The 60,948-nt window shown below is 41.0% G+C and overlaps 1 protein-coding gene and 1 long non-coding RNA gene across 2 annotated transcripts; one reads left to right on the top strand and one right to left on the bottom strand.

Annotated features, from left to right (window-relative positions):
• The first annotated feature begins 2,880 nt into the window (after positions 1-2,880).
• ca8 (carbonic anhydrase VIII) lies at positions 2,881-51,114 on the top strand. Its single transcript, XM_063220088.1, has 9 exons — positions 2,881-3,234; positions 3,875-4,066; positions 14,892-15,016; positions 37,762-37,857; positions 37,976-38,038; positions 43,939-43,987; positions 45,469-45,581; positions 48,086-48,241; positions 50,986-51,114. The coding sequence occupies exons 1-8, from the start codon at positions 3,162-3,164 to the stop codon at positions 48,218-48,220; spliced, it is 846 nt and encodes a 281-aa protein (XP_063076158.1). The 5' UTR covers positions 2,881-3,161; the 3' UTR covers positions 48,221-48,241; positions 50,986-51,114.
• Positions 25,896-29,984, bottom strand: LOC134466191 (uncharacterized). Its single transcript, XR_010038233.1, has 4 exons — positions 29,903-29,984; positions 27,123-27,284; positions 26,148-26,260; positions 25,896-26,009 (listed from the first exon to the last, which is right to left on the bottom strand). It is a non-coding gene; the product is annotated as an uncharacterized LOC134466191 (long non-coding RNA).
• Positions 51,115-60,948: the final 9,834 nt, after the last annotated feature.

Below are 60,948 nucleotides of genomic sequence, written 5' to 3'. Positions count from 1 at the left end.
CAACTACACGGCTCAGGAGTTTTAATTTAATACCAAACGTGACATATTTTAAAGACAAAAGTATTTTTAGCTAATTTCATATGGTGCTAAAGTGGGTCTGATTTATTATTTCATTTTTTTTAAATGCTCAAGGGTGTGAGATCGGCACCCGTCAGATTCTGTATCTGCAGCCCCTAAACTATTAATAGGCCCTACATAAAAAACAATTGCACCCAACTTTACACTCATCTTTTTTATTACTATTATTATTATTATTATTATTATTATTATTATTATTATTATTATTATTATTATAAAGTCTTTAAGACTTTATTATTTACAGGACAGTACACGAGTATAGACAGGAAACGAATGGGGAGAGAGACGGGGAGGGTTTGGCAAAGGACCGGGGCCGGGAATCAGACCCGGGTCAGCCGCATGGCAGGCAAGTGCCCCACCGGATGGCCATGGCAGGGCCTTTACACTCATCTTGAGGTTCTACTAGTCTACCTGTGTTATGTTCGGAGAAATACAGATAATATTTTTTTGTCTTTTGGCTTATTTACACTCAAAATTAAAAAATAAAACACATAATGACCATTGTGGAAAGTAGCTTTTAATTTTTACTGGGCAGTGGGCAGATGGTTTCTGCTGCTGTTATACAGCTTGGACAGAATGAAAACTGCAACAGAAATTGCTCATCATTCTCAATCAGGCCTAGAGGTAACCTCCTAACATCACACCACTACGTTCCTGCATTATAGTAACAAATAAATCTGTTTACTCTGTGTGGTTCAATTCCATGCTCACTCTGTCCCTCCCATTCCATGTTCTCTGGTTGCTCCTTTCCCAGTCCGTCATGGTTTCACTTTCAACCTGTGTGCACAGAGGTTACAGCAGCCCCTCCAGTGTGTGTTATTGTGACACATTTTGCAGTATATGCGCAGGGAGATTTTCGCTCTTAGCGCATCTGTTTTATAGAATCAAATTCAGAATATTGTCTTTGTATTAAAAGGAGACAATCAGCACACATAATATCTTTTTTGTTGTGCAAAGATTCTTTAAGATTAATTATATAACTTAATTAACATATTTTCCCTTTTTTGTGAAATTGGTAGTGCAAAAGTGAGTACACCTGATGCCCAGTTTATCTCATCAAATCTGCCCATTTATGTTCAAATGAGTTCAGATCAGGTGTCATTCTTAATCACTATCACCGCTTCAGAAAATCAGCATTAGTCATAGGTGTGTGTTTAAGGTCATTGTCAAATTGAATAACAACACAATTATCAACTGAAGGTCAATGAGTAATGGGTAACATATTGTAGCAATTTGTAAAGCAATTAATCTATGCATTCATGAAAACAGCACTCAAACACCAGCAGCACTCAAGAGCTGCCCCCCTACCCTTACCTGCATAAGGAATTCCCGTTTTTACCTTCTGGTTCCCGCTTTAAATGCCCATTAGCTAGGACAAATAGATAGGCCTATAAAAAATCATTTCTACCCTCTGCTATTCAGCTGATAAATTCCACTAGGAAGCATAGATAGCCATGAGTTGTATGTTTAGCTATTCTAAGCCCTACTCTGTAGATCTTTCTCTTAGATTACACATTTATCTTAACCCCTCCACCTTTTTATGCGTTTTAAACAGTTATTTAGGCCTATGTCTGTTAAATGTTTTATGTGGGTGCGTGTGTGTGCGGGTGTGAGAGGTGTACCACCACTGCAAAACAATTGCCCATACTGGGACAAATAAAGGCTACTACTACATGTTTCACCCTGGGCACAATGCATCTTCTTTGTATTCTTCATCTGCAACACCAAACAGAGTTGATGTCATCAATGCAAAAAAAATATTGATCTTGCCTCCTGCCGAGGTGTTGTGGCCCATTTGGACGTGCCTGTGAGACCGTTGCAGATGCATCTGTCCTAAAGTTTTTAACGACAGTAGATAGGCCTACCGTTTTTTTTGACTGATAAGTAAAGCTTTGGTGGTCTTCTAATAGCATTGACCCTTGGTGTATAAGTATTTTTTCTCTTTGTCTTTGTCTTTTTATGTTGTATGTTCAACAGATACCGTATTAAACATAGTCTGTGCATATTGTGGAGATATCTTTTCTGTTTTTTGGAAATATTGTTCAAAATGTTACTTTTCAAAAGGGGTGTACTCATTATTGTTGTGCACTGTACATGAAGGTGACCAAGCCCCTCCTGTAGCAGCCCACGTCTCTTGAATGATTTCTCTAGCTATCCCACTATTACTAGTTTTAAATGCAGACTGAAAACACACTTTCACAGCTTAGCATTTGCCACTTAGTTGTTAGCTTGCCTTTTTACACATTTTATGTATCTTAATTGTTTAATGGGTCACTGTGCGTTTTGCCTGCCCAATTATCTTCATCTATTGCAAAACCAGTTTGTACATGTGTGGGCATGTGTGTGTGTTTCTTTTTTGCCCTTGCACGAGGATATGTGGTGTAAATATCCCCCTGTGTCTTGTTATATACTGTATAGGCCTACCTTATGTAAATATTTCACTGTGTTATATAACCCATTATAATTGCTTTCAATGTCACTGTATGTGTTAATTTCAACATGCAATAGTGACATCTATTCTATTCTTTGCTATTTTAATAAAGCACATTGAAGTGTTAGAGGGTCCAAGTTAAAGTTCAGATACATTTTGATCATCTGCTCAGTTAGGTTTTTGTGAACAGAAGTTGTTTTTGAAACAAATATACATTTGTGGTCCAGATGTGTCAAAATGTTGTCATTTACAAGGGGTATGAATACTTATGCAAGGCACTGTACTTTCTGGCACAGCCAATCCCAGTGCTACAGACAATTTTGCTAAGAGGGAGGGAGAGTGAAACAGTCCCCACACTTGCCATTGATTTCACTGTGAGGAAGAGGGAGATTAGAACAAGCAGATGAGAGAACCAAGTGAGAACGAGGATATTATCCCTGACAAGTAGTGTTACGTTAATTTGATTTGAGTGGCATTGTGAAGGTTTTAGCAGTTTCATTTGTAGGTTAGCCAGTGTTTGAAGAACAGGAAGTAATACTTACAGTGCATTTAAGAAGTCTGAGATTTTTTTTAGGTCAGGCTTTTTCGGCTAAATCAAAAGGAGAACAAAAGGACATTGTGTGCAACAAAATAGTGTAACATTAGGTTTATAATGGCAGATTGTGAAGTAGAGGATTCAAATTACCACACTGGAAAAGATGACATGAAGTGGGGATATGAAGACGGTAAGAGCACTATTCATTTAGAATTGGAGGGTAACAATTGAACCACTCTCCAACCACAGAGTCCTTTTAGCCTGCTGATATTATTGTTACATAATTTTTTGATTTCTGTATTCCGTGGCATCTGTTTTGCATGTCAGATTAACCTTGTGATTTCACTGTTAGAGTGTAGCCTACTGTCAGACACTGTAACTTTGTCCTTCATGAAAAGATAAGGTAGAAAAACAGGCTAAAAAAATCAGAGTGGAGAGATCAGGGATCAAATGTTAGGTTGAGTAATGTCATGGACTGCATTCGATATGCAGTCCAAGGTGTTAGAATGTCTGTGTATGGGAAATTTAAGAGTCAAAGACACAGAAGGACACTTGCAGGACAGATATAGATGGAAAGCAGAAAAGAGAGGGAGAAAATAGCACAACTCATGTCTCTAGTGAGCTTTATTCCTGATGGGACTACACTAATGACATGGAAGCAACAGAACACCAGCAGACCTCAATTAGTTATCTCATGTAATATGTCAAAAGGCGTGCAGTGTTTAATGGAGGCCACTTGCAGCTGTATGTCTGTAATACTAGATAATGTATTTGGTGTTGTTGTGAAAATGAAACATTAATAATGATCATAACTGGCTGTTTTTTTCCAGGGGGTGAATGGGGTTTGCTGTTCCCTGATGCAAATGGTGAATATCAATCTCCCATAAATCTCAACTCGAGGGAAGCGCGCTATGACCCTGGGTTGCTGGAGGTTGGACTTACACCAAACTATGTGGTGTGTCGAGACTGTGAAGTTATCAATGATGGGCACACCGTGAGGATCATGTTGAAAACCAAATCAGGTACAAATAGAAGATTCATTAAAAAGAGAACGCGTTTGCATGTTTTGTACCTGGGTGAAGCTGGCCCCATATCCCACCCAAAATGCTGAAATAACACAGCAGTTCGTTTGCACTACAAAAAAATGCTTGTGTTATCAAAGTTTTTGAGTAATATATATGTAGGCCTATATATTATAACCTGTGAAGTCACACAACTCTCCCTTCAGGTCCAAATCTCTCCAAAGTAGTCTCCATTGAATGTGCTGAATTTGTGCTGGTTTGTGCGGTCAAAAGTTCCACCAATTGCGCTGAGCAAAGTTCCAATAGAAGGCAATACTGCAAATAGTTGCTTGATCATATTATATATATATATAGCTTGCTCTTAAAGGGACACTGTGTGAAAATTTTAGTTGTTTATTTCCAGAATTCATGCTGCCCATTCACTAATGTTACCTTTTTCATGAGTACTTACCACCACCATCAAATTCTAAGTATTCATTATGACTGGAAAAATTGCACTTTTCATACATTTTGAATTTCCAAAAATAGAAATTTTTAGCAGCAAAAATGACTCTACTTGGACCATACTAGGAAATATGTGTTTATTACTTAGTAAACTTTCGTGTAAAGATCAAATTTGGCAATAGGCAGCCCAGTTTCAATGAGCAGCATAGTTGCAGTACCTTTTTTGACCATTTCCTGCACAGTGTCCCTTTAAAGTTTCTGTAATTTATTCTTGTTCAAAGTTAGCAGACGCTATACCAAATATTCTCTATAATGAACTTAAACAAGCTACTGTCAGAAATAATGTCCGTAACCATACACATTACTTTGAGTGAAATTGCCTTTTTCCCCTCTCGCTGTTGGGCCTGTTCACTTAATACGCTCTGACGCAACCGAGCAGATATTTTCGTGATCAAAACGAGATCTGCTTGGTCTAATAAAGGTGGGGTTGAATGCTTGGCAAACAAGATGGACAGTTTTATCTAACGTGATTTCCCAAGACATAAAAAACGCTGCTTCCTACTTGAAACAGTGAGTGAACTGCCTCACAAGCATGTGGACTACACCCACAATTCACGTCAGATAGATGAATGCCAATCAGGGTAGATTACCAACGGCATGGAGGAGGTCCCAAGCCAGAGCAGTTGCTCTGAGGTGACTGTGCGGCTGCGTAGCAAATATTTTGTTCCCGCGATGATATAACTCCATGTGACATGACTGCGGCGCAGAGGTCACTCCCATATGCCACGTCGTGGACAGAAATTCTAACCAGGATGCTTCACGCGGGACACAGTGGGCATGCTTGCTGCCTAGCAAACTTGCTGCCTGGCAAAAAAAGCTCCATAACAAACAACCTTAATGTTTTGATAATTTCCATACCATTGGTCAGTTTTCTATGAGTGGTACCCGATCATCGTACGTGAACGCATGTTCAGTCCTACAACGTGTTCAGTCCTATATCCAAAGGTGAAGTCCAAATGTTCACAATTGCTGGAGCATGTTGACGAGACTGCACACACATGCAAGCCATGATGTGCATCAGATCAGCAACAACACGAATCTTGAAGTTGGTTCGCTTCGGCGGCCCCATATTGTGTGCATTGATCCAATATGTACACCCCCATCCTCCACTTGTGCTTGTGGCCTCGCATTTTGCTGACGCCTGGTTACAACAATATTTTGGGGACTGTTCTTCATTCACCATTCCGATTGCAAATGGGAAATGGCATCAGAATTGTGCTTTTGCAAGATATTGAATTAATTTTCTGTCGTCAGTGACATAATCCTGAGGTCACGAGGAAGCAAGTGAGGATGGAAGTCCGCATATTTGAACCCACCCATTCCCTTACGAAAATGGACCATGGTTTAATATGGTATTATTATCATGGTCCTACCATGGTATGTCATGGTTACTCTAAGTACTCTGAACCTACCATACTTGTACTATGGCTTACTATGGTATTACTGTGATTTTTATATAGTAACATGGTTCTACCATGGTATGTCATGATTACTTTACCCTTACGAAAATCGACCATGGATGTAATGCAGTAACCATGGTTTTACTACCACATTTCATGGTGATTCTAAGTACAATCAACCAACCATAGTTCTATGTAGTTCATAGTACTATGAAAACTAATCATGGTTTTTACCATAAATTTACCATGGATTATAGTTAGTCATGGTTTTTAGTGTAACAATGACAACCATGGTTTGTGACTATGGTTTAACGTATGGTTTAACTCTAGTAAACTCTTTGCCATAAACTAGGCCTATGGTTCCCCCCAAACCATGTTTTTTGTAAACCATGGTCGCCCACCCCAAAAGCCCTTTTAAAAAAAAAAAAATGGTTTTAAAAAACATGTTGGGGGGGGGGGGGTTAAACCATAGTCACGAACCATGGTTTTCTTGGTTACCCAAGAAAACACGAAACCCCTGAATAACTACGTGTAAGTAGCTGTGGTGTAATGGCTAGGGAGTTGGACTCTAGATCACAGGATTGCAGGTTCAAATCCTGCCCTCACCATTCCGTAGACCCCCATCCATGGCTGAAGTGCCCTTGAGCAAGGCAACTAACATTGATCGAGGGACTGTAACCAATAGCCTGTAAGTCGCTTCGGATTTTAAAAAGGCGTCAGCTCACTGTAATGTAATGAATAGCCTAACAAACCCCAACTCCGGTAAAGTTAGGACGTTTGGTAAACTGCAAATAAAATCAAAATGCTATCATTTTCAAAACATTCAATCCATTCATTAGATGGAGAATAGTGATAGTGTTAAAACCGAGAAAAAATATTGTTTTGGGGGGCATATGTACTCATTTCTAATTTGATAACTGCAACACGTCTCAAATAAGTTGGGACGGGGATCAGTGAAATGTAATAAACATCCAAATAAGATGAAACAACATTTCAAAATGAATTGTACTGATGGACAATATGAGTGTCAAGGTATAAGACCATCACAGAGGGGCTGAGTCACTCAGAATTAATGATGCAGAGGGAATAATTACCATAGTTGTTACATACATTTTTGAATTCCCTTTGATTTACCATGATTGAGTGTATATAAGACAATTTTGTCATTAAAATCATTGTATAAGTTCATCACATCAATAAATATTGGCTGTAGTCTCACTCTAGCACTCCAAGAATTACAGCTATTGAAAATTGTCCGTATTACCAATGCTTCATGTGTGCAAATGATAGAGGGGTATTCTCCTATGCATGTAGGAGTTGCAGAAGTCAAGTCTTTTTGAAAATAATAGTCTTGCACATTCTGTGCTACAGTGAAAATGGACCATCCAACTTGTGTTAGTGCTAACTTCAAAAGTCAGCCTCCATGATGGCATGGGGTGCAATAGTGCATTGGTTAAGTTGTTCTCACTCATCTGTAGAGTTAAATACAGTGCTGAATGAAATAAATGGGTTTTAAACAGCATGAAAATCCACTCATGCATTATATTTTGAAGGGAGATCAAAATTAATTCAATTAATAGTAAGGACAAATTGCATTCTCTACTATGTTTTAACAGTTTAACTCCATCATAAGGACCAGCAGGTGATAAAATGTCGGTCTTTTGGTCAAGACCTGTCACACTGTGAGCACTACAGAAAAGAAAACATTGCAAAACATGACGAGGAATACACCAACCATTTAAGCTGGTGAAATCATGTCCAAGATGGGAATTAACACTGTTTTCAATATAAAATCATCTCATCGGTTCAGGGCCGGTTTTTAGCATAGGCCGGCTAGGCGGTCGCCTAGAGCGCCATGTGAAGAAGGGGCGCCGAAATGGCGCTCTCCTATGCATAATTTTGCGATATGAAGTTTTTTTTATGAAGTCGCAATCAACAAAGAGTGGCGAAAGCGCTCCTCACGGCAAAGCGCCCCTCAGCCAATAGTAATATCTCTTCCAACTGTCTCTGGGAAGTCTGTGAACCAATAAACAGACAGTTCTGAGAAAGGGGGCGGGACGAGTGACAGGGTGCGGATTTGGAGACTCACTCGAGAGACAGAGGGGGCAAGCGCAAACAGTAGTGCTGCTCTGCTGGATGGAGATTATTATGTTCTCATTAAACCACTCATTGCATGATGCAGGAGTTTCAGAGGGTGTTTTGGAACTATGTGATTTAATCAGCAACCGTTTGTGATTATGGAAAGCCTAATAGTTATGAGGTTACTATTTGGAATTAGAGAGAAAAAGAGCTTTGTTTTTGATCAGAGAAATCGCTAGTTAGCATGCTAACATTAGCCAAGTATGCCAAGCAATGAAATCCAGTAAAGTAGCTGTTAGTAGCCTACTCACTACTCACTAACACCCACCTGATATCATAATACTTGCTTAGGTTGACAAGCAATGTAAAGTAAGACTGGTGCAATGTTTAAAACAATTTTAGCTGCCATATCTCCTTCCATCCACATGAATTACCTGCTTGTTGTAAGCTTAAAAAAACATTAATTTCCAGACCAGAATGACATAGCCTACATTAATCATGTAACAGAACCATGCACAGCAGACAAGTGAGGCTATTTACTATATTTTGTAGGCTATATTATGAAATTCAATAGCGTGACAGCTCTTCTCCCTTTCTCTCACCCTGTCCCTCCAAACACATAGATAGCCCCCTTCTCATTCTCCTACTCACAAATGCACCACTATTTCCAGTCCAGAAATGAAATTGGTTTGGAAGACAGCACAAATGTGTAGCTTATTAAAATTGTTATGCTGCCATGCTTTGTGATGCTTTAGATAGTGTAGATCAATGCAGACCTCCTTGGTAGGCTTATTGTCTACACATGCATTTTACATGCAAATGTACTGTATCACTCTCCTGGCATTTCAATTTCACGTTACAATTCAAACACATTGATAACCTCCCTCTCATCTGGGGTTGGGGGCCCCACCACCATCACATCCAACACACCACACAGTGAAGCTACTTTCATGCGACTCAATCTGATGTGTTGGTCGCCTGTCAAAAAGAACCACAAATCCATTTGATGAAAAACGGTTATTGTTCTTGATGCTATTTAGTTAAGCTTACTAAGGATATTAGTCTTGTGTTCTGTGAGGTATAAGAAAGATTTTTTTTTCTTTCAAAGGTATGGGGGGAGGGGGGGGGGGGGCGCCAGAAATCAAACTTGCCTAGGGCACCAAATAAGCCAGAACCGGCCCTGCATCGGTTAATGTAATTAACTGTTAAGTGTTGTCTTTTGTTTTGTTTTTAGTCTTCCTCAACTTTTCCTGCCTTTTATTGGCCCCGTCCCAACTCTTTTGAGACGTGTTGTTTTTACATAATCATGAATATCCCCCCCAAAATTATTTTGGTCAGTTTTGATAACTGATATGTTTTCTTTGTACCATTCTCCATCTAATGTAAGAATCAGACGTTTTGAAAATGGCAGTATTTTGTTATTATCCACAATTTACCTTGTGTCCCAACTTCTATGGAGTTGGGGTTTGTACTAACCATGGTTAGTTGTCATAGTAAAACCATGGTTAATTTTTGCATAGTTCAATTATGGTAAATCTATAGTTAAACCATGGTTACATTCATAGTTAAAACATGGGCAAATCATAGTCAAACCATGGTTGAATCATAGTTAAACCATGGGTTTACCGTGCTCAAAAAACTGTGACTAAAAACCATGGTTCAGTTCTCATAGTAAAACCATGGTCCATTTTCATAGTAAAACCATGGTCCATTTTGTAAGGGTTGTCTGTCTTTCATTGTAGTTTTTCTGGGCTTCTAGAGCCAGAATATGGATAGTAAAAACATGGACCCTGCCTCCACTGTTGTGCCCAACATTGTTTGAAGTTTGTAGTTTTTTTTAGGTCTTATGTGTTATTTTGACCAATTGTGATTGTCTGCAAATAAATGCTCTAAATGACTATATGGAGAGTTTGGTTCCAAAACGCCAAACACCATTTTTGAAAAAAAAAAATGAGTTAGAGCTAATATTCAGTTTTCATCAAAACGCCATATCCAGTGTGTAATCAGGCCCGTTTCTAGAATTTTGGGGGCCCTAGGCAAAGGGGTTGTTGGGGGCCCGGGGGCGGGTGTTCTGGGAAGCCACGGCGCATGGGACCGCTTTTGGGTGGCACTTCAGTCATTGTCACATACCATTACAGCATGTCACAGAATACATGTAAACCTAATGGAATGCAATCTACCTTTATTATAATATCAGTTCATTATCTCAAACTTCATGAATAAAGACCTGGGCAAATAAAGCCCATTCAATTCAATAGTCTCATGATTTCATGAAGTAATGTTCTGTTGTGTAGGCCTACTGGCTATATAACCTGACCTATCTTAACATCACATGAGAGCATATGGACCAATTTTTGACCCGACCACCAAAATAATGATCTGCATTGCCAATCACAAATAAAGAATTAGGTTTAATCTTTCCAACCACTTTTAAAATCCAACATAGGGTGCAACATTTGTGAAAATAACGATTGACTCATAAAACAGCAGAACAGTCCAGAAACCCAAGGCTAAGAAACAAATGAACAGTTAGGCTACAGGCACTGAGCACAGTGGCGGGTATGGGGGATGTGATATTGGTAAGCAAGAATTCTGTAACCAAGCCAAGGGTGTCTCCCCCGCTGGCCCGTTGCGTTAAGGTAAGCAAAGTAGGCATTTGCCTAGGGCCCCCGAGTAGGAGGGGCCCCCATGGACGACATGTTTTGTATTCAACCGCAATGACCATTTTAAATAGCTTTATAATGAACCACTGTCATCTGTATGAACGGCTCTGCTGCGAGGACAGCAACAGCGCCTCCCTAATTCCCCCTGCTCGAGGGGGGCCCCTTCAAATTGGTGCATCAGCGACAGCGTGAGGTAAAGTGCTGAAAAGTGCAACAACGACAGTACAGTCAAAGTACCCCCTGCTGGAGGGGGCCCCCTTCTAATTGGTTGGCAGGGACAGCGTAAAATCATTCACAAATACAAACTGAAAAGCAAGCGAAAATATCTCTCTCAGATGATGTTGCACAGACGCCAGTTTACATTACATTATTTTGGCTCAAACCAGTTGCTTTGATAACAAAAATTATCTCGAAGACAACATATTACTCTCTGTAGCCTACTGCAATCAAACTTTCCCAGGCCAGTGACATCGCACTGACGCTGTAACAAGCACTGGGCAAACGTCTCGAGATTGTTCAATAACGCGCCGTTTCTCGAAGCGGAACTGTTTTGGATGTTGACAAATGTGCAAAATTTCGGATATAACACAAGTCACACAAGTGAGGTGAGAGGAATCGCCAAATTGCAGCACAACAATAGTCCCTCTCTTGCTATTTGCTATGATGTGGATTACAAGGTGGAACGTGGACGATGGTCATGTTAATAACGCATGGATAACAGTGAAAGGTTGGGGTAGTACATTCTACGCGGTCAAGACAACGTTTGAGGTTAGGGCACTGGGTTAATATTTGTCCCCTGTCACAACTGCAATCACGAGTAACGCAGGTGGTTGTTCAGTGTGGTCGCTATGTAGCCTATATGGAGTTTGACTTCATTTATTACCAGAATATTACCTGGTCCAGAAGAACACACCCTTTCTGGAATGATGATTGCGCTGCGGTGATGTGTTATTGTGTTGAATGTGAGTTGTTGCTGTACAATGGTATTACAACGCAAACATTTCGTGGGGTGAATGACGCAATACGAAACGCTGCGTGCAAGAAAAATGACTGAGTAGAAGGAATAGAAGGAGTAGAAGGAGGTTGTCTGAATTCTCGTCCGGGGGATACTGCCCTGCTTTCTCTCTTTCGTTGCAAAAAACACCACTCCTGATTTCCCGCAAAACGCCACATCTCCACGGATCCAATCACAGTGTAACGTTGTATGGAATGTAAAAATCATAGCACTCGACCTGTTGAGCTGCCCAGCATGTCTTGTAGCCTTCTTTGAGGATGAAAAAAATGAGAGATATATAATTTAACAAAGTATGCGAAAATGAATGGTTTTGATGGTATAGAATACAATAGGATTACACTACAGGCCTACTACACTACACTACATTACACTACACTTGGGCCTAATGGTCAAACTATTAGATGTACAATTAACTGTTATTTATTATTGCATTTTGTAGATTTTCCGTTTTTTTGAAAAAAAATCTACAATATAAGACATTTAAAAAAAAACCGACATGGATCTGTTGTGTTTTGCGAAAAAAACGAAATGTTTTTTAGAAATAAATCTTTAAAAATCAAAATGTTGATTTGATTTGTTCGTGCCATTTTAACCTTATGGTATTTGATAGTTTGAATCTAAAAACAATGGTTTTCAGCCTACTACTTTGTTGCTAGGGAAAACACCTTTTTACTCAAATCGGTCAAAATGGATTTATAGCATTTGGAACCAAACTCTTCATATTTTCACTCAAAATTCGGGGGAAATACAGTTGGTAGTTTACAGAATGAAATATATATATATTTTTTTACGCAAACACATGCTACCTATCCATCAAAAATCAGGCAAGAATAATAATATTTGATCCCTTGCTGATTTTGCCTACTAACATGATCATCCTATAATTTTAATGGTAGGCCTACGTATTTTAACATGGAGTGACAGAAAAGAAAATTCAGAAAATAACTTTAAAGAATGCAAGTGCATCAGAGGGCACCAACGGCAGTCCTATATGAAAATGTCAATAGACAGAGCTTTGGAGTGACTTGGCATGACATTTACAATGTATGGCACATACAACAGAGTTTTAAGAGAATTAATGCTGGGGAGTCTGTTGGCCGACATGTGTGAAACACTTTAATTACATAAACTTACTAATAGCACAAACATTTTGTTTGCACAGCATATTCCAGCACAAACATCGCACAAATGTTTTTGGAGACTAATTTGGAGTGATTTGGATGTTGGGGGCTGGTGGCATGACACGTATGAAAATGTATTGGTACAAAACTCCTAAAAGATCAATCATTTTTTGCACAGCACCATCCAGCATATCCAGCATAGCACAATCCAGCAAAAACATTTGAGACTAATGGTGCATTCCACAAGAGTGGGAGATGGGATGTTTCTGACCTCCTACTTGCTGAAATGCATTGGAACACCTGTTGACGCGGAATGTTCAAGTCGCGAGCTAGGGCAAAATCGAAATAAACCAAATTCGTCCCATTGACTATCATGATGTCATCACAGCAATGGCAGCGCACAGTGTTAGGAGTAGAGTAGAGTAGAGAGTAGAGTAGAGTATAGAGTGCTTTTATTGTCACTACATAAATATAGTGAGATTATGTTTAGTAGCAACCCACAAATGCCCACAAAATAAAAGACATATTAACAGTAAATAAATAATATATAAAAATCCATAAAAATCCATGTGCATCTCACAGTATCGATAGTCCTGAAGTATTGAGGGGGGGCAGGTGACGTATTGAGTTCAAAAGTCTAATGGCAGTAGGATAGAAACAGTCCTTCATTCTCGTAGTGCGGGCACGCAGAGTCCTAAAGCGCCTGCCAGATGGTAGCATGGTGAAGAGCCTGTGACCAGGGTGAGTGTGATCTTTAAGGATGTTTAATGCTCTGTTTGTGCAGCGTGTATGGTGGATCTCCTCAAGTGTGGGTAGTTGGCATCCAATGATTCTCTCTGCTGTTTTAATGATGCGCTGTAACATCTTCTTGTTGTCGTGTGTGCAGCTGGTGTACCAAGATGTAATGCTGTATGTAATTACAGGAATTAGGAATAGTTTATATTGCGCATTACTCAGGTGCCGTTTCCACGTAGCTGGATATTTTTATATGTGGATATTTTTTTCTCCTGCTTGTATTGGTTTTGCATTGGTTTTGGCCTTCCGTTTCCACGTAGCAGATATTTAAAAATCCAGGTGCAGGAGAAAAAAAATATCAGGAGAAAAAAATATCCTGTTTAGGGGTCTGAAACGCATTTGTTACAATGGAGGATTTTTTTATCCACATGTTGCGTTTCCACCTAGCAGGAGAAAAAATACCCTGCTAAAAAAATATCCTGCTACGTGGAAACAGCACCTCAGCAATCATCATCATTCTATGGACAAACAGAGTTGATTCGGACAGGTTAACGGTTGCAAAACTGCCCAGGAACTTTTCTAAGGTGTAGTTGACATTGCCTCTTTCAAAGATGAAATGCGGCGAAATGAAAATAACTGACTCCTGGTTGCATATTGGGAAGCTCCTACCGCTGGGGAATGCACCATAATTTGGAGTGATTTGAATGTTGGAGGTGGGGCTGATGACGTCACACATGTGAAAAAGAGCAGGTGATCAATTAAAAACCATGAACCGTTTAACTTTAACGGCACAAACCAGCAAAAACGTTGCAGAAATAATAGAGACTAGTTTGGAGTGATTTGCATGGGCTGGTGATGTCACAATGTAAAAAATGAAGGGGCTACTTAAAAAAAGCAAGTGATGGGAGCAGCAATTTTGACGGCACAAACCAGCACATTCAATTGAGACTACTTTGGAGAGATTTGGACGTGTGTGCGGGGGTGGGGTGGGGTGTGTGGTTCCTATGTGATGTCACACATTAGAAAATGTATTTTGAAATGACTCAGAAGCTTTTAGAGCACAAACGAAAACGTTTTACAGCACAAACGTATCACTGATATTTCAGCATTTTGGGTGGGAAGGGGGTTAGCTTCACGCAGGTATATTTTGCTAATCTAAAAAGGGGACTTGTCATAATTTCTACTAAGTAGAAGACTTAAAAACAAAAAAGAGCAATACAACATTAGGCTACACGGTACAAAGTGTAGGGTATATGACCCTAATTTCATGTCTTATTTATTTTATTTTGTTCTGGGATTGCTGAACAGTGGTGACAGGGGGACCACTTCCAAATGACTCTGAATATGAGCTGCATGAAGTTCGTTTCCATTGGGGAAAAGAAAATCATCGTGGGTCAGAGCACACTGTCAACTTTAAGGCGTTTCCTATGGAGGTCAGTGCAAGATCCCCGTTCTCATCCCTCATGTTTTCAAGATTCAAGTGAATTATTGTCAATCCCTACGTTTACAGGACGATTTTAATTCGGAATTAACTCACTTGAATTCTGAATAAAGCTTAATTCCACTTTGAAAACATCATGTAAACACTTAGGTTCCCGAACTTAACCGGAATTAAGTTTATTTGGAATTAAACTTAATTGTGAATCAAGTGGGTGGTTTATTCCTCTTTTAATTCCAAATAAACACGTTCCTCTGTCACGTTACCTTTTATCAAAGAACGTAGATTGGATAAGAAGTATCACTCAGTGGAAAATACATTGGCCACGGTGTTGTACGAGGGCCATGCCATACCATACATTTCTATGCTTAAAGACATGGTGCGCATGGTCAGTGGGTGTGGCGCCATGATGGATAAAATTTTGTACTAAGTAAAATCGGTCGAAAGAGGATATCTGATTGTCAGTGTTCAGCTTTTGCAAAATTAACTGCAGCTGTTGGTCATCAGTAATTGCGGGGGATAATTAAGGACAGCTGACAAACATTCACAATTTCCTATGACCTGTTCCACACTCAGAACTTGATGGTCGTGGCATTGCACTTTACCATTCCAATTTGACCGTAGAAGAAGAAATTTGTACTCCCCTAATAGCTAGGCAGAAAGGTGACCCGATACTTCAGTTTGTGATACAAGCGCCAGAATCGGTACAGATACTCCTTAGACATTACTATTTTCAAAAAGTACGCGGGCCACTTCAAATTCAAGATGGTTGCCCATTTTCCAAGATGGCCGCAATACAGACATAAATGGGCAACTGAAACAATTGTTCCAATGGTGATACAAGCACCAAACTTGGCACAGATACTCCTTAGATGTACCTCTTTTGATAAAGCATGCAGGTGACTTTTCCAAGATGATTCGTTTTCCAAGATGGCCACCATTCAGATGTGTCATAGGAAAATTAAACAATTGTTCAAATAATGATACAAGCACCAAAATGGACACAAATACTCCTTAGACTTAACTCATTTGAAAAAGCATGCATGTCATTCAAGATGGCGTCCCATTTTCCAAGATGGCAGCCAGAAAGTCCTGTAGGAATACTGCAGGAGATACTACAGTATAGTGGAATCGGTTAAGCGTTTTACTGCTACGGAACTGACAAAAGCACCAAGCTTTGCATGGTGTTTCTTTAGGGTATAGGCCTATGCTGTAATTCTAGCCTAGGAGCCCTCAGGAAAAAAAGCATTCTACGAAGTCATATACTGTACAATATGTGATGTTGTGTAATGCATTACATTGTTATTACATGACATTATACTTAGCTGACAATGTTAATATAGTCCCGAACTCAGCAGAGATGAAGCAAGGGCAGTGGTAGCCTGCTTGACCAGATTGATGAAACTACAAAAATGTACATAGTGTGACAGGGTGCACAGGGTGAGTCTGTGCTTACACGCTTGACAGCAAATGTAACATTGTGAACGAGTTAAGAAGATTCTTGGTCTGAATTAAAATGAGCATTTCCCACACTGAAACTATGGTGAGAATAGACTGCTGCTAATGCTAGCTCAGCTGCATCTGAATGGGGAAGTGTCAGTGCAAGATGATGTCCAAGGTAGCAGGTTCTCCATCCTCTTTCCATAACAGATATTTTTTTTTATTTTTATGAGAGAGGGTAAAGGACAGGACCTCTCCATATGTATGAAGAACCCATAAGATTACCTAATTCTACATTTTCACAAGAAGCATGCCTATAGGGACTGCATTTCAGAATTAAGAATGGCATTACAGATTATTCAATACAGCTCCAGGCCTTTTTATTAGAATACCATGAAAAAGTTGATTTATTTCCATAATTCCATCAATAATGTTAAACTGTCATGGATTGTAGATTCATGGCCCAGTTTTTTAACTATTCCAATCATTATTTTTTTCTTTTTATATACGTTGGCCTTCCAGCTCAAAAAACCCATGAATTGGGGAATTCGCATTATTAGAATATTGTTATAAAATCACATTTTTCTTCATCAAAATTCGGGTCACATTAAATCAGTTGAAATGTGGTACTGTCTACATAACATGCAACGGTCAATACTTGGTTAGGACATTCTCTGTCTTCATAATGGCCATGATGCGTTTAACATTGAAGTCAATGGCAAAAACAGTGCATGGGAGTTATGGAAGCCCAGATATCCTTGATGCTTTGCTGTCAGCTGTTCTTGTTTGTTGACCTGGTACCCCATAGCCTGGTTCACACCAGACGGTGTATGTGTAGCTTCGGCGCCCCCTGGCGGAGTAGAGGTTCACACACTACCGTCTGGTACACAGCCATAGAGCACGCTCCATCTCCAACCAGAAAATAAACGGAGCATTTATTTCTTAAATATAAACAGTAACTCACATTGAGGAGTCACAAGACAGATTAGAGACTATATTGACTCTTTAAAGATTAACAGGAAGGTTTTTGAAGGAATTTGTTGGTGAGGAGGCCGTGCAGAAGCAATAAATTCTCAGCCTATTTTCTGGTTGGAGACGGAGCGTGCTCTATGGCTGTGTACCAGACGGTAGTGTGTGTAGCTCTGCTCTGCCAGGGGGCACCAAAGCTACACACACACCGTCTGGTGTGAACCAGGCTAGGTACCCCACACTTCACTCTTCAATATACCCTGTAGATTTCCATGCCACGTTTTGGCGCTAACTCACCAGTTTAATTCTAAATAACCAGAAATGAAACCCCATTGAAAATGAATGGGGTTTAATTTCTGTTGAGTTAGAATTAAACTGGTGAGTTAACACCAAAACGTGGCATGGAAATCTTCGGGTATATTGAAGAGGGAAGTGTGGGGTACCAGGTCAACAAACAAGAACAGCTGACAGCAAAGCATCAAGGATATCTGGGCTTCCATAACTCCCATGCATCCATCACTGTTTTTGCCATTGACTTCAATGTTAAACGCATCATGGCCATTATGAAGACAGAGAATGTCCTAACCAAGTATTGACCATTGCATGTTATGTAGAAAGTACCAAATTTCAACTGATTTAATGTGACCCGAATTTTGATGAAGAAAAATGTGATTTTATGACAATATTCTAATAATGCGAATTCCCCAATTCATGGGTTTTTTGAGCTGGAAGGCCAACGTATATAAAAAGAAAAAAAATAATGATTGGAATAGTTAAAAAACTGGGCCATGAATCTACAATCCATGACAGTTTAACATTATTGATGGAATTATGGAAATAAATCAACTTTTTCATGGTATTCTAATAAAAAGGCCTGGAGCTGTACATGTACGTAGGCCAGATCTTCAGTTCAAATCAATTGGAAATGATTTCTAAGTAGGTGTTGAGTAAGTAGGCAGAGGTGTGTGAATTGTTTGTTTTTCCCTGAATTTGCAAACAAGTCTAGTACTTGTATTACAGTAATTGCTACTTCAAAAATGACAGCTGATGTATCGAACATGTATCGTAGGTCTTTGCCACCCTTACCCATAGGAGAAATATCTATGTATATAAAACAACAATTCTCATATGGTATATACTAAGTAAATCATTACCGGTACTCATTTTCTTGATATGCAAGGCACACAAATAGTGTGGGAGGAAGGATAGTCTACCATAGTACAGTAGCATACAGTATGGTGCCGTATAGAAAAGTACAGTACAGTACACTGCAGTGCAGTACAGTAGCATACAGTATGGTGCAGTTCAGTACAGTAGAGCAGTGGTTCTTAACCTGGGGTGCGGGCACCCCCTGGGGGTGCGCCAGAGATTTCAGGGGGTGCATGGAATTTTGTTTGTGTTGAGGTTGTGACCAAAATTCTGATTCAAACATTATAATTAGACCAAATCAACATCAAATTAAAACATATTTGGACCTAATGTAAAGTCTAAAGCAAGAATCATTGTAATTATACACTTAAATCATGTATTAGTGCATACACACGTGTAGACGTTTGGGTTGGGGGTGCGGCTTGTCTCGGGCACAGGTTAGGGGGTGCTTCAAGAAAAAAGGTTAAGAACCACTGCAGTAGAGTACAGTACAGCACAGTACAGTGGCATACGGTACAGTACAGCACAGTACAGTAGCATACAGTACGGTGCAGCACAGTACAGTAGAGTACAGTACAGCACAGTACAGTGGCATACAATACGGTGCAGTACAGTACAGTACAGCACAGTACAGTACAGTAGCATACAGTACAGTAGAGTAGAGTAGAGTACAGTGCAGTGCAGTACAGTATAGTAGCATACAGTATGGTTGAGTATAGTAACGTACAGTACAGTACAGTACACTACAGTACACTACACTACAGCACAGTAGCATACCGTAAGGTGCAGTATAGTACAGTACAGGACAGTGCAGTACAGTACAGTAGAGTACGGTATATCACATTACAGTACAGTACAGTACAGTAGAGTATAGTACAATACAGTACAGTACCGTATAGCAGAGTACACTACGCCACAGTACAGTAGAGTACAGTATAGTCTTGATGACTTGTAGGCCACTTTGACAGCTGTATCCCTCCAAAGCCAATGGGATTTCCACATGCTGTTGTTTAAAGTTTTTGAAAGACTTTTTGAATGTGTGAGAGAGGAAAGGCAGTCAGACATGTTTTAAACAAAGGACCACACCCACAAATAAAAAATAAAGACCAAGCAATAAATTAAGTGGTTGGGTAGCCAACATGTCATCTAGGTTTAAGCCCAAAGTAGAACAGAAAACAGACATGTTATCATTTTGCTCTTTTAAAAAGAAAGTATTTTTCAATATACTGTATGTATGGTGTATTGCATATTGATTATTCATAATTTCCTAAGCATAAAGGCCCCTATCACTCCACAGTACACTTAGGACTTGAGACATACACGTCTGAACACAAATCAGCATACATTTTATTTTGTAACGGCCTTATAGAGGTAGATAATCCAAGCTGTCACTGACACTTGATATGTACATGTATTATTCACTTGATTGACATGAAAATTGAATATTTCAGTTGGGCTCCTAGGCTTAAATCATTGAGGGGGTCCTAAGGAAGCGTCGTGTTAAGTTTCACAATTTTGTCAGCTCCGTAACGGTAATGCCCTTTTTGTCCTGTAACCGACTCCACTAATAGCCTATGTATGGTGGCCACCTTGGAAAATGGACAGCCATCTTGGATTTCAAGTGGCCTGCATGCCTTTTCAAAAGAATTGTGTCTAAGGAGTATCTATGACAATTTCAGTGCTTGTATCATCATTTGAACAGTTGTTTCAGTTGCTAATTCATATCTGTATGGCGGCCATCTTGGAAAATGGGTAGCTATCTTGAACTTGAACTTGAACTATCTTGAATTTGAAGTGGCCTGCATACTTTTTGAAAATAGTAATGTCTAAGGAGTATCTGTACCGATTCTGGAGCTTGTATCACAAACTGAAGTATCGGGTCTTGAAAAGGCTCTAAGCCTCCAAGCTATCACCATCATTCCGTACTACACTGTGATGACAACTATGGTCGCTCTTCTCTCAAGTCTCTTTGCTTTTATTCCGCTTTAACAACAATTCCAGTCATTCCACACATTCTCGTTGGGCGTGCCATGATCAGACACATCTGGCAACACTGCATGACGCCTTGTCATGTAAACGAAGGGAATGTCAAAAAAGCCAACAGAACTGTGTGGAGCACAACACTTAGTAGTAGATTGCCATCTAAAGTGCAAAAAAGATAAAAGTGTTTGATCCCCCCCGCCCCCCATTCAAATAAATAAGCTCCCCAACCCCAAGATAAAATAATAATAATAATAATCTGGTGTAAACATTAGGCAGTCCTGTGTATTCAATGGTCTTATGGCCTGAGGGTCTTTTGGTCTGGGTCTGGGACGTACCTTCTATCTGAGGGCAGCATGTGATAGGCTATCATGAACGGGACCAAAGATGGAAACGCATGGTCATAGTTAGACCTATGAAAAACCTAACCTGACTCTGTATTTCGCCAAACTCCGGCGAGGGTGTTCCGATTTCCTCACACAACCATCGAAATACTGTGAAAGTCAAGTCATTTCTGAATGAATGAGCCAATCATGGTCGCCAGATGGAATTTTGCATGGGCGGTATTATGGCTCTTCTTCCACCTGCCGCTCTAAGCTGCATCATGGGTTCAGTTCATTGTAAATGAAGATTGTAAATGTTTATCCAGCCACATACAAGAATAGCCTATTTGATTAGGAGCCTTGTTCTAATATGCTTCAGTTTGTGGGGGGTACCCAGATAGTATAGTGAAGACAAAGGCGAAGTCAGATCTCAAATTTCTATGGCTGATCTTTCTTTTTTTGCCTTGACCAGGCAATATCCTGATTGACTGCGTGCACAAAAAATGGCTAAATGATAGGAAATATTGCCAAAAGTATTCGCTCACCTGCTTTGACTCAAATTATGGACTTAAGTGCCATCTCATGTCTAAGCCATAGGGTTATGATATCAGTCAGCCATTACAACTTCAACCCCTCTGGGAAGGCTTCTTCCAAAAGCACATTGGTGAGGTCATACACTGATATTGCTCAGAAGGCCTGGCTCTGTCACTGATCTATTCATTCCAAAGGTGTTCTATTCGGTTCAGGACCCCGTTTCTCAAAAGTACTGTATTGTTGCTAACCACTTCGCAACTTACTACAGTAGGTTTCCAATGGGAAATTGCATTGCAACCAAGTAAATAACTTAGCCATGATGTTGTCGAGAAACGCACCCCTGGTTAGGACTCTGTACAGGCCAGTCGAGTTCATCCGTACCAGACTCTGTCGTCCATGTCTTTATGTACCTTGCTTTGTGCACTGGTGCAGAGACATGTTGGGCAAGGAAAGTAGCCCGCTCCAAACCTTTCCCACAAGGATGGGGACATGGATTTGTTCGAAATGTTTAGGTATTCTGAAGCATTCAAAGTTCACTGGACCTATGGGCCCATGCCCAACTCATGAAAAACAACCCTAAACCACAATCCCTCATCCACTAAAGCTGGGCTTACACTGTGCGACTTTTGCCCCGATTTGGGAGTCGGGCCGATTTCTTGCTCAATCGCAGGTCAATCGTGAGTCTCGCATCGTGCAGTGTACATGGGGTAACGACAAGCGATTTCGCCTCACGATTGTGCAATCGCGGGGTCGCAAGAAAATCAAAACTGTTTGAAATCCTGGTCGTGGCTCGTGCCTAAATCGCACAGTTAAAGCAGTGCTACGACCCGATTTGACACTTCACATGCACAAATTAATAGGGCAGTGCGATTTGCTGTTGAGCGCAAACTCATCTCCACCTCAGGTGCGCATGTTCCCTCCTCTGCAGACCGGGGAAACCTGCCTGTCGCGTCACGCAGTGGAACCATTTGGCTCGCATTCGACTGTCGGCTCGTATAGTGTGAGGACGTGAGTCGTGAGATGTGAACTTTTAAATAGTGAAATGTCATCGTGCAGTGTGAGCAGGAGCTTAATACCCAAGAGCGAAAATATCGCACAGTGTATGCCCGGCTTTAATTTCCCATTTGGTACAACGCAGTCCAAAATGTCCAATTTTAATGGCAACCTTCAAACCCAGACATGTCTAGCAGATTTCTAGATGGAGAGGTGTGATTCATTACTCCACTGCTCCATTAGTGGCGTGCTTTAAACCACTGCATCTGATGCTTTGCATAGCATTTGGTAATAAGTGCATTCGATTTCGCATCAACGCATGCATGCGCATGAAGACAGCAATGCACCCTGGATCAAAATGCTGCATGACGGTTAGATTTCCTGTCAAACTTCGAAATTTCGTCGACATTGCGTTGACGAGGTGACATGTCACATGGTGTCAAATTATCGCGGGATGAATGCGACTGCAGTCAGATCTTGCAACCTCTGCAGTTGCTTATCCCCTTCAACGCTCGTCGGCGGACTGCCTCCGAGGTCACGCACCCATGAACTGGTTGGTCAACAACTCACTCACGTGTGTATATGGGTCTTGTCTCACACCTCTACACAAGTTTGCGCAGGTCCCCACTTCAGCTCCTCCTCATTGCCTGTCCCCCCACTCCTCACACGTGGTGTGTTAGTAGAGCAAACTGGTGCGAGCTCATCGTCTCGTTCATATTTGTGGCCGACTTTAGATGCGCTGTATTTAATAACACCCACATCGTGACAACAAGTTCTCGCTCACGTGCCTTTTGCAACGTCGACGCTCGCAACAAAGTCGTATGCGCTTAGTGTATGGCTTGGATGCAGCTACTCGGCCATGGCAACCCATTCCATGAAGCTCTCTGCATACTCTTCTTGAGATGATCTGAATCACATGAAGGTCGGAGCTCTGTGGCAATTGACTGTACAGAAAGTCGACCACCTCTTTGCATTAAGCGCTTCAGCATCCTCCGATCCGTCTCTGTCAGTTCACGCAGCCTTCCCCTGTGTTGCTGTTGTTCCCAAACGTTTCCATTTTCTTATAATATAGCTAACAGTTGAATTTAAGAGCGAGGACATTTCATGACTGCATTTGTTGCACAGGAGCCCTATCTCACGCCTTTCGTAAAGTCTTCACGAAAAAAATAGATTAATTTTCGTGGTTCATTCACGTTATTGCCCGTTTTTCGTGGTAGGGCAACGAAACGCTGCCTATTCACTTGAATTGCCCCACTGCTGCTATGGTTATCCAAGCGTCTGCAGGGGCGGGGAGGGGGTGCTGACAGAACACTGCTGATACACTCTGGACTCACTAATTCGACGCCCTTTCGGTACTTACGCCTTATGTCCCCTAAACCTAACCCTAACTCTAACCTTAAAGTCCCTGTAAGTAATTTACACTCATTTACACTCCCATCTATCGGATGCGTTGGTGCACTGCAAGCAGCAGTTCTACGGTAGCCGAACGCCAACATACTGGGCGGGCACGTCATTGGACTCGATTCGACTGGAGAGATGCTTCAGCCAAAACATCCAGCAGCTTTTCCCTTGGTTGATGAGGTTAGTGTGGTTAAATTACAGTAGACCATGCTGTCATTTTCCATTTCAGTTCGAAATGTCATACATTGTAAAATCTAATAAAGTTTCTACTGTTTGGTATTCTGGTAGCATTCCGGAGATTGGTTATGAGCTAGCCATGTTGACATTGCGCTTAGCGTATGGCTAGATCCAGATATCTCAAATCAAGCTAACCTAGTGAACGAGCGAAGGCAAAATATCTTACAGCACCGTAGAATTTTGGAGCTGCAATATTTTCCCTTTGTCTTTAGACACTGTCATCAACACATTTTGAGGCAGAGGGAGGAGGAGATGGAGGGTTGGTCGGCTCTAAGACACAAAGGTTCGTATAGCCTACAAAATAATGTATGATTAACGCCAATTATAAGAAATCCCAAAGCACCCCAAATATTTTTGGCTCCACACGCTTTCGCCCAGGCCAGCTCCTGGTCTCCCTCCCCCCGTGCTATCATAGTTTGACCATTTTTCTGGCTGAAACTGATTTCCCAGAAACTCCCCTCTTAGTTTTATTTTATGAATTATAGGCTACCTGGGCAGCCTATCTACTTTGATAAGGTCGGTCACTATTACTACGCTTGATGGTTCTGCTTACGAAAATATAGCCTAACTCGTATAGAATCGCACAATGTGATGACCGGCATCAGTGATGCTCAAAGCTGTTTATTCCAACATGCTACAACATAACTCCATATCAGTGTACATGATTGAAAATGACACTGAAAGAAAGACACGACTAAATGCAGAGTTGATATTGATCAACAAGAAACACAGCAGAGTATGAAATCACACCTACAAAAAAAGGACAATTTCCCACAACTACTAACTCAGTTTTTATGATGGGAAAGATGGATGAAAAGCTTTGCTCGTTTGGCCAGTAGGCCAGCGCCTAATATGGGACATATAGCCTACTGTTTCAAGTGACACAGTTGACTAGAAAACAGCATGACTAACTAAGGTCATAATATGCTCTATGCATCTATGATGACCTATAATGCTAACAGCCTACCTTTTGATGCAGCAAGTGCAATTGCTTCTATTATCTCAAATAACCCATGTTTGTTAACCGACTCAATGTTGTCCTTCACAATCTATTTTACAACAATGGTTTATGCAATATGAATCAACATGAAATTCCTGTTATTTCTGCAGGTAGTACTGCAGGAGATGACATTGGAGGATTTCCACTGTTTTACATCAGAGATCATACAGTGTCAACCAGGCCTGGTCTTCAACGTCTTGCTGCAGTGGCGGAACAGGCATGATGCCCCACATCCTGCTGGAACGCCAGGGTGCCTTGGTGCAGCTGTGCGAACTGCCTGTGACATGGCAACCGACCGGGAGAGGCTGTGCTGTGAACAGGACCCTCAGTATTGCACAAGTACACTTACAGTTTTGCCTGGATAAGACATACCGGAGAGTGCACAGGCAGTAACGGGGTGTGTGTGTGACATGGTCAGGTGACATTAGAGAGCCAGGGGACGACAACCGAAAATACCAGTATGTTGCCCACTGCCACTTTATCTTTTGGCAGTAAGGGTCCTTGGGGTTCAGGAGGGTCATTCCTAGCCGTAGTGTCTCAGGGGGATCATACCAACTATTACATGTATTTAATTTAATTTGGACTTGTAAATAGATTATAAGATTCAAATAATTGGCAAAGACTTTTTCATTTAAAATATGGATTAGCCTACTTGTACTGTCAACATTCACACTTTTTTTTTACAGTTTGTACATTACATTATATTTCTTCAGTGCAATTGCTTATGTTTTAGTAATAAAAAAAGGAAGATAACCCTTTGTCAGTGCTGTGTTTATATACAAAATATACATGCATACATACATAAAGAAGCCAAGAAAAGAAAGATTCTCACAACCATAGCGCAACAACAATGTAAAGGTAAAAATCTAAGTTATCATCTTTGCCACTTCACATGAGGATGGAAGTGGTCATGTGGTACATCAATCATTTCTCGTCATCAGCAGCTGCTTGGAAAGCCGAATCTGTGGAACGAAAGCACAATAGAGATGTATGAACAAAATGTTATGGTAGATGATAGCGTGCAAAGATGAGTATGTCAATATAAGCAACAGTATCGCACACCAAAACCTCGGCTGACTTGCGTCCACACAAGCTCTTACATTGTTGGTGGAAGGACTGGGGCACAACATCAAGTCTTCGGGGGTCGTCATGTTGAAGCATCCTGGTCCTGGCCATTTCCACCCCACTGCTGAGTCTTTGCTCGACAACTCCCCTGAAGATTTGGGATGTGGTTTAGATATGGTTTAGTTTGAGGTAATTAGTTACTTTCAAATATGACAAGTGGCCAATGAATGTCAATTTACTTATAAAACGTTGATGTGCAGGTACTTAGGTATATGTGCTGCATTTGATTCATGCCTAATTGCCTGTTGACCATTTGTTTGGAAACAGTCAATATAGGCTGATTGCAACCGTATCTCACGCCTTTCGTAAAGTCTTCACGAAAAAAATAGATTAATTTTCGTGGTGCATTCACGTTATTGCCCGTTTTTCGTGATAGGGCAACGAAACGCTGCCTATTCACTTGAATTGCCCGACTGTTGCCTAGCGACCCACTAGTTTGATGCCCTTTAGGTAGCCTACCGTCACATGGTAATCAAACATTTCAAACAAGCAATTTAGGGTTAGGTTTAGGGTCAAGGTTAGGGTTAAGGTTAGGGTTAGGCTTAGGTGTAGGGTTAGGTTTAGGTTTAGGGGACATAAGGCGTAAGTACCGAAAGGGCGTCGAATTAGTGAGTCCCGAGCGTATCAGCAGTGTTCTGTCAGCACCCCCTCCCCGCCCCTGCAGACGCTTGGATAACCATAGCAGCAGTGCGGCAATTCAAGTGAATAGGCAGCGTTTCGTTGCCCTACCACGAAAAACGGGCAATAACGTGAATGCACCACGAAAATTAATCTATTTTTTTCGTGAAGACTTTACGAAAGGAAAGGCGTGAGATAGGGCTCCTGATTGGGACCACCGCACCAGCGCGTACATTATCCACATCAATTTGTAAAAAAATATCACATCAGCATCAAACATCATTTCACAGTAAATGGCATAATAGATATAAAGCAGTTCAAGTACAACTTACATTTGTTGGCCCTCTGATGTTGTGAGCGTCGGCCTGTCACGATGAAAGTTGTAGTCAAGAGCTGCCAGCAAAACTCATGCTTCCTAAACCGGTGGGCTGAAGGAGTGGCGCTTAGCATACATGAGTATGTCATTCTGAAAAGACTCCAACTGCGATGTTGATCTAGATAAGCAGAAACACATATATCCACAGGTGTCAAAACTAGAAGTAAAAAAAAGAAAAAGCACAGGTAACTTTGCTGAGTATGTTTAGGTATCTCTTTAGGTATAGTGGGATAAAATGTAACACAGCTATGAAATATAATGTGCTAGTATTGTAGGCCTACTTGCAACATGAATTTGTTTTATACGTTTGAAACCTCTGCATGTACAGTGCCCTCCATTATTATTGGCACCCCTGGTTGAGATGTGTTTTTTAGCTTCCAATTATTATTAAACATACATACAATTATTAAACATACACATGCACACACACACACACACACACACACACACACACACACACACACACACACACACACACACACACACACACACACACACACACACACACACACACACACACACACACACACACACAAGCACACTGCACTTTCTGCACTAAACCCAAACATACACACACTGACACACAACTCATACTCACACACATACACACACACACACACACACACATACACAGGTACACACACACAGACGCACACCGCACTTTCTACCTGCACTAAACACACACACACACACACACACACACACACACACACACACACACGCACACACGCACACAAAACACATACAAACACACACACACACATACTGCTGCTGGTGTATTTTATTTCTTCAAATGCTACTATTACTATGTCAGAACGCTATAAAGGACTTTTAGAAAAAAGAACAACAAAATACCTCCTCTTAATGTATGTTCTCTACAAGTCTTCTGTTGTCCAGTCTTGCACTTTAAATGTCTGTATGAGCAATGTCTACGTCCATACTGTCTATGTCCATGTATGAGTACTGTCTATGTCTATACTGTCTATGTCCTTACCTAGATTAGTCTATGTCTGCATGGGAGAGCAAGAAACGCAATTTCAAATTCTTTGTATGACCAGTGCATGTAAAGAAATTGACAATAAACTTGACTTGACTTGACTTGACTTGAAANATTATTATTTTTCTCTAAATAATATGGGACCTTAATGGAAAAAAAGAGAAAAATCCAACCTTCAATACAAGTGCATTTATTCAGTGGGGAAAAAAATCCCACATAAAGAAATAATTATTTGACATCAAATAATGTGTGTCACAATTATTAGCACCCCTGTTGTTAATATTTTGTACAACCCCCTTTTGCCAACAAAACAGCACCTAATCTTCTCCTATAATGTTTCACAAGATGGGAAAAGACAGAAAGAGGGATCTTCAGCCATTCCTCTTTGCAGAATCTCTCTAAATCATCCAGAGACCTGGGTCCTCTCCTCTGTACTCTCCTCTTCAGCTCACCCCACAGGTTCTCAATGGGGTTGAGGTCTGGGGACTGAGATGGCCATGGGAGGAGCTTGATTTTGTGTCTGGTTAACCATTTCTGTGTAGATTTTGGCCATATGTTTAGGGCCATTGTCTTGCTGAAAGACCCAGTGACGACCCATCTTCAGCTTTTGGCAGAGGGCAACAGATTTTGATTTAAAATGTCCTGGTATTTCAAAGCATTCATGATGCCATGCACCCTAACAAGCTTCCCAGGGTCTTTGGAAGCGAAACAGCCCCACAGCATCACTGACCCACCCCCATACTTCACAGTGGGTATGAGGTGCTTTTCAGCATGCGCATCTTTCGTGGCACGCCAGACCCACTTAGAGTGTTTGTTGCCAAAAAGCTCAATCTTGGTCTCATCTGACCAAAGCACACGGTCCCAGTTGAAGCCCCAATACCGCTGGGCGAACTCCAGACGTTTGCGTTTATGATTGTGGGTGAGGAAAGGTTTTCTCCGTGCATGCCTCCCAAACAGCTTGTTGGCGTGTAGACAGCGCCTGATGGTTGATTTGGAGACTTTGTGACCCCAGGATGCTACCATTTGTTGTAATTCTGTAACAGTGAGCTTTGGAGATATTTTGATTTCTCTTACCATCCTCCTCACTGTGCGTGGTGGCAAAATAAACTTGGGTCCTCGTCCAGGCTTGTTTACCACTGTTCCAGTTGTTTTTGAAACTTCTTAATTATTCCTCTCACAGTAGATATGGGCAGCTGCAGTTGAGTGGCAATCTTCTTGTAGCCTCTGCCTGACCTGTGAAGGTCGACGCACATCTGCCTCACTTGTATGCTGTGTTCCTTTGTCTTTCCCATGTTTAAGAGTGGATAAGAGAAATGGCCTCGGTGTCACGTCATAGTTATACCCCAGGGAAACAGGAAGTGATGAATTACTATTTAATGTTCCTACATACTCTGGTAAACTTTGTAAACTACTGTAGAAATGACAGAAATGCTTCAATTATATTTATTTCCTGGGAATTGTTAAGGGTGCCAATAATTGTGGAACAGGTGATTTAATGAAAAATAATTATTTTTTAGTCAGGGATTTTTTTTATTTTCCTACAATTCATTTGCGTTGAAGGCTACATTTTCCTAAAATTTTCAGTGTGACAGTATTCTTCTGCAATAAACACTGAATTTATTTTAAGGCTTTTAACACATCTCAACCAGGGGTGCCAATAATTATGGAGGGCACTGTATCTTACAGTGGTTTGAATTAGTATTTACTGTATATTCAATAAAACCATGTAAAACAAGTACCTGAAGCCCGAAAACGGGTTGAGTCTCTTCCTGGTCTTCCTCAGCAGGCAGGTAATGCACCATCTCGCCAACACCAACAACAGCAAATCCTTCGATGGTCTGTGGATCAGCAATGCCCCACCCATACTGTAGAAAAAGATGTGTAAGTGCCGAACAATAAACGGTGGGGCAGCTATATGTGCAGACTGATGCTTTGCAAGGCCAATCTACAGTATTGTAGCACAGTCCACAACCATTTCAAAGAAAGTAAAGGGCAAGGAACTTTCCAAATGTGCTTCATGTTGTTTAGAATTGATCTACTCAATTTTCAGTCAGCAAAAATACATAAAAAGGCTAAAAGACAAGGCAGAACCAACTAAATTTCACCCCCCAAAAATGTGTACCCATCCCAGACAGACCTATCACAGCAGCTAGTACTATACACATAAGAAGGGTTTTAGTCCACATACACAGCTGAAGTCACATTGAACTAAGAACTTTGGTCTGTCTGACCAAAACCCCAGCTGTAGCAGTGATATACGTTTAGACTTTGAAATCGCCATCGTATTTTCATCACGTATTTCATTAGTTCTAAACCCTTTTCATTCGGGGGGACATGTAATCGCGAAAACTACCTCCCTGAAAATTTACCGAATGGCACCAGCAATGATAAACAAATGCTTTTCAGTTAGCAGAACATTATGTATGGCTTAACACCTGCATTTGCCACGTTATATGGGCTCCGTTATATAACCTTCAAATTAGTTTGGTATGTTTCATTATATTGGCTTATTTGACAGGCCCCTGGCTATACAGGAAGACCAAACTAAAAACTACATAGCTGTGTTAGCTATACAGCTTTGACTGGACAGGGAGCTATCAGGGACAGGGAGCTATCAATCAAACATTAAAAAACAACAAACATCAAACACATGGGGAATACTGATTTCAACTTTCAAAACAAAACAAAAATGCTAAACTAAGCTTTTGGAATTAACCTACCTGTCGAGAAGAAAATAGGCAACTTCAGCATCTTGTTGAAACACCTTCTCACTCATGTTGTCACCTATGTTGACCTTCGTCTTCGCGATTAGCCGAAATCCTTTTCTGTCCGGTTCTCTTCTGCGCTTCCTTGGTGATGGGCGAAACTGTTCATCAGATAGCCGACTATTTTTTATGGTCCATCTCCATAACGTCGATTAACAACTAGCAATTTTGCTAAGTCGCTCTATCGTGTGAGAGATGCTGCTTACTCTCGTTCCTCTGGTTGTGGCCATAATGGGAGGCTGCAACCAGCGCATTACCGCCACCTCTGGGCTGGAGTGTGCGTGGAACTTGTGGGCCTCCGACTTTCTCGTCGAAACGCAAACGAAAAGGGTGAAATGGATGACATGTTCTTCTAGACATCCGGTAGTTAAGATGGCGGAGCGACCAATGGAGCAGTGTTACACTGTTGAGTACATTCACTTGCTGAATATGAGGAATATACGAACACTTCACTTTTGTGATAGAGGTAATTAATAACGGATGATGTAATACTTATGAATGATAAGAATCAAATTTGTCAATAGACAACTTTTAATATTACATAATATGGCTTTAACCCTAACCTTGACCCTAAACCTAACCCTAAATTGCTTGTTTGAAATGTTTGATTACCATGTGACGGTAGGCTACCGAAAGGGCATCAAACTAGTGGGTCGCTAGGCAACAGTTGGGCAATTCAAGTGAATAGGCAGCGTTTCGTTGCCCTACCACGAAAAACGGGCAATAACGTGAATGCACCACGAAAATTAATCTATTTTTTTCGTGAATACTTCACGAAATGAGTGAGATACGGTTGTGCACAGATGGCTTCCAATGACAGTTCTGCACTGGAGTTCACTGAGCTCCTGCTCCTCTCCACCAAATGTTTATCAGTTCAGTAGTTCCAGTAATTGACCCCACCCCCCAACACCAGGACAAGATTGTAGACAATTAAACAGCTTGCCAACTTCCCAAAACAAAACATAAAAGTGAAAAAACAATACACAAAGAACATTGTCAATAAAACCACAGCTACAATTATTACAAGACCACAGCCGCGATGCTGGAGCAATTTGTTACAGAAAGCAAGACATATTGAGTTCCTCATGTATGCCCCGAGGCTGCACTGAATTTAGAGTATAAATTCAAAATGCCTTTCTACGAAGCCTCGGTCTAATTGTCGGCAATCTTGTCCTGGTGTTGGGGGGTGGGGTCAATTACCTGCAATGAGATGAGACCAATTTAGAGGACCAGGCTAGGAAATAACCACAATATACGCAAACCATAATTACGGGCATAATTAGGCCTGTAATAGGTGTAGTCAGTGTATTCCTTATTAGTCAGAGACATGACACGTACTGTATCAAGTAGCCTATCTGCTGTATTATGGACAACCCAGAATGATAACCAAGGAGATTTCAGTGCTGATACTACAGGAATGCATACCACATAGATAGAATACACAATCAGAGAAGATCAGCTGCCCCCTGCCTCCATATACAACTCCCACAGCCTAATTAGAGCCATGCATGTCATTTAAGACTTGCAGCCTGGCAACAATCTGCTCAAACTGCTGCCCTCTGGCAGGCGCTACAGGTCAATACTAGTGATGGGCCAATGAAGCTTTGTTGAAGCTCTGAACCATTTAGGCACATTCCTTCAAAAATTGGGTTAGTACTCGAAGCTTCAGTAACAGGGCCCTCTCCTGGTGAAAAGCCATGTTTGCAATTAACACTAGAACTACCACGGAGGGGTCAATTGACCTTTTTACCTAAAAGCCCCACAAGAGGGTCATTTGACCCTTTGGACCCCCTGCGGACACTCCTTTTGTTGTGGAAATGTGGCTGTTAGCAGCTCACAGCTGTCACTTGAGACACAGAGTGTGTGTGTGTGTGTGTGTGTGTGTGTGTGTGTGTGTGTGTGTGTGTGTGTGTGTGTGTGTGTGTGTGCATGTGTGGATCATTTCCAATGCCTGTTGAGTGCTGTATCTCTGCATCTTCGTTCCTTGGAGAGAAGCTTCTTTCACCACAAAATTCTTGAGGGAAATGAAGCAGTAGTCCACATGCACTGGTATTTATCCATCTAACAATTGCCAGGTTGCATTCACATGAGTCGTTATGGTCACATGGCATGGGAGATTCACACGTTACAGTTTTTTCTCTATTGGTTTGGCTAATTTCTCGAAACTGAGATGACATTCTCAAAATAACACGGACAAATCCCCAAACCAACTTGCAATTTCCCAAAACAGAATGGCATTTTTCATTGCTTTCATCAGATATCAAATGCTTTGTACATGTCTCAAATGTTTAGTACATCTCTGCAGATGGATATGTACAAATAACCTTCAGTTGACACATTCAGCATACATTCAGCACATTTTCCAAATAAATTGACCTTGCTTATCTAAACGAATTAGACAATTCTCAGTCTAATGGTTGCCCTCTCCAAAACACGTCAGCATTATTTCATTGTGTAAGTCATAATATGCAAAGTGGTCTACGCAATTCCCAAAACAGTCAAGGACATCATATTTTAAGAATTTCATTACATAGTAAATTCATGACAGTGTTCAACAGGTCAGATGGTATTGTAACTTTACTAGTTAGTAGAAAATAATTTTACAACCGTGTATACTACAGTTTCCTCTGTTATTTGGCTAATTTCATGACATTTTTTTCAAACGACATTCTGTTTTGAACAATTGCTAGTTGCTTTGGCATTTGTCCATGTTATTTTGAGAATGTTATCTCTGTTTTGAGAAATGAGCCAAAACCATGAGAAACCTGTGATATATGGGCATTACTTTCTGTATATGAATTTACAGTAAAGAAAGTTACTGATAAATGTCCTTGGTAAATTATCTGTGTTGTCAAACTTCAATGGTTTCACTCACTTTTTAATTTTTATACATAGTGAAAATCTGTTAGCTAAACGTAGATAAAACACCTAACCATTTTGACTGGCAGTGCTTACACAATGGCAAAGGGACAATGTATTTTGGGGGGTACTGATGATATATTGTGGGAAGAAATTTAGTTTTGACACATGGGTAAACTGTTTTTGGGGTGATATGAGCGAGTGATGAGGATCCATGTAGTTATGCTGAACCATCCAGTTTATTTTGACAGGACTAAATGAATGCAAATGAGCCAAAGCAATTGAGAAGGATCTATGCCATTTTGATGGTACTGACTATTTATATGTGAGACGGTTTAGTGCTGATCCAAGAATGAGGTGTTTTGGGAGGTATATGACATTTTGCTAGTTATCTGAACTGTTGTGCAGAAGTGTAAGAATGTTTGGCCAAATGACCCAATGGTTATAGGAATGTCATCTCAGTTTCAAGAAATGAGCCAAACCAATCGAGAAAAACTGTAATTCAACCATTATCTGGTTGCAGTCATATGATTCGTCATGATCACATGGGACATTCACACGTTCATTGATGACTTATATGAAGAAAATGTGCTGACATGTTTTCAGGACAACCATTACACTGAGAATCAACCAATTGGGATAGATCAGCAAGGTACATTCATTTGAAAATTCTACTAAATGTAAGCTGATGTTAACTGTAGGATACTTGTACATAGCCATTTGCAAGGATGTACTAAATGATTGAGACATGTACAAAAGCATTTGAAATTTGATGAAAGCAATGATACATGCCATTCTGTTGTGAGGAACTGCAAATTAGTTTTGGGATTTGTCCATGTTTTGAGAATGACATCTCAGTTTCAAGAAATGAGCCAAACCAATGGAGAAAAACTGTAACACACTGTCCGCCAAACTGTGCTATCTGTCTTTATTGCTGATATCTTCATGCAAGTTGCTAGTTTCCTGTGGTGATTTTGGCTGACAGCCCTTGGGAAGAAGCTGTCTGTCCCTGTTTGTCTTGGCTGTTAGCACTGTAAGGTGTGACCCCCTCACCCCTCACCCCACACACGGCCCCTAACAGCCTCATTACCATAACAAAATGAGTGATTAGTGTATTAGGTAAAAGCCGCCGGTGTTCTGTCGAGATGTGTTGCCTCGTCGAGATGAGCGACCGGTCGCCCTATTCGATAGTGGTGTTCTATCGATTTGCGATGCCTCATCTAAATGAGCGACCTTGATTTTCCGCGGAAGGCGTTTCAATCGGTCCACGTAGGACTTTTTTAAATAACCATTACTTTGTTTATTTCGTGCGGAGTTTAGAACGTGCGGCTGCTGACCACTAAAAACCGTGAGCCTCTCGTTTGAGCAACTTAAGAAACGTGCCATATGAAAGAGACTGAGTTGAGTTTGCGCAAATACTGGAGAAAGTGTTTGGGATCAGGGCCTGGCTACGGGTTGTTTAATGTAGTCATTTGCTGTTGGTTTGGTTTCAATGCGACGTGGGCTCGCAAGGCAAATTGTCACATGAAATCATGTGCTATGGGGATAAACAAGCGCAGTTTAGATATTCCCAGATAGCAGATAGCGTATTGTGGCTTTGTTTTGGCAGATGTCTGTCTTTTAATGACCGGAATCATATTTTCATAACATCCCCACGCCAGTGCATTTCTTACCATGTTCAGGCATTTTACAATGCAGTCGATGCAAATTCTTGAGTGAAAAGGGTGGAGGGAGCATTTTGACAGCTCAATTAGATGGGGCGATTTTATCTACATAAATAGTCTACATAATAATTTTCTACATAAATAGTCTTTTCTGATCGATGTTGCAATGTTCGAGGCTGAGTCTGTGAGCGATTACGGTTAGGCAACAAAGAAGCAAATGTACGAGGCCACGCTATTTCGCAGATTTTCCAATGATCTGCTGGATGATCCACGCTATTTCCCGTTTTCCCCCCAGGGGATATATCGTAACTTTCAGTCCATGACAGTCGGTGGGCTATAGGCTACCTAGACTATGGATGACTGGTGGTAACCTCAGGATGACATAGGCTACAGTTTGAGTCACTAAAGTTGACAGTCTCAGGGGATCCTGTATCGTAACTTGCGGTCTCACAATTCGATGGGCAATCACCCGCGAAAACCACCGCGAGGGTGTGCGCATGCGTGCGCATGCTCAGTAGCCTAGAGAATCACATCTCGACGGGTCGCTCATATAGACAGGACACCGGGTCAAATGACCCCTCTCTGGTACTTCTAGGTAGGCAGAAAAATCCTGGTAGTTCTAGTGTTAAACGGGCTCAATTCGATAAGATGAGATGTTGTGCCCTCATCATCTGCGACATTACTCCCAATATTGGACTGAGCTCATACTTTTGCACGCTAACTTCCAGACATTTGACATTTTGGGCTACTGATGAGGCAGTTGAGGTAGACGACATTACAACGGCTATGATGCCACATTTATTTATTTATTTATTCATTTATTATTAGGCTATTTTTTGGGCGATCAGAATAAAGCGTTGCTGAACATTAATGTCTTCTCCTTGTTGTGTTCATAACTTATGATGATGTTGTCTACTTGTCTATCAAGTGGGACTTATGCCAATGACAGTCAATAAAATATATATTCTCTCCACTGCAACCTGGCAGACGGCTCTTCAACAGGCCAAACACATTTGCGCGCGCCTGCTGGTTCGTGTGGCAGCGCGAAACACTGCAGCTTCTTTCGGAAAACTGAACCAGTTTACTGTTTCATACGTAATATATCACGTGGTTTTTCCGTACTGAAGCAAACTTCGGAACAGTGGTTTAATGGTTTTCGCAGTTGATGGTTTGAAACACGTTCCGGCGCGCTTGTGCCAGACTGCCATCACTAGTCAATACCAGTCAGAGCAAATAGCCTGAATGACAGCTTATTTCCCAAAGCGCTCACAATGGGGTACCTAAGTCACGCCCTCTACTTCCTAGTTCATGGGGCAGGGGGAGTCCAAAAATAATTACTGGGCTTGAAAATTAGTGTTTTTTTTTTTACACCAATCCAAACCTTGGACCTCCACCTTTGCACCACAAATCCAAAAATCACTCATTTTAAAGCCCAGTATTCATTTTTTGACTCCCTCTGCCCCATGAACCAGGAAGTAGAGGGCGTGACTTAGGTGCCCCATACTGAACTCATGTTTGCACTAGGGACTGTGTTCATCTAGCTGACTCTGTGCAACCTCTACCACCTATTATTATATGGTTGTGACGTCATCTGTCGAATGCTCCATTCATTTCAACGGGGCTCCCCAACGTTCGGACGTCTGTTATTTTTCGATAACGGACGGGTTGGTCTATAACAGACCGCTGTCAATGGCAACAAGACTTTTCACTGCTAAAGCGACTTTTCAACAAGACTCTAATCAGCTGCTGTGATAGACAGCACCCGTTGTCCTGGCTACCGCTGTCAATGGCAACAAGACGTTCACTGCTAAAGCCACTGGCTTGTATACAAGTCAGTGGCTAAAGCGAATGTTTCATAGGCTATCACTCCGCAGGGGGTCCGGTCTTTTGTCACTCTAATCAGCTGCTGCGATAGACAACACCTGTTGTCCTGGCTAGCCTACCTAGCTGTTGCCTAGCGGTGTTCCACAATGGCACTGTTTTGTTTTGCGCAGCAACAATCTTAACATTAAATAGGTCTAAAGAAATGTCCCCGCATGTGTGAATCATTTAAGTATATCCATATAATAAGCGGGTTAACTTTCGGCGAGTCGGTCGCTTTGTGGAATAGTAGCACTTCAGAGAGAACAAGACCCCTCCGCTCCGCGTCGGGGTCTAAAGATTCTCTCTGTCGTGCTGCTATTCCACGGTAGCGACCTTCTCGCCGAACGTTAACCCTTACATAATCTGCCTACCACCTGGACTCAAGAAACTTCAATTCGGAACTGTTTTCAGGTACATTCACTGTTTTGATCTTAACATGTATTTCAGCTTCATCTCATCCATTGGAATTCAACACTCTTCAGCAACGTGGAAGAGGCTATTGGGAAGAAGAACGGTATAGTCATCATTGCCCTTTTTGTTCAGGTAAAACCTTGATCATAAAACATGTTGTCCTAGTAGTAATGTCGGCTGTCTACCCATCTTATTGTTTCATGTTGTTCAATTTATCATTGACCTTTAACCATTTCTTAATTCTTCCAAGGTTGGGAAAGAACATGTTGGCCTAAAAGCTATAACTGATGTCCTCCAGGATCTACAGTACAAGGTAAATTACTAATATGTTTCTCAGATCATTGCCCTTTTTGTATAATCTTGTCAGAGACGATAACAAAGTGAAATGTATGGAAAATTGGGATCTTATCACGATCTTGAAAAAAGTAAGTTCTGTCATATAAATATGATCAAAACCTGAAATAGTGCCTGGCCAAAATCCATGCCTCGCAACTTGGATAGGAGAATGGAATGATCCACTGTGTCAGATACTTTCTGTAAATCAAGCAGTTCCGAATCCAGGTTTAAGGTCATATAACAGATTGGGAACACTTGACAGATTTGCCACTGGCCTCTATAATTAAGTTATCAGTCATGTTTTTTTCTAAAATAACACAATGCCCTGGCCTATTTCAAGTCAGAATGTCCACTGTAACATTAACACTACAGTGTGGCTCGGGCTGATTTTTTTTCTGTTCGAGCCCTGCCCGCCTCCGATAAATTACTTCTCGAATCTGACCAAAGCCTGGGACAATTCAATATTTGCATAGGCCCATTGACAACACTTCATTAGCATTTCGTTAGTGTGGAAAATGTAGCCCCTGTGTGGTTAAATTAATCAACTGAATACAGTATTCTGACCTTCCGTCACAGGTGGAGGGCATACGTTTGAAAGCGGCGCCCCCACTTACTAACCATTTGCCTTGAGGAGTATGCTGTACACCACCAAATAAACCAAGAGGAAACAGAGATGAGGGTGGCCAGTCTTCAGACCAAAAAGTTTTCTCTTTTTAGTTTTTTTTGTGTGTTTTTATCCAATAAAACAAATCTGTCGATAAATGTCTTAGTCGGCCATATAAAATATGACCTTTAAAATCTGTTGGTACCTCTTCCTCCGGCATATTTGCGGTGTACAGTTGCTCATACTCAGGTCAAACCTGCCGCACTACGCCATTTGTCACAGGTGGGGGGCGCACATTTGAAAGCGGCGCCCCCACTTACTAACCATTTGCCCTGAGGAGTATATTGTACACCGCCAAATAAACCAAGAGGAAACAGAGATGAGGTTAAAATCAATTGTCCGTTTATTTTTCATTCACCTACGTCTTCAGTCTTTAAAAAGACTATTTACCCCATAACCACCCCGCCCCAGGTCGCAGCCGAGGAGAGAGCCCCAAGTGTCCATTTTGTCCCCACCTCCATTCCATCAGGACCTGGATCTTCTGGGGGTGCGGCTCTGTGATGTGAAGACAATCATGCGATTACTGACTTGCAAATGTTCCATGATGAAAACGGTCATCACCACACACTCTCAGCTTATGGCTACTCAGAAGTTATACTAATTTTGAATACCACTACACACACACTGCACCACACCATTGCACTACAAATTGTGGCGTGGCGTCTTCTCTCTTCCACCTCTCATCGTGTCTGATCTTCTTCCTCCGTTTCTCTGCAGCCGTCCATAGAAACACGTCTACCCCTTCATGACGGCCCAATAATTTTCAACACTCCCACAGGCTCTCACCTGAGACCGTTTGTGCTTGATGATTGAGCAGGTGAAGTCTATCAACGAGCACCCATGTTTGTCCACATGTGGGCGCAGCTTCCCCCCCCAATTAAACATCAATAACACCCTCCCCCACTTGACATAGGGTCAATTCGAAATGGAAGGCAGTGACTCGATGACTCTCCTCCTACATAAACAGGTCACTGATTAGATAGGTGAAGTTAGCTGATGAGGCAGCCGTTACGAACGGCACTAACGAGTGCGCTGCCTTGCGCATTTGATGTTACGGTGATTCTATGGCGAGAGTTACGTTCATCACATTAGCGCTTAGCTTACGCATGCTATTTGAACGGTGAATGATCGTCAGACGGCGGAATTGTAAAATAGGCAATAAATAGATATAGCAACAGCAAATTTAGATACTACAATGTTGATTTTATCCATTCGATTTTCAAAATCTACATACATAAGTGTCAGAATAAAGAGTATGATAAGGTAGTAGCTTGGGTAGTAGCCATGTTTGTTTTTCAGGTTTCCGGTTGAGAGGGAGGTGGCGCACAGCATGTTGGGTATCAAGGCAGCGAAGTCAGCATCTGATGCTGCCCTCAAATATCCCTGTTACGCCCACAAATGCAGTCAATTGCCAAGGGAGGAAATAAAGCAATTTTTCGTTTCGATCCACACTTCATGACTCGATGTCCAGTTAGCTCACTGGAAGGACAGCTGCCTTCCCTGTTTCGAACGGACCCATAGTCACCCCTGTGACACTTCAACACCGTATGCTAGGTAGGAGCCCATGAGCCATCAGCGCAAGGATGGAGCAAGTGCATGTTCGCACAAGAAGCCGGGCTCTTGTAAGCTTACTCAATAAACATAAACCAAGAGCAGCTGACCTAAAACATGCAGACTGATTTTTTCTGTTGAACTAGACCAGGTAATTTGATGAAATGAATTCAACAAGATGAATTCAACAAGATTTCCATGTGTCGCTGTAGCATTGCATTTCCTATTTTCTTGCCATCATATTTTAAGATGATTCCAAACCTCTAAGGAAGACGCAGGTGTATTGAAACATCAGTCACCTTGTGCACCAGAATGAAATGCATGTTTTATTCAAAATTAAAGTTGGGGACAAGCATAATGAAATTTGACATGCCCTAATTACCACCTGCATTCTCTGCTCAGCCGTCATTCGTTGACATTTCTTGCACTGAAATTTGGAACGCCCCTTAAATAACTACACAGCATTTATTCTCTGCTCATCTGTCTCCAGTCAGAAAATTGCTTTCTCGCTCACACCCACATCCTCCCTGTTCAACTCCCTTCCGTTGCTGTTCAGTCGATTCGTCCTGTCCTAGCTTCCTCTCCAGTTCATCTTACTCCATTGTTCTCTGACCATCATTGGCCGGGGGTGTCCGCTCAGACCTCACACATATCTGCGGGTGCAGAACTCTCAGAGGCGCCCCGTTCTCTCGAGCTCAAGAATGTCTACTGTGTAGACGTTTCTCGGCTGTGGCAGTACTTCAGCACCACGGCCAGCGATCTTGCCCAATACACCGCATAATCCAACTATCTCAGCTTCTCAAGTGCAGTGGTCTGTGCAGACCTCATGAAGCGCTTTTTATGATTGGTCCACCGCGTGGACAGCCACTGTCTTGTGAGAGCCGCACTATCATGAGAAGTCCGTTCTCCAGTGAGAATGAAGATATACAGTATGCATACATGATTGATCCAAACGTTAGCGAACTAACGAAAAAAGTTTTAAACATATGCTTAGTGTGCCGGTCTTCTCTGAGTCTAGTCGATGAGAAATAACCTGGTTTATCCTGATTCTACTATCTCAGACCTTAGGCAGCAATGAGGCTGAAGCGCAGGCATAATTCTTTTCAAATATTTCTGCAACTCTTGTATTGTAGTCTATGTCTATGCCCAGCAGGTTCACAGATGGCTCAACCCAAGCTCAAACAGATATTCTAAATATTTGTCTGAGTCCGGCCTGGTCCGTCGGGTTCCAACCAGGCCTGTCAGACTTCGACCGGATTTCCATACTCTTATTAGACCTATCCTTCAGGAATCTGGCTGGAATATGGCAATGCTGCCTGTCCACCTGCCTGGTCCATGTCTACCCTACCTCTTACAGGTGGGTTGACAGGTGTTCTTATAGCCGCTGCTCTTGCGGCAACTGCAACCTGTGTGGTAAGAACGAATTTCCCCTTGCGACAATAAAGGCTACTACTAAGACTACTACACCATGAGGTTGTTTGCTACTGCTTAATTCCTGGTGTGATTTTAAGCTGTTCTTCAGTCTTAAGTCGGGCTTACACTGTGCAACTTTTTGCACGATTTTGCCTCGATTTGTTACTTTTTGGGAGTCGGGCCAATTTCTTGCTTAACCCTATCGCGCCGGATGCATCATGTATGATGCATCAAATTCAAAGCCCTCTCCACGCTGACACAAAAAAAAATCCATCTCAAAAACATCCTGCGTGTCATTTCCAAACGTCCTGCAGTACGCGGAAACCGCCACAAGAGAGCAGCGGTCAACAACAAGTTGATCACAGCTCGGCGAAAAATGCAAAAATGGAGTAGAAGCGGTTTCCCTGACCGACGCTGAGATATCGACAAATTGCAAAAGGTTTGTGTACAAATTTCCGAAATATAACTCTACATCCTTTAATTTGAACACTTGCTTTGTGCAATTAATCAAGGAAGAGTTTATATTTTTACACCGTGTTGCAGAGAGATCGTGCTAAAACTGATGAAACATATAAGCACCATCCGGCGGTGGCAGGAAGTCAGCCATCAATGCATTTGCTCCATAGGGAAACTTACAAAGCATACCACGACGATCGTTTAGCAAAACACACAAGTTGTTTTACTTCAAGACAAAGATATTGCCTTAAGAAACACGTTTTACTTGCGATTTTGAAAATGTAATGCAAAATGTTGAAAGTATGATCTCGTAAAAAATGCATTGAAGTGAATGGAGAAATGGTCCAATTGTAGTAATGGACCCATATATTCAAATTACACATCAAAAATGAATAATGATCTATATTACACTCATAAATAGGTTGTTAAGCATTCGATCAGCTATGTTTTTACACAGATTTTAAAAAATTGCCCAACCAGGCTGTGGGAAATGTAAAATATGGTCCTGCTAAAACAAGGATAGGCTTAAAAAAATGGCAGGATCTCACTAAATATTTAAAGATAATCCTCAAATTAAATTGTCTGACAACTTTTTTAAATAAAAAAAAGATGCAAATGCATTAAAAGTCATTTTTCAATGGTCATGAAATTGGAATTTTCATTCCCTTTAAAGCCTGATGCATCATATATGATGCATCAAATATCTCAGTGACCTTAACAAAATTTTGAATTTTTTTTTTTACATTTCTTATAAGGGACCAATATTGAAGCAAATTCCAAAAAATTAGAATTTTCTCTCATTGCTTTCATGGTTCAGGTTTCACAGGGTTAATCGGAGGTCAATCGTGAGTCTCACATCGTGTAGTGTAGGGCCTACATGGGGTAACAACAAGCAATTTCACCTCATGATCGTGCAATCGTAGGGTTGCTACGAAAACTTTGAAATCCTTATCGTCCCTCGTAAGTAAATGGCACAGTTAAAGCAGTGCTACGACCCGATTTGACACTACACATGTACAAATTGACAGGGCATTGCGATTCTCTCTTAAGCTCCTCCTCATCTCCATCTCAGGTGCGCATTTTACCTCCTCGTTTTTGTCATCTGCAGTCACGGGTAACAAGCCTGTCGTGCCGCACAGTGTGAGCATTCTGCTTGCATCCGACCATCGGCTCGTATAGTGAAGACGTGAGTCTTGAGATGTGAACTTTAAAATTGTGAAATTCCCTTGTGCAGTGTGAGCCTGACTTTACGCTACGTAGGCCTACAGACAGAAACGTGTGGTGTGGAACCTGTGGTTCGCCAATGTTCCAGCCTTTCAAGTTAGCATAGGCTAATTACCAATGACTATGGCCACCAATATTTTTGCCTGACTGGAAGCCTTGTATGGATAGAAGCTGACAAAGTGGTCAGTTTTCCCATGCCCAAGGACAGAGGGGAAAAGAATTGGGTCCTCGTTACACTGTATGATGTCTTTGAGTTTGATTTTGTCCTGTACTAGGGTTGGGAAGATTCACAGAAATGTACTGTATCGGAAAATCGATATCATACAACCTGTACGAGACGAGTAGTAACTGTATGAATGGCCCAAAGGTGGTAGAAGTGCCGAGGTGGTGGAAATTTGTATAAACGAGTAAGCAGTAAAAGTGATAAATCACAAATGTAACAGATGTGAAGCTGATATGTCTGAGTATGGTCTTTGATTTGTATGGGATACTGTATAAAAAGTGAATCTCAGTAGCCTACTTTTAGATAATAACAGCATGCGTTTTATATTCTTTTTGTGTCTACACAGGGGAAGACAAAGATAATTCCATGTTTTAATCCAAACACATTGCTACCAGGTACTGTACTTTCAAATTCTGTAGTATAAATTGAAATTGGAGAATATATTAGCTTGAAGACATAACAGCATGCTTGCAACACGGCAACTGGAAGTGCTGTCTACCTCATACACTAAAGGGCTCTGCATACTTCACGTGCGCACTTTGTCGCGAGTGGCGCGAGAACCATTAATGACGTCATCACTTGCGACAGACTATTCATACTTCAAAAGCGCCTTGCTCGCAACTCGCAGCGTGAGTTCTACTGATGTATAAAATAGAAAGCCAAACACGGCTGCTGTAGGGCTACTGAACGTCTGACTTGTGACTTACCACATTGAAACATATATTTTTTGTTGTAGCCTACATTGCCAGATCATTCCAAGACCATGTGAGAGCATTGTTCTGGCGGCAGAATTTATAAATAGATCGCCGAAAACAACGTGCTTCTGAACAAAGTAAACAATTGTTTCACTGAACAACATTTAAGACAGAAGATAAAATAACTCTCTAGGACATTTTATTATCCTCAAAATGATACAGGATCCATTCTGTAGTAGCCTACAGTAGTTGTAGCCTCTCTTCGCAACTCCTGCTTTGTCTGCCTACCTGCGTGGTCGCTGGTGGCGCACGACAAGTTAGAAAAATCCTCGTGTGCACGACGTGGCGACACGCGCCGAATTTTGAGCTTACGACGGGGGGCGTGTCGAAATTTTAGGTCACGTGACGGCGCGCGCCATCGTCGTGAGTGAAGTATGAAGGAGACTTGAAATTACATGGTGTGTGGGTCTCTCTCTCTGTGTGCATGTGTGCATGTGGGGGGGTCAAAGACGAATAGGGTGTTCCCAGTACCAAAAAATAAATAAATACATAAATTGCACCTTGTCAGCTATATGCATTTTATTTTAAAAGGTGCACTGTGTAATATGTTTAGTGGTTCATTTCCAGAATTCATGCTACCTATTTCACAAATGTTATCTTTTTAACCAATATCTACCACCATCATCAAATTCAAGTATTCATTATGACTGGGAAAATTGCACTTTTCATACATGACAAGGGGGATCTTCTCCATTGTCCGCTATTTTGAATTTCCAGAAATAAACATTTTTAGCTGTAAAACTCACTTTACTTTGGTCGTACTAGCATGTTAGCTTACTTTGTAAATATTCATGAATAGATCAAGTTTGAGAACAGACAGTACACAGCATTTTCACACCTGGTCCCTTTCAGCCGGCTAAGCGAACTCTTTTTTTGCCACATATGTGAACGATCCAAAGTGTACCCAGACCCCTTGGAAGCGAACCGTACAGAGACCTTGGTTGATGTGGTCTCAGTTCGGTTCGCTTATGAGTTCTAACAAGTTACACTTGTGACTAGCTGTAATCACTTCAGGAGGGCTTTTACACCTTGACTTTGATGTCAGTGTATGTTCAATCTTACGGTTGAAGATTTGCATTTGTATTTGTATTTGTATTTTTTATTTGTTTTCTTTCTTTCAGATCCGTTGTTAAGAGATTACTGGGTATATGAAGGATCCTTAACGACACCTCCTTGCAGTGAAAATGTCGCCTGGATATTATATCGCTACCCTCTCACAATTTCTCAGATACAGGCATGAATTTCCTCTTTGTTAGAAAGTGTGTGAAGTGCATTTATAATATAAGACAGACCACAATCCTACACAAAAAGAGAAGTGATTTGTAGACATATTACCGCACACACCCCTGTAAGTTCGCCAAAAAGCTGTACCACCACCCATAACTAGGCCAACACCCTTATGTTTTTCACATAAAATCAAGTAGTTTGTTACAGTGGTGGAAATAATGACATTACATTTGGCAGACACTTTTTTCCAAAGCAATTTTCCAGGCAGTGAGCGTCAAACACAGAAAGTGTAGTAAAAGTATGGTAAATGTACAAGTAATGAATTTGATTTAATTACTTCATCTTTGCTATGTAGTGGTTCTGCTGCCTGCACTGCATAGAATTATGTGAATCTACATGAATAATGTCACCAACCGACTTCCTACACCTTGCTAACATGATTTTCATCATCTGGCTGCCTTCAGCAACTACACGCGAGGCAGTGGCGGAATAATTGCACATATGGCCCCAGGGCAAGACATTTGTAGGGCCCTCCATACGACTTGCCTTGGTCACAATAGGGCCCCCACCAGTACACCACCAATACAGGAGGGCCCTACTTGCCCCCCCTATAGCTCCGCCCCTGATGCGAGGGAGTTCCATTCCCTGCCGTAAACGGAACGGCATACCAATCAGGGGTTAACACCTGGTTGTCACAACTCTGAATTCCATGACTCTGGGTAAAAGCTGGATAGGATATTAGTTAAGCAGAGGTTATTGCAGTAAATAGTCACAAAATAGAGCCTTTACTTGCTTCTTGAAGGCTAAGAGAGATGAACATAGTCGTGTAGCTTGTTCCACAAGGGAAAATATCATTACATTACATTACATTACATTGCATTTGGCAGACGCTTTATAACCAAAGCGACTTTCAAAAGAGGACATAATCAAGCCAACATCACAAGCAAATACAAAGTGCACAGGAGATATACAGAACAACAAGTGCAGTTGCAAAGAGGGGTTAATTTTTTTTTTTTTTTTTTAATATAAAGAGTAAATAACGAGTACACAAACTCACACACTCACAAACTAAACTAAACTAAACTAAACATCATGTCAGGAGTCTGCCCTGGGGCAAGGCCAGTTCAAGCATTAGTCTAGTAGATTCTCTCGAAAGAGGAATGTCTTTAGTTGTTTCTTGAAAGCTGCAAGAGATGTGCTCAGTCTTGCTGCCTCTGGGAGACTGTTCCACCACTTGGGTACCACAATGGAGAACAATCTTGACTGGGAGTACCTAGGGCGACTGGATGGCAGAGCTAGACGGCTTGTGCTGGATGAGCGCAGTTCTCTTCCAGTAACATAAGGCGTTAGTAGGTCCTTCAGATAAGCTGGGGCCGTTCCTGTGATGGTTTTGTAGGCAAGGGTCAATGCCTTGTGCTTGATCCGGGCGGCGATCGGTAACCAGTGCAGCTCAATAAATAGAGGAGTAACATGGGTCCTTTTGGGTTGATTGAAAATCAACCGTGCCGCCGCATTCTGGATCATCTGCAGAGGCTTTAGCGCACAAGCAGGTAGACCTGTCATGAGTGAGTTGCAGTAGTCAACGCGGGACAGGACCGTGGCCTGGACCAGTCGTTGTGTAGAATATTGTGTCAGCACAGGTCTGATATTCCGTACGTTGGACATCTGGATTCGACAGGTCCGGGTGACCGAGTTGATGTAGTTAGAGCATGAAAGCTCATCATCAATCATGACGCCGAGGTTTTTGGCGACTTTGTTTGGGGTCACGATGGTGGAGCCTATCTTGAGGTTGATGTTGTGACTGAGCGACTCTTTAGCTGGGATCACCAGGAGCTCTGTCTTAGCCAGGTTCAGCTGTAGGTGGTGGTCCTTCATCCATGTTGACAAATCGGTGAGGCAGGCAGAGATGCGTTCCGAAACCGTGGTGTCCTCTGGACGGAACGACAGGTACAGAGAACAGTTTTGACCAGGATCACTTTCAGCGAGTAGGAGGCATGCCTTTTTGTTTGTTGGGGGATACTGGGAACATACGGCATGTGCTGACCAACTAGCGCAGGTCTGAACTTCTTTCAGTGACATTTCAACTTGTCACTGAAAGACGCCGCTATCCCAGCCTGTTGAAATCTGCCACCATCATACAGATTGCAAAAAAGTTGTCCACCCTCAATGCCGTTCATCCCGTTGCACCCATTCTGGTCATCACCAACTGCTTTGAGAAACTGGTTCTGAGACATGTCAAAGCCTGTCTCCCAGTACTTCTCATACGCCAAGCCCTCACACTGGCTATGTTCAAGAAGCACCTTAAATCCCATCTATCGAGGTAGGCAGATGGCCCCTAACCACCCAGCCCCTTTCCCCCAGCCATTTTTAACATCACAAAAATGTGGCATTTGAACAAGGGTTTGTAGACTTTTTACAGGCACTGTAGTTCCATTACAGCATATTGCATAAAGATAAATATATACAGTATATGAAGGTGAATGACATGTATTTCTGTTTTTGATTGTGTAGATCGAAGAGTTTCGGAGACTTAGGTCACATATCAAAGGAGCAGAGCTCTCAGAGGGTAATGATGGAATGTTGGGAGATAACTTCAGACCCACCCAACCTCTGAATGACAGGGTGGTGTGTGCTGCTTTCCAATAAACTATATATTATTTACTGTTGGTAAGTATGCTTTTATATATTACTGTTGACAAATCAAATAAAATGTTTTTCTTATTATGATGTTCATCCATAATGAATAGCCTCTAAAAACATACAACTGTATTAAATTGTGCAAAACTACCACAAAACTACTGTTAACCTATTAATATAATATAGCCATGGAGCAAAATGCCAAAAGGTGCAGATCCAGGCTTTGTCAGATAAAGTTCTTTTTTTTCTTGTCTGAGACCTATCCATTTAGATGAGAGATAATACTAGCTGAGATGATCCCCTAGAACAATTCCAGATATGAACTCTTTTATGTTGATTGTGCTGCAGGTATAATTTCTGATGGTCTTTGTTAAATCTACCAAAATCTATACTCTGTATTTCACCTTGGGCACAACCAGCAGAGAAGACTCTGAAGACCTAAGGAATTGCTCTAGTATATATTTAGGGGACAATATATGTTTGGGGACAAAGGGGATAGTTGTCCCAGGCCCAGGGAGAGATGGGGCCCAGAATTGGTTCCTTTTTGAATTGCATCTATTAGCCAGGGGGGCTCTTTCAGATTACTTTGTCCTGGGCCCGGCCAAACCTGTCAGCAGCCCTGCTGCTGAGCTAAAGGTTCAGACCGATATCTCAGCACTACCGATGATACTGTATGAGGCTTCTACTGTATGCCAAACTCTGCTAGTTGGCATCCATTACAAGTCTTTGTTTCCAAAAAGAATGATCTCAGTCTTGTCTTTATTTAGCGTCAAGAGGTTTAGTTGTGTCCAGCCATTATTTTTTTCAAGGCATCAGCAGAAAGACTCAATGGGGATACAGTCATTTGGAGAGACAGCTACTGTATGTAAATTTCAGAGTCATCAGCATAGCGAGGTGAAGTACCAAAGCTTTGGTTGTTCCGTTGCATTGCTTCGCTTTACAAATGTTTTTTTGCTTTGTTACTTGGTGAGGATGCTGTCTTTTTCTGTGCAGTTTGTATTTGAATGTCCTACAGTATATCACGAAAGTCAATACACCCCTCAGAGTTTTGCATATTTTTGAGTATATCTCTTCATAGGAAAGCATTACAGAAATGTAACTTTGACACAATGATTAGTGACCTTTTAACAACATATTTAACTGCTTAAATTTCTTGTTCACTCAGAAAAAAACAAAATACAGCCATTAATGTTTGAACATGTACTCACAAAAGTGAGTACACCCCAGATTAAAATCCGGTAGAGAAGGGGCTATGTTGGCTCGAATCGTCTCGAAATGAAAAGGGATGACAAGGGAGGTCATCAGTGTGCGTTTCAACCTTTCTTTGCATTGAACTTTTAAATGTTGAGTCTGCATCTGGCTTAAATAGATTGGTGTGCGATTTGAATGCAATCCTATGGAGAATATCATGATCTGCTTCAGTAGTCACAGTGCATGTTGACATGCATGTTTCTTTTAGGTGTATTTCAGATTGCCAATGTTGACAGCATTCATGCATCCCCAAACCATGTCAGTCCCACTACCATGCTTGGCTAGTGAGAGGATACACCTTTTTTTGTAAAACTCACTTGTTTACCACCACACATGCTTGACACCATCTAAGGCAAATTTGTTTATCTTGGTCTCTCCAGATCACACGACATGGTTCCAGTGATCCATATCCTTGGTCTGTTCATCTCTCTTGAGACCAAGATAAACAAATTTGCTTTAGATGGTGTCAAGCATGTGTGGTGGTAAACAAGTGAGTTTTACAAAAAAGGTGTATCCTCTCACTATCCAAGCATGGCAGTGGGACTGACATGGTTTGGGGATGCATGAATGCAATTTTGTTTATCTTGGTCTCTTCGGATCACACGACATGGTTCCAGTGATCCATATCCTTGGTCTGTTCATCTCTCTTGAGACCAAGATACACAAATTTGCTTTAGATGGTGTCAAGCATGTGTGGTGGTAAACAAGTGAGTTTTACAAAAAAGGTGTATCCTCTCACTAGCCAAGCATGGCAGTGGGACTGACATGGTTTGGGGATGCATGAATGCTGTCAACATTGGCAATCTGAAATACACCTAAAAGAAACATGCATGTCAACATGCACTGTGACTACTGAAGCAGATCATGATATTCTCCATAGGATTGCATTCAAATCTCACACCAATCTATTTAAGCCAGATGCAGACTCAAATTTTAAAAGTTAAATGCAAAGAAAGATTGAAACGCACACTGATGACCTCCCTTGTCATCCCTTTTCATTTCGTTTCATTTCAAGACGATTCGAGCCAACATAGCCCCTTCTCTACCGGATTTTAATCTGGGGTGTACTCACTTTTGTGAGTACATGTTCAAACATTAATGGCTGTATTTTGTTTTTTTCTGAGTGAACAAGAAATTTAAGCGGTTAAATATGTTGTTAAAAGGTCACTAATCATTGTGTCAAAGTTACATTTCTGCAATGCTTTCCTATGAAAAGATATACTCAAAAATCTGCAAAACTCTGAGGGGTGTATTCACTTTCGTGATATACTGTATATTATGTCCATATCATGTCTTATAATTAAAATACAGTTTTAGTTGAATGATATTCCTGTCCCTTGTGGAAATGTAATAACTTGCCACAATGGTCAGAGGTAACTTACTGCTCTTAACCCCATGCCAGGCAAATTTGTATATGATTAAAATAACTGAGGTAATAATCTTAATTCGTATAGTATATCAACAAGTTAACTCTATGTACAGATGCTACCTACACATTAACACTTTCCGTGCTTTCTTAACAGACTGAGAGGAATCCATTCCATCTTCGCACCGAAATGGAGAATCTTCCATTTTCATTCTTCAGTCTTCCAAAGGAGCTGCATTGTGACTGTTGCTCGGCTGAAGGGCTGCCTTTGCTTCAAATAAATGTATTAGTGTGCTGTACTTAAAGGAGCAGTCCATCGTGTCTCAATAGACCCCTTTACTGTTTGTACATAGATGTGACATAATCGGGCTGCGTGTGCATTGTTGGAACAGAATCAACCATTTACCGTACATTTGTAAAGAAACTAGTCAATTGTTTTTCTGGGATAAGAAAATGGATGGTCACGATGACTTCAGATGAAGTGGGTGCCACAAACACAGGCATTCCTGATGATGTCCTCAGTCCAGTCCGTACGTTTAGCCCTTCTGTTGTGTTCGGGTCATTTTTGACCCGTTTTCAAGTTTTAGTGTGAAAAAAAACACACTTTCCTTTATTTTCTTGGAATGAGGCTTCATCTAATCCTCAGTCACAATCATTTCAACACAAAAAAAATATGTTTTATCATTTTAGTAAATTTTAACCCTATCGCGCCGGATGCATCATCTATGATGCATCAAATTCAAAGCCCTCTCCACGCTGACACAAAAAAAAATCCATCTCAAAAACATCCTGCGTGTCATTTCCAAACGTCCTGCAGTACGCGGAAACCGCCACAAGAGAGCAGCGGTCAACAACAAGTTGATCACAGCTCGGCGAAAAATGCAAAAATGGAGTAGAAGCGGTTTCCCTGACCGACGCTGAGATATCGACAAATTGCAAAAGGTTTGTGTACAAATTTCCGAAATATAACTCTACATCCTTTAATTTGAACACTTGCTTTGTGCAATTAATCAAGGAAGAGTTTATATTTTTACACCGTGTTGCAGAGAGATCGTGCTAAAACTGATGAGACATATAAGCACCATCCGGCGGTGGCAGGAAGTCAGCCATCAATGCATTTGCTCCATAGGGAAACTTACAAAGCATACCACGACGATCGTTTAACAAAACACACAAGTTGTTTTACTTCAAGACAAAGATATTGCCTTAAGAAACACGTTTTACTTGCGATTTTGAAAATGTAATGCAAAATGTTGAAATTATGATCTCGAAAAAAATGCATTGAAGTGAATGGAGAAATGGTCCAATTGTAGTAATGGACCCATATATTCAAATTACACATCAAAAATGAATAATGATCTATATTACACTCATAAATAGGTTGTTAAGCATTCGATCAGCTATGTTTTTACATAGATTTTAAAAAATTACCCAACCAGGCTGTGGGAAATGTAAAATATGGTCCTGCTAAAACAAGGATAGGCTTAAAAAAATGGCAGGATCTCACTAAATATTTAAAGATAATCCTCAAATTAAATTGTCAGACAGCTTTTTTAAATAAAAAAAAAGATGCAAATGCATTAAAAGTCATTTTTCAATGGTCATGAAATTGGAATTTTCATTCCCTTTAAAGCCTGATGCATCATATATGATGCATCAAATATCTCAGTGACTTTAACAAAATTTTGATTTTTTTTTTTACATTTCTTATAAGGGACCAATATTGAAGCAAATTCCAAAAATATATAATTTTCTCTCATTGCTTTCATGGTTCAGGTTTCACAGGGTTAAAGGTCCAAAAAAAAAAAAAGTTACATCTGTGGTGTTCGGGTCAAAATTGACCCGGCATAGATTTTTGGTTGTTGTATGCATTTCTGAAAAGCTGTTGGTTGCCCTTTGTCTTCAGTTTGGTGATTTATGGTGAGGAAAATATATTTCTTGCCTAAATTTTTTTTTGCCAGCTTTTTCACATTACAAATCCAATATGGCCGCCGGACAGTCCCATATAGCCTACACTACAATATGTCATATCTCCTGATGTGAAAGGAGTACAGATGTATTTCTGGTGTCTACTCATATGTTTTCATGGTCAGGGAATCCATTTCTGCATTATATAATGAGATTTTTTGCACATTTGTTTGCAAAATACATTTTTGCACATTATTTTTTTCAAAAAACGTATCAAAAATTCATAATGGCACCCAAACATGTAGAACTGGTCTTATACTTTCCATAAAGTTGATGTGGCAATGAGATAATGGTCTATGTTCATAGCATAGTGGATTCTGATGAATAGTGTGACTTTTTTCATGTTCATTGAGGTGTTCATTTCCAATATCTTTGCATTAGATTGGCGGAATAGCTGTGACTCTGACAGAATTGTTATTTTGTATATTTACCACACTAAAATCATATAAATATTGAAAAACACCTAGTCAACATATTTAAACATTGATTTTATGCACTGAAAAACTAATTCAGTTGATATTTGGTCTTTATCCTGCTATAAATCCTTTTGGGTTGGTTTGGACCCAAACACCACAAATAAAAACTAATAAAATAGGCCTAAATTTGGGGGTTGTTGTACTCTCATATCAGCTGTAATACATGGACAACATAATCACTAATTGTATCACTTTAGGAGGTATTAATAGTGAATTTATGCAGGTTTTGATAGTTTTGGTCATCAAAAACGATTTGCATAATGTAAGACAAAAGACCTGTAAAGTCAAAAAGATGAATAAATGAAGTAGTATTTCCATGGATATGAATACATACCAAGTTAGCTATGATATGAAAAACAATATTTGATGAGAACTAGTGTTTTTAGGTATTTTATGGCTGAGTTTTGTTATCACGGGTCAAAAATGACCCGAACACCACAGGTGTATGCAGCTTATGAACACAACACAAGGGTTAATTGCTTGTAATCACAAACATCTCCTACAGCAGGGATTCTTAACCTTTTTGACGTTGAGGCCCATTTTTTTCCAGTGCGCAGTGTCCCGCGGCCCATACCCATGTTTATATTATTATACTGCATTATATTAGGCTATTTTATATTATGATAATATAATATAGGCTAATAGGCCTATATTATGATATAAAATATAAATAAATAAATAGGCTATTAGGCCTACTGAAGTATTTTTTCCACAAGGGGTAGCCTTATACTAATTAATGTTAATGTTAATTTCATGTAATCTTACTCATTAAATCCACTCACACATATGAATGCCTCTCTGACAGCTCAAAGTTTGCGTGACAGCTCTTGACATGCACTTTGTAATGAATCTGCTGATTGTAAATTTAAGACGCTTTTCCACACAAGTGGAAACGCGACGCGGGAAGAACAGAAATTCCACAGCCGGACGGAAAACTTCCCAGTATCAATTAATAATGGTGTCAACAATAATCGATTCGGCGATGCAATGCAATGCGGGGCATGGGCGATCCAATTCAATGCGGCAAGTTCCAGAATCGAAGCGGCAATTTTCAATTACTTCCGTTGATATTTTGGGAGCAAATGAATGTTAAATTAAATAAAAGAACTTCAAAGCATTGAAAACTGCAAGACTGATACAGAAAACAGCCAATAAATTGTTGCTCAGTATCTGACTACTTGTATTGCCTCATCATGACTGATGAAACATTTGCTTTGATTTCAGTAGAAATGTAATGCATTGCAATGCATTGTAGAATTGAATCGGATCGAATCGAATCGAATCGCTACCTCCCGAATCGGAATCGAATCGTGAGGGCAGTGCCAATGCACACCAGTATCAATTAAGCAAAATTCGTGAAAGGACTGTCTTGTTTGGGACACTTGGACAAGTATAAGAGATAAAGATTCAGTAACTAGAATTATTTTGAGTAGCCTAACCGTTGAACACCTAACTAACACATGAGGATATAGGACACAGAAGACGTCGCCAAATCAGCTGGGAAGCGGAACCGGTTGGTAATTTCTCTTTTTACAAATAGCCCACTGCAAAGTGTGTTACCGTCTTGTTCTTAATGAATCTCCCCCAAACAAACACAAAAAACGTGGGGTGTGGTCATTGCGCTATGACAGAGTTGCGTTTCAGGGAAAAGACGCACACTAGTATTTGATAACTAGCGGCCCCACGGCCCACGCGGCACACCGGTGCGAAACTTAAAGTTGTCTGCGGCCCTAGAGGTTGTGAGCGCGGCCCAACTTTGGTCCGCAGCCCTATGGTTAAGAATCCCTCTCCTACAGTATACTATACTGTGCTTCTGGAATAGCCTATTCCCTCTCGGAATAACATGTAACACTTGTACTGTTAAGGATATGTAGGCTATTTTTACAAATGTACACACTTCAGGACGGCATGTTTTCTCTCTTCAGGGTCTGCACTGTCTGTTTGTATTTGTGTTTGAGCCAACAATGCGCACGCAGTCAGTGATCATGTAACTTCAAAAGGGGCCCATAATAAAGTATGTTCTTCTCTGACCTGGGATGGCTTCATCCTGACCTGTCTCGTATTCGGACGTGACCAGTCAGCAACGCTTGCAGCACAAATGCGGCCAAATTGTTCCATGTGTTCCCTATTTAAACACCCTTGCTTGGCTAGTTAGACGATCCAAAAGTAGTTGAACAAAATTAAACGTTCCCCCTTACCCTCTCCCTTGACGATATCAATGCGCCGAAGTCAAAGTGCTCCGAATGTGTTACTACACCTTTTATTACACTGCCATGTCTTTATCTAGTAGATAGGAAATCGCCACGTTTCATTTTGTGCAACTACTTTTAGATCAGTTATCTAGTCATGCAAGGGTATTTAAAAAGGGAATGCGTGGAACAATTTGGTTACTTCTATCTGAAGGCACCCAATGCTCCCCAAGGCAAAGCTGAGCCAAGCTAATGCTAATGCCAATGCTGTTTGTGCAGCGCACGTTGCTGACTGTGGCTACGTACGAAGACGAGACAGGTCGGGATGATTCCATCTCAGGTCAGAGAAGAAGAACATACAGTATTTTATTAATGAAACATGGTTGACTGTTCATTTAAGGCTATATGATGGATTTAGCATAGTTTAATTAATTGATCAATTTTAACTATTAATAATGATACTATCGGTAGGTGAACATCAAAGGAACAGTCCACTGCTTTGCTATACTTCACTACATATTTTCTGTAATTTGAGACAAGTTGATGAACCCCTATTTGTGTGTGCCCTCAGTCAGTCTGATTTGTGACGCTACATTGTTGGCATTTAGCTTGGCTGGGTATTAACCCATTTAATTCCATTTTTAATTTAAAAGAATTGTGAATGTCTGTACATGGATTTTACTTCTTAGACCTAAAATGACCAAACATTATATCTCTTATAAGTTGGTCAAAATCTAAATTTTACATTCGGTAACAATGACGGCATTTTTTCGAGCAGTAAATTCATGTTTCCATAGGGTTGTATTGAATACGTTTTACCATGTGTACAAAATAAGGATATGCATACCAAACCAAAACATGTATCATGATTATTTACTTAGTAGGCATCATAATGACCATCTTCATTTTTAGATTTGAAGTGTGTAGATAGGCTTTATGGGTTAATTATTTCCAATTCATTTCAATGGAGAGAATTGGCTTTTCAATGGTATCTTGACATTACATTTCCCCAGTGGTCATAATTGTGACTTAGCCCAAATATGCACCTCTTTTGAGCACAATATGAATATAGTATAATTGTCAACATATATCAGTGAACCACATCAGGAGTATCTTTTGATTGATAATTGATATCTTCTTTTATATAGGGTTGCGAAAGATATTTGTTCTTTAAAAGTGCATATAAAATGAGGTGACCAGACCTGACCATCTGGTCAGTAGCACCTTTCACACTGGTCACATGATTTTGACACAGGTTAATCTACACAGTTTATTGTTCAATTATGAAATGAATTGTCATTAAAACAATTAAAACAGAACACACCCTGGAGTCTCCAAAAGACAGGAAATAGGTGAGACTGCTGGGATTACACAAAGTTAGAAGTGATCAGTTCCTTCCACATTTTCCCTGTTTAAATGTGCTTATCTGACTACAGGGTTCCCACTCTTTTTCAAAAATAATTTTCCAGGACATTTCCAGGACTATTTTTTGATAATTCAGGACGGATGTTTTGTCCGTCGGACCCACAATTTGGACATACACAGCGACACACAATTCATTTCAGAGATAATGTGACAATGTGTTGTAATAAATTAGTAATACAGTAGTGTTAGGGAAGAGGGTACGTCCAAAGACGTCATAAGAGCATAGTATGGCATGGCTGCAAGGCGAGTCACTTTCTTCTTCTGCAGTTAGTACCAAGGAGACTAGAGATAGGAGGGATTACATACGTCACTTAGGTGCCCCATTACTGCTGAAAAGTGTTGGGAAAGTTACTCAAAAACTGTAATGCATTACTGATTACATGTCTTTTCAAAATAATCCCTTACACTAGCATATTACTATATTTAAAATGTAAGGCATTACACTACTTTTGCATTACTTTAGTTACTTTCGCCAAAAGAACTGTAGGCCTAAATATGGATCTGGCAATTTATTACAGTGTAAATCAAGCTCATGAGTCATTACTTTTTCACCTCCAACCTAGGAGGTTTTTTTGGCAGCATGCAGACTAAAAACTACCAGGCTCAGGAATAGCTTCTTTATGACCCACCACACTGAATACCACAGAAATCTAGGTCATTGTAATGCATTTGTAACTAAAGTTATTTTGCATTGTAACTAGGTAAATATTACAGATGTTTGCCCTGTACTGCTTTACATTACAGCAAAAAGTAATGCATTACAGTAATTAATTACTTTTAACTTTATTAATCCCAACACTGCTGCTGAACGACAGCTGCAGAATTTGGCCACAAACTGAATACTGACAACTGGAATTTCTCACTTGACCGATTTTGTGGAGTTACAGAGTACAAATTTTAACCATTATGGCGTCGCACCCACTGACCATGCGCACCGTGTCCATGCGCACCTCGGACTACACCTAAGCCAATGCATTTTCCATTGAGAGATACTTCTTATGCAATCTACGTTATTTGCTTAGTACTGGCGGCAAGGTAAAATGCAATGCCACTACCGCCAGGGCTGGAGTGTGGAACAGGTCATAGGACGTGGTGAATTTAAGTCAGCTGTAATTAAGGCTGCCTGACAACTGTTAATTTAACCACAAACTGAACATTTGCAACTGGACATCCTATTTTGACCAGGCCGGAACTCGCAAGCAGCCGCTCGCACCCACAATGCAATTCAAATTGCGGAGTTTCCAGTGTCACAATTTTTGTCTAAAAAATGTCTAGACTGGGCAGGGAAAAATCCAGGACAAAGGATTTTTTTCCAGAACATTTAGTACATTTCCAGGACATTTCCAGTACGGCAAAACAAATCTCTAAATTTCCAGGTCTCCAGGACGAGTGGGAAGCCTGGACTATGATCCAATGGTAGTTACACAAAATGAGACTTTTCTATGAAAAAAAACAGGCATAAGAAAGGTGAATTGACACCTTGGGAGCAATTTAATGTTGAGACATTGATTGCATCACTCCTAAACAAATTCTGCTTCTCCCATACCCCACCTCAATGTCATGCTGAGGAACACGAAATACTAACAAAGTAGCACTACAAACTAGTATTACTTAGGGCACACACAGACCAGTGTTGCCAGATTGGGCGGTCACCCGCCCAATGGGCTGCTTGGGATGGCCCATTTGGCATTTTTTTCAGGAGTTTTGTGCCCATAGAAATCAATGCAATTTGTTGAAATTATGCAGAATTTAGCGCCTCTTTGTGGTTTTTGAGCACCTTTTGGGCGGGATTTGATCAGACACATCTGGAAACACTGACACAAACTAGACACTAATTCGACTCAGGTAACAGATATACATGCTTCAGTATGCCTATGGGAACACAGTGGGTTCTTCCTTTCATATGAAATATGAAAAATGGTATAAAACTGCATATAGAGAAACGGATCATTATGTAATGATTGGAAAATATAAAATTCTCAGGTCACATCGCCGCTATAAGGATAGTTATCGAAGAAATGCAAACACAAGGCATCTAGGTAAACAAATCATTATGGTAGTGTTAAAACACAAGTAACTGTGCATTCACAATAAATATCGCAAAGCAGTGATGTGTGTTTGAGTGTATCTTTTACTGGTATCATGTATTTCACAGAGGAATTCTATTGAATGTGACTATATGTGGCCTGCGTTATCTCTTTACCGTAATATTTTTAAGATTTTTAGATGTTTTTAAGATGTTTAGTGACTACGCCACTCTCATTTGTTAGGGTGAGAGAACCCAACCATCAAACACTTGATTTGACTTTCCCCGCAACAGGTTAGTGAATAACAAGAGATACAACTGTCATACAATTCAGAGTTCTTTTTATTTTCTTTCTTTTCGTAATGAGTCTCTGCATCTGGAAATATGCCTCACGGGCTCAGTCAATTATAACAAATAGAATATGAAGCTTTTACAGTATCCTTAGGCACGTCATCTCAATATAGGCTACAAAATTGTGCAAATGTGCTAGTTGCACGAGAGGTAGACCAAATAACAAAAATCACAGCAAACAAGTTAGTAAATCAAATTGTAAAAAAGAAAAACTGCCAAAAGGGCAAGATTTGTAATGGCCACCACACACACACACAAGCCTGTTAGACACACGTCTTTGGTCTTCCCCTACAGCAAGTATAGGTTCCAAAAGGAGTCTGCGATTTAAGATACGTCTCCCAGTAATACTTCAGTGTTCATACCCTAATCATATACACAAGCTCCGTCTTGGCGGTTACTAAGTAGAAACTTACACGAGCCCCTTCGTCTCGGATGTTAGAGTGAAACTTACACAAGCCCCTTCGTCTTGGACGTCAAAATGAAAAGGTTGCACAGGATGAATCACTCACACAATAGGACAAAACAAAACAAAAAGGTTGGGAAAAGAACAGTGATGCCCCCCTTCTCTAGTGACACTGCATCAGTGTAGTCGAAGGCACCATCTCCTCCTATGTACATTTAACGAGAAAGTTACCATTAGGCACGGCATTTATAACTCGATTCAACAGGAGTTGTGTATTGTGGAAATGTGGGCGCTCCCACAGGTGCAACCACGACACCACAGCGCGATATCAAAGGCACCACGCTGCCAGTCCCGCCATCACACCTGCGGAGCACCCCCACTCCCACCCCACACAACTCCCTACACAAGTCAAGTGCTAAGCGTCGAAACTCTTACAGAAAATGCCGGCATTACCTCTGGTTCTCTCGAAGCGGCATGCAAGCAGTCAACCACACAGGACACAAAGTGGAAGAACATCACCAGCGACACTTGAGTTTGCCCAGCTCAGCACACCATCCCAGAACAGCAGCCGACCCCACGCCAGCCGCCGATGGACAGGGCTTTCCTGTACGGTGGCTCAACCACAAACAGAGGGACAGAGAGAGCGGTGTGCCCACGCTACACTCGACAGCATCAAAAACACGGCGTCTTTGCTAACTAGCTACCACCGCAATGATTTATGCTACACACCTGAAGGAAAGGGGAGTGTCGTTACCCCGTCAGAATAAAGGTTCGGGATAACCACCGGTTACATATATATTATATGGGCGGTTCTAGACAGGGGCCAGGGTCAGGGCCCCTGTAGATTTCTTCCTGGCCCCTTTTGTGGCCACTGTGCTTAACAGCCAATGACTGTGACATGATATTCAATTTTGTATATTATTCATAAGATTAGAAATGTATATCTCTTTTGCCAATTTATGTGCCCCCTTGAAAAATTCATGGTCCCTTGTAATTTTGGTCTAGAACCGCCCCTGTTTATTACTGAACTTCCCACAGAACTTTTAATTGGAACCAGCCCTTAGAACCCTGTTATGCCGTGTCCAGACCAAGAGCGAACTACGCTGCCTGGTAGCGTGGGTAGCAGAAGAAGTTTCGCGCCTTGAATTTGCTGTAGGCCTATTCGCTCCAGACGCAGCATTGACATGTTTGATTCAGCTTATCACATAACGGCTCTGGCTTGACAGCCTGGGACATATCAACGTTCCGACTGGTTTTCACCGAACAGCGTTAGAGCGAATTC

The sequence above is a fragment of the Engraulis encrasicolus genome, chromosome 16 (genome assembly GCF_034702125.1).
Source record: "Engraulis encrasicolus isolate BLACKSEA-1 chromosome 16, IST_EnEncr_1.0, whole genome shotgun sequence".
Classification (NCBI taxonomy): Eukaryota; Metazoa; Chordata; class Actinopteri; order Clupeiformes; family Engraulidae; genus Engraulis; species Engraulis encrasicolus.
The sequence above is the reverse complement of the archived record's forward strand: the minus strand, read 5'-3'. Positions and strand labels throughout refer to the sequence as shown.

Excerpts from the sequence above, each read along its gene's own strand:
- ca8 (XM_063220088.1), top strand. The coding sequence starts at position 3,162 with ATGGCAGATTGTGAAGTAGAGGATTCAAATTACCACACTGGAAAAGAT. Across the intron at positions 38,039-43,938 it reads TCCAGGATCTACAGTACAAG|GGGAAGACAAAGATAATTCC; the intron begins GTAAATTACTAA and ends GTGTCTACACAG. Across the intron at positions 45,582-48,085 it reads TCACAATTTCTCAGATACAG|ATCGAAGAGTTTCGGAGACT; the intron begins GCATGAATTTCC and ends TTGATTGTGTAG.